The sequence below is a fragment of the Aplidium turbinatum genome, chromosome 4 (genome assembly GCF_918807975.1).
Source record: "Aplidium turbinatum chromosome 4, kaAplTurb1.1, whole genome shotgun sequence".
Taxonomy (NCBI): Eukaryota; Metazoa; Chordata; class Ascidiacea; order Aplousobranchia; family Polyclinidae; genus Aplidium; species Aplidium turbinatum.
The window spans coordinates 10,064,720-10,136,808 of record NC_137475.1 but is presented as its reverse complement, the minus strand read 5'-3'; the positions used below and the strand labels follow the sequence as shown (position 1 = coordinate 10,136,808).

The 72,089-nt window shown below is 37.5% G+C and overlaps 3 protein-coding genes across 3 annotated transcripts; 2 read left to right on the top strand and 1 right to left on the bottom strand.

The window, feature by feature from the left end:
- Positions 1-13,242: 13,242 nt before the first annotated feature.
- Positions 13,243-31,871, top strand: LOC145768888 (uncharacterized). The gene is made up of 17 exons (XM_082580493.1): positions 13,243-13,356; positions 14,146-14,217; positions 16,471-16,560; positions 18,501-18,553; positions 19,709-19,817; positions 20,625-20,763; positions 21,201-21,349; positions 21,980-22,153; positions 23,882-23,938; positions 24,264-24,384; positions 24,739-24,863; positions 25,717-25,906; positions 27,848-28,031; positions 28,509-28,640; positions 28,981-29,068; positions 29,806-29,864; positions 30,563-31,871. Exons 1-17 carry the CDS (start codon positions 13,243-13,245, stop codon positions 31,638-31,640), a joined length of 2,934 nt encoding a protein of 977 aa, XP_082436619.1. The 3' UTR covers positions 31,641-31,871.
- Positions 31,872-45,072: 13,201 nt separating this feature from the next.
- Positions 45,073-45,549, top strand: LOC145768887 (uncharacterized). The gene has a single exon (XM_082580492.1). The coding sequence runs from the start codon at positions 45,073-45,075 to the stop codon at positions 45,547-45,549; it is 477 nt and encodes a 158-aa protein (XP_082436618.1).
- A 3,162-nt stretch (positions 45,550-48,711) lies between these two features.
- Positions 48,712-71,656, bottom strand: LOC145768885 (sodium-independent sulfate anion transporter-like). Its single transcript, XM_082580491.1, has 12 exons — positions 71,165-71,656; positions 65,557-65,718; positions 64,422-64,583; positions 63,983-64,059; positions 57,005-57,147; positions 55,730-55,996; positions 54,760-54,871; positions 53,221-53,417; positions 52,729-52,843; positions 50,087-50,202; positions 49,816-49,946; positions 48,712-48,952 (listed from the first exon to the last, which is right to left on the bottom strand). Exons 1-12 carry the CDS (start codon positions 71,654-71,656, stop codon positions 48,839-48,841), a joined length of 2,088 nt encoding a protein of 695 aa, XP_082436617.1. The 3' UTR covers positions 48,712-48,838.
- Positions 71,657-72,089: the final 433 nt, after the last annotated feature.

Genomic DNA, 72,089 nt, shown 5'->3' with positions numbered 1-72,089 from the left:
TGCAAAATACCATCTCGGTAACGAAAAATCTTTAAGCAGGTCCAAAGAGCGAAGCCACGACTCCCACTCTTTAACAAAGCTATCAGGGACCTCGGTGTCCCAATCAAACTTGTCTATCGCCAATTGCTGAAGTATAAGGCGTGCTTTTAGAAAAAATGGCGCTCCAAAGCCTAGCGGATCAAAATTTTGTCCAAGCTGACTGAGCATACTTCGGCGCGTGTGTTTAGCTAAGGGCTTTAAGGAACATGCGATACGCATCTCGTCAGACTCGGTTTGCCACACACAACCCAATGTCTTCGCTGATGGCAAAGTCATATTTTCAGTCTGAAAGTCAATGTCACGAATCAAAGGTGAAAGCATCTCATTATCCAAATTTGACAAGACAATCATACCCTCCTTGTTAGCACTCCACTTAACAAGTTTAAACCCACGGCTATCAAACAAAGCAATTGATTCATGAGTGATTTGCTGAGCTTCCTCTAAGCTATCAGCCGAAAATATAAAATCATCCATGTACATATTATTTGCAATATTGCAGAGAGTCAATTCACCAGCACTGCTGGGATTCTGCTCGATCATTTTCTTTATAGCCAAGCAAGCGATATACGGGCTACTCTTTATTCCCCAAGGGTGTACACAAAAACGAAATGGTACCATCCTACCATTTTCAAGGTCATCATCTTCAAACCACAATATACGAAACAAATCCCTTTGCGACTCCGGTAACTTTATTTGAAAGAAGCATTTAGTCACATCAGCCATGAGACCAAATCTACCAAGCCGAAATCTAGCCAAGACATCTACCAGAGGGTTTAACAAGTCAGGACCCGAAAACATTACATCATTAACACAAGTTCCTCGAAATTCAGACTTGCCATCGTAAACAATGCGTTTTTTTAATTGTGACGTCACAAAGTATGGTAAATACCATTCAAATCCCTTGACATTTCCTGCTTCACCCGCGCGCTCAATATAGCCATTAGATTTAAGATCTTTCATGGTGTCAGTAAGGAAATCACGAAGTTCAGGTTGTTTTAAAGCTTTCTTTCTTAAAGCAGCAGCTCTATCTGACGCCAACACAAAATTGTTAGGTAGATCAATATCTTCCTTCAACGGAACAGGTATCTCAAATCGACCATCTTTCAACTCAATACTCGGTTCGACAAGTTCTCTAGCCAAAATATCATTGCGAGACAATTCACAGGTTTCATTTTGCAAAGTCAAATCCTGAATGACTTTATTCAGGTCTGCTATTTCCATATCACGAGACTCAATTTTACGCTGAAAGCCAGAGATGACATCCGACTCTGAAGACGTCTGCACTCTGCACACTTTAGCAACGCTTTCAACTAAGGGTGACTTACCACCACAAGCCAACCAACCGAGAGGAGTGAGCAAAGCATGCGGTTCACTACGATTGTCACCAACACGCTCTTCTTTTGCACACATCAAATAAGCGTTGTCGTTGCCAATCAGTACATCTACAGTACTACAATCATTCAAATGAAACATATTCACGTCATGAAAATGACGGAAACCACTTAAATCTTGTATATGGGGTAAAGTTTTAACATCGTCAGCCCAAGCTGGGTTAACCACCGAGGTTATATCACAAAACAGTTCATCAGTCTCTAACGACTGGATGTTGAGTTTAACAAGGTCAGCACAAGTAGGTTTCTGACCAGCCAGAGTATCCATTTTAAACGACGCTTTATCATACGGTTTAAGACCAAGTTCGCACACCAAGTCACTCGAAACAAAGGTCAACTGCGAACCAGGATCATGCTGACAATACACCAACTTCGATTTGCCAGTCATTGGATTCAAAACACGAGCAGCAGTAACGCGGTTAAAGGCTGCTTTAACATTTCCAATCTTAACATTACGCACAGGAACTCTGGCACCAGCCTCATCTTTACCGACCAAATCCAGAGAATCACGTGACGTCACATAAAAATCATGCAGAAGAAAATAGTGTTTCCTATCGTTGGTAGGTCCACACTTACGACAGTTATTTGCATGATTACAGTCTCTAACCATATGCTGGCGCAAACAATTCAAGCATTTGCCAGCTTTCACAATGACATCTCTCCGATCTTTAGGTGTCAAGCGCAAAAATTCTTTACAATTAGACAAAAAATGATATTCAACTTGACCACGTGACGAACAACAAAAACATGCCGGTATGTCACTACGTCTGGCCACACCGCCGCGCGGTGCGCCAACAGCAGTCGAGTACTGCGAACTCCCTGAAATCACATTATCATGGGGTTTTACCGACGTCTGCCTAACCGGACATGAAGGCAATTTTCCTTTGCCAAACTTTTTAAAATGCTGCGACTCACCAGAATCGCCCATTAGCATAATGCTAAAATCAGTCGACTTGCGCGTTTCCTCCCGTACTACAAAATCAAACAAACTCTGAAAGGTAGGTTCCTCAGTGCTACCATACTGATCACCTAAAAAGTCAAGATAACGCTGCTTAGCGTCAAACGGGAGTCGCTTAGCCAAATCCAAAACAAAACGTCCTTCTAATTTATCACGCTGACCATAAGCTTTCGCGTAAAGCAAACACTGCGACAATTCATCTTTAAACTCTTTCAAATCACTGGAAGAGATAGAAGTCAATTTGCTACCATAGCGATACTTTCTAATTTCTGGTTCTGCGAAAAGACCTCCACGAACCCCAAAACGTTGGGACAAGCGAGCTAACGACATTTCTATCCTGTCTTCCTCTGACAAGCCAGGAGTGTCAGAAACCAAATTAGCAATCGTTTGTGCAGCTGTTCTAACACAAGCTGCTTGCAACAAAGTCAAACGAGTTCCCTTAAAGGGCGAAGCTGCCAACAAGGCCATAACACGATTTTTAAAGAAGACAAATGGTATATTATTACCATCGTAACCAATCAAGGCCGCCTTATCGAAGAACGTCCTACTATTTTGGTATTCAAAAAAGCAATCCTGCTGTTGAGAACTCGATTTAGCGGGAGAAGACAAGCTATATCCCTTAATGGGCTGAGTGGGTTCAGTCACATGCACAGCCCGATCACGATCCTCACATACGTTAAAATCAGGAGACACGATACGCCTCTCACAACCACCCAAATTACGTGTAGCTGGGCGATCAAAAACTAGCGGCGCTGAAAACTGTGAAGGGGGCAAAGCATTACTGCTAATGGCGGCCCCGTGACCTGTACGCTCTGGGGGAGGAGTTCGGTTGTAATTTGCAGACCTTGGCTCTACAGCCTTCGGAAGATCCTTAGCCGCGGCCCCGAGACCTCCTGAAACAGCTGGAAAACATGTGGATTGTACAGGTCCACTTACGGATTGAACAGGCGTGTGGAAAAGGTTAGGTAAATTAAACTGTGATTGATGTTCACTTCTGGAATGCCTAGAAGAGCCCTTCTTAGAGCTACGCCGGGAGCCCAACTCAGAACGATATTCAGCTAAAACTACCTCTTTACGTTGTTCGGCCCTCAACTGAGCGTCTTTGAGTGCGAACTCAGCAGCTCTAGCTTCGGCTCTCGCGGCGGCCTCAGCAGCTCTCGCTTCGGCCTCAGCAGCTCTCGCGTCGGCCTCAGCTCTCGCGGCAGCCTCAGCTCGTATGGCCTCAGCTCGTATGGCCTCAGCTCGTATGGCCTCAGCTCTTGCGGCAGCCTCTGCTCGTGCGGCAGCCTCAGCTCGTATGGCTTCAGCTCTTGCGATGGCCTCAGCAGCTCTTGCTTCGGCCTCAGCTTGGATCTGGAGCTCCTCTCGTCTTAACTGTAGGTTAATTTGTGCAACTATCCGTGACGAGCTCTCAGACATCCTAGTGCTTACATTTGAGGCGCTATCCTCAGGATGTATGTCAGCATCCAACCTATCTGACAACTCACTTTCTTTTTGTTCGAAGTTATTTTTTAACGAGTTAAATTCGGGATCTACCCTATCACGAAGTTCTGCCAAGATTGCAGAGTTAACAATTTTACTCAAAAGAGCATGGAAATGCCGTAATTCCTCTTCTAAAGTAGATAACTTAGATCTAAAAATTAACAGTTCCTGCTTATCACTCAAAGAACCTAGGGCTACAGAAAGTTTCCCAATTTGAGTCAAAATATCCCGTCTAAGATGCCGGGCCTCTCGAACTGACTTAGCCTCATCGTTAATGGGTCCCTCCCCAGAATGGCCTGCCCGACCGCAAAGAACATCATCAGGCTTAAACTCAGTCGAGTCGACGGCGGTCGAGTCCCTGTCGCCACCGAGTGTAGACATATTAAATGTTAGGGCTAAATTTAACAATTAAAAAATTAAGTTACACAAACACACAAATTACAGTAGTTATAAAAAAACTTAACTGCAAAGACCGTAAAAATACAAAAAAGAATTTAAATGCACGATACCGTAGCTGTACGAGTATGTGAAGTCCAAACGTCCACAAAACTTGCTTGGATTCTTCCACTTGAATCTACAAGCACAGATGGATTGCCTTTAATCTTCTTTCTTGCCAATGAATGTCAAAGTTATTTTTCTTCTGTACCAAACTGAGAAGAAATGTCTTTACTTTTCTTTACTTCTTTAGACTACCAACCAATAAGATCTTCTTTTATTATTTCTTTGCTTCTAAGTGCTTCTTAGCCTACCAACTAACCAACTTCGTCTTTTATTTTTTTATGCCTTCAAGTGCTTCTTGGCCTACCAGCTAACAAAATCGTCTTTTATTTTTTAGCTTAAAGTTCTTCAGTTGCCTACCGAGAAGAAATGTCTTTAATTTTCTTTGCTTCTTTAGACTACCAACCAACAAGATCTTCTTTTATTATTTCTTTGCTTTTGTAGCCTACCAACCAACAACTTCGTCTTTTATTTTTTACTTCTAAGTGCTTCTGTGCCAAACACTAGACAGAGAATCGTCTTTTATTTTTTTATGGTCACAGCGGTAAACCATAATTTCTTCGTGGGAAAATTGTAACTTAAAGTTCCCGGATCCTTTCGTCTGCATATAATGACCGAAGAAACACACACTTGAACTTCTTTTCAAAAAGTGTATTTCTGTAAAAATTAGCCCACGGCTACCGAAAACGAGGGGGTGCAACGCGTACACCACTGAAAACTGTCACTACAGAACAGATTACTTGGATAAAAGACGGAACCTTTGTCCAGCTAGCAAGCACTAAGCCAACAGTTAAATGTGCGGCCAACTTTCAAACAATCATTTTACGAATGACCAGAATAGATAGCAATATCTCAAATTCACGTATGCAGTACTGTGACGCAATAATGAAAGACAATTATGAAGTCATTCCAACAGGTGTTTAAAGCTGATGTAATATTTCCTGTTTAAACAGGCCCAAACAGGCCCAAACAGGTTTGACTTAATTCTTATGAACGCTGGTGCAATTTTGGCACATTTTCTAGCAACTTCCATGACGTAATATTCAGTAGACTTGAACGGTTTTATATGACGTTTGATTTGTACAGAGATTGGCCGTAACACTGAGTGACGAGCACTTTGAAATGCTGGTATTTCTCAAAGGAAATAAACATATAAGCCATTGAGTATTTTTTTTAAATAAAACCTTGTTGGTTTTGTACTTGTGCTGTTATGTTAGCATGGATGGCTCTAGCACTATATATCAAACATTGCGGATAAACTGGACTTGCATGCAGAGCTGGCCAGGTGCAAGAATTTTATGTTCAGATTTGTGAGCAACTGAAAGTAACTAGTAACTGTAACTAGTAACTGTAACTAGTAACGGTAACTAGTTACTTTTTAAAATTGGTAACTGTAACGGTAACTCAGTTACTATTTTGGCCAAGTAACTGTAACTGTAACTCAGTTATTTTTGAAAGTAACTTTGCCCACCTATGCTAAGATCACTAACGAAGAAGTGTGGAGACGCTCTGGGTGCACCCCTGGCGTCCACATTTGGAAATCTTCAAAAAATTTTCAACATGGACAAACCAAAATTTTGAAAACTTAAAAGAACTATGGACAATCGATCGTTGTGGAGACTCACGGTAGCCGACGACTTATTCATGCATGGCCGATGATGATGATGATGAAATGATACAATTTTGAAGAACGTTTTATCAAAGATTTATAGAACTCTCTGTGGACCAACAGATATTCCAGGTGGACCATCAGTGGTTCACCTGGACCACGTTGGGTGAGAATCACTGCTTTAACCCACCGAACTACTGGGGCTAACAAATTGGTCAAACACAGCAGTGGATCAAAGGGAGTGGTGACGTTTCGTCACATGCCCCCTTCACAGACTAAGAAAAACTTTTAACTTTTCAGTGTTTTTTCAAAATTTTGCTCGCTTGTTTTGCTTGCTCAATCATATATAGTGTGCGTAAATGGATAAAAAGGCGTTGAACACGCTAACTTGAGCAGTGGATTTCAAGGTTGGATAAGTTTTATGCGGATCTCAAACATTGGGAAAAGAAAAAAAAGGAAAGAAAAGCAATGTTTGAAAATAAATGTATTGACCACTGAAAAAAAAATTGATAAAAAAATGGCAGCGTCTCTGCTTCTGGCAACGCTGGTAATTGTTTTGTTTTCACAATTTCGCATTATTTTAGAGTTTCCATTTCTAAGGAATTTTGTCGTTAGAGAAACTAGTAGGAAGGGTGGCTTTCAAAAATGAAGAAAATTGTGAAGTAATCACGAGGAAAAGAATTTAAAAAAACAGATGCTTAAAACAAAAACTCCTGCTCGTTTTAAAAAAATACAGCAATTATAGTTCTCAGCAAAAAATTCCATGTGGTACAGTATGGTAATGGTACTGGTGGTCTTCAAACTTTAGCTTTTGGGCTTGGCCTAGTTTCTTTATTAACTTGCGGCTTTTGACTGAATAAAAAAAACAAAACATACAGTATGCAGTGTTATAGAAAGTATGTGGGAGAAAGAGAGAAAAACTTTTCACTGGCTGTATGGCAGAGGGTCTTCGAAAGGACGTCATGGGTTTGACACTGCTCTAGAGCACGCGGCTACTGTATGTTTTGGCTAAGGCGCTTATTGGCATGCCTAAATAAGGGAAGCAGCTGACTCGAAGACTAATATGTCACTTTGTTGCTTCCTGTTGTCTGTTGTACCGGTACCTATTACAGGCCTCAAAACATTTTTTTCGACGTCCAAACATGTCCGACTGAAGCAAGCTGTTCGGCGGCCAATCACAAGCACATGGCGGCCATTGGAACTTCGACCCATATAAGTAAATTGCATTGCTTGATGCGCGATAATTAACTGATAAGGAACAAAAGTTTACCATAAAAGCTACACAAACAGCTTACCTGATGCAGAAGGGCCCAGCGTATTGGAAAAGGTTTGTTGAAGTGCTTTACAACTATAGAATAGGCCTATGTATTTTATCAAACTGGTCGAAAAATATGGTATTTAGTAAGCCTACGGTACCTGTAGTTATAATCACCTGCTTTCAAACAAAAGGCAGTGCAACCTATCAAAGCTGGTGGTGATTTATTAGTTTATAGTCTACTGCAGAATCAAGATCAAAGAGAAGACATTTCAAGAAAAACTCGAATGTCGTCAAAATTGGTTAATTTTTTTATCGCTTAAACACATTCGTTGCATTCCATATGTATACAAATAATTTGAAATCCGGAACCAATCTAACAAACATGAAACAATATCAGATAATCCTAAGTTTATGACAAACTGGAAATGCGATTAACCGATTTTGTGTGAGGCCTTTGAAATTCAACATGAGATGTACGAAGCACCCATGAGATGTATTGTTGCAAAGGGTATACATTAGGGTGAGGCTGGTGCCCCCTAAAAATTAAAAACTTAAGCTAATCATTCGGCCCTTTGTATATATGTGCTACATCCTCACTATAACCACTATTTGAAAAGAAAGATGTGAAAAATGACCATTTAGGGGTGCCAGTTTTGATTTGAATATAAGGCGTTTTTGTTAAAAAAACACATAAAGTACGTTTTTAATTCACTCAAAAATTTGTTTTTGCCAAATCATCAGCAAAAAGGAACTTCATTGTCAATACCATTTTTCACAGTTTGATGTTGTTGAAGAAACCCAAGGATAAAATAGGAATGATTTATAAAGTTAATTTTTGTCGTTTTCTCTGGTTGGGGATTTGGTTCCGCTCGTGTTCCACAACTTGCAGCACATTTTGAAAGTTTTCTTCCAGCCTACATCCACTGATAAAATCACTTGTGAGTTTAACACCTCTTTCTGCACAATCGTTGGTAACCAGCAGAGATTTGATAACATCTTTGGCATTAAGAAAATTGATATCCGTTTTCCACGAAGAGACAGGCTTGTACAAAAACTCTGTGTTAATGTTCAACACTTCAAAGAAAAACCAAGAGTCTCGTTCGAACCAATCCTTGTATGTAATTGAGTAGGTGAAAGTGCAAATATCAGGAAACTGTGGTTTTCCAAACCCAGTGCCGTATCTTTTTAAGGGTCTTGATGTTTTTTCAAAAGACAGCAATTTTGTAGCTATAGATTGCTTGTCACTTTCATGTACTTTGTCACTGAACAAGATCATGGGGACAGATGCTGCTGTCAGATACCAAAGATGTTTTTTGAAAGCAAATAAAGCTGACTCTGCAATCTCTTCATCAATTTCTTTATAAAGGAAGATTTTTTTCAGAAGCTTGATGTCATTGTAAGCAGCATCAGCAGAGGAACCACATTCTATCCACCACTGAACATAAACAAACACAACAAATTTTACAAAACGTTGAATTTTCTGCATTTGTTTTGGGGTGCAAATTGTGTGACTCTTTGGAAGGGCAAGAATTTCTTCGGATAAAAGTGTTTAATAGCATAAATCAATTTTGCCATCCATCTGGCTTTATGCATTGCCCGCAGCTCAAGAACCTGAACTTTTTGTGTACATCGGAGATGTCTGCTTGTAGGTAGAAGGCTGTGAGCTCAATCAACTCCTTGTAATCATCTCTTGGTGTTTTCTTGGAATGTAACATAGCTTTCATTACTATGATCAATTCTTCTTTGTATATTTCAAGTTCAGGGTGAGCATCTTTGATATAGGAAAATGAAATTTTGTCTAAACTACTATACGACAGGCTGTTGAAGTTTTCTTTGAACCTTTTAAATATCATAACATCAGGAGATTTTGATGATTCTATTTGCAGGTTATTAAACACCCGGCCGACAATTAGCTCACCTACGTGATGCCTGCATGCATGCCAAAGTAACGGTTTATTTAACTTATTTTGGATGGCAATACAGCCAGCAGTGACGTGGCCAGTATTGGAGCTGGTGGTATCAAATACCATAGCTCCCACGGATGCTTTGCAGTTCCAGTCATCAAGTAGCTTTTCTGTTGCAGTACCGATCAATTCTCCCATAGGCTCTGATGAGCTAGCAGGCAACTTAGGCGTCCCTAGTAGTTTAACGCCACTAGGACCAGAAACAAGCACAGGTAGCCTTTCATCAATGACCTTTAAATTGAGGCTGGACATCAGCTTTCCATCCCAATGTAGGGATCCAGTTCCAGGTAACGGAGGTTGCCACTTTTCTTTAATGGCACTGGCAGTTTCTTTAGCTGTTTCGGTGCGATACCTCAGTGCCTGTGTATAATTAAGGTTCACCTTCGACACGTCTCCACCACACGCAGTGATAAGTTCCCTTATCATTGTGGAAGCAGCCACAGGGCTAATTTTGTTCCTCAAACAACACCCAACTATCGAAGGGTGTTTGAGGATATCATAAGGCACCCGCATCGTTGTGCCATCTTTGACGCTTCGACGATGACACCTTTTGGAAGATGTTGGCAAAGTAGCTTCAGTTCCCGAGTAAGTATCACATGAAAAGTCTGCTGTTTCATCAAATGTTGTGTCTATGAATGTATCTAACTTTTTCCTGTCGACTTCCTTTTTAGCTAATTCTACAGAGTGCTGCTCTCGTTCCATTTTTCTTTTTGTTTTTCCTATTGTTACCATGTCTTGACCTGCAAATGTGGCAATCCTGTCTGTCATCATACTTTCTAAAAATTTGACATCTTCTTCCTCCTTAAGCAACTTGAATATGTTTTTAGGCCAAAACGGTATAGTCTTGATTAAAATATTCTGAAAATTTATTATTGCTGTATTGTGATCACGATCAGCGGCATTTATCTTTTGCAACTTTTTAAAATCTTTGTCGTAAAAATTAACAATTTTTTCCTCCATCTTTTTTTGTGTAATTACGTTTATGTTTGCAAGTGAATATAATCTAAATATTTGATTAGCAACTTTTTTGGCAGCTTCTCTTTTATTTCCTGTTCCACCTGGATTCAATGCTTGTATTTCATCATTGAAAGCAATAAACGAAAACAAAACTTGTTTGTATGTGGGTAATCGACAGCCAGTGATAGTCTGATCACTTTTCTTTGGAACAGTGCTCAATATACGTAATCTTGCATCAGTATTTCTTAACTCCATTGCTTATTTCTAACATTAATTAACACCTATCACTAAATCTGTGAAAAATAAAGCTGGTGATTAGTGATTATTACGCTTTTATACAAACTGCTCTGTTGATAAACATATTTCTTCAATGATAACTATGTTCTGTTACGCCACTGCACTGCAAGCACCTCTGTACATAGTTCATAGTATCGCCATAGTACATAGTTCCATGTTCTATGTTGCTGTAGGCTGAACTGAAATGAATTGAGAACCTACAGCAAATTGTTGACTACATTAGCCATATATATAGCATATGCTGCTGCCTTGTTGTTCTGCCATTCTGATAGTAGGTAGCCTCCCTCCAAGTAATGCCTCCAATTCTCATACGGTATGACCATTACCTCACCTTGATCATATTCATGGCCTGTTGAGTAGAAAAAATTCTCTAATCTTTTTTTCTTCTAAATTTATAAAAAAATTATTAAGTTGTTGCCACCGTGCCATATTTTAAACTGATTGTCCTGCTTTGGTATCATGCTCGCTATAATGTCCGCGTTTTGTCGCTTCTACCTTTTTCTGGACCTCTGCTATGTTTGTCTTATATTGTTTTTTGTCGTTGTGATGGTCAGAAATAAAAACAAACTGAACTGAACTGATTAACACTGGCAATTTCTAAAAATGGCAATTTCTTTAAATTTTGCTATACAAAGCTGGAGGGTATACACACTTACACAGTACTCCATGGCAGGAACTTGAACATGAAACTGGCACCCCAAGGGGTCAACCAATTTTTCTGAAACTTTGGATTTTTACTATTTATATGATATAGAACATTTGTTGCAAGGGCCAGAAAAATTTCAATAAAACCAGATACAATCGACTCATTGTGGCAGTGCGTACGGTATTTTTTCTCATAGCCCAAAGACTTTTTTTTCTAGGCAGGTTTTGCTGGCTAATTTCAGACAAGTGTTCTAACTTCTGGTGTATTACAGACATAGTTACCTCTGCTCTGGCTTTCACTCCTTTCTGTTCTGATTTGTCACATCAATAAAATGTATATTATAGATTGTGATGTCACTTGCATCCTGCTTATCATCAGACGTCAGCTGCTTGGTCAATCAATAATCAAAAATGTTGACAATTTAAGCATAGACAGTGTGTATTGTGATTTATCGGGCGCTTTGACTGCTTTCTAATCCTTTGTGGTTATATGTGGCGAAGTGTACTTTATTCACTAGGCCGCTTGCGTAAATTTTCTCAGAATTTCATAGTGGCCAACGGAGGGGCGAGACTCGGTGGACAAAATGTCGGTTTTTGTAGGTTAATTGCGGCCATGGCCCCGATGGCCGCCTTCAGTTTCGAGGGCTGCTTTTACATCTGTGATCGCAATGTTCTATATGTTGTCACAATAGGTGTAAAATGAAGCATATTTATTATTATTTATTTTGTCTGTTGTGACTAGTGAGAATGGTTATTCTGTGATACAGGTACAGACGAAATCGGTTAATGGCATCAGCTTTTTGCCAGAGATTTTGATACGATCATCCAATTGATGTGTTTAACCACTTTGTTCAAGAAGTAAGGTTTATTGTGCATGGGTGTTACTGTTAGAAATGTGTATGTGCTAACTTGGTTGCAATAAGCATTATAACCATGTGATTCAGTCTTACAACTGTTCAGAATTTTGGTTAAATGTGGGAGTTAATTTGGTGTTGCATTGCATTGTCAACGATTGTCTTAGCATATTTTGTATGATCAAAGCATTTTTTTTGCAAAACTGTGGCATTCAGACTTGTATCTTTAATTCTCTGTTATGTCACAAAACGAATTCAAACGTCCCGTCTTTGCTTCAATCCTGTTATTTTTAGTTCTGTAGCTGCTTGCATGGCTTTGTGACCATGCATGTTAGTAGGTGTGATCATTCTTTCACACGATAAAGTTAAGCTGTGTGAAGATATGTTGCATAATCATTGTTGAATCAATGCAAACGAGAAGTAAATCTTGATACTATTATCCAATTTATTCCTTTAAGTGGGATTTGATTAACCGACGCTTTTACTATTACATAGGATTGGTTTTGGGATTTTGATGCAATAAAATGATTGATATGTTTAAGCAGTATAATATACTGATTATACCATTTCAACAGATTATACAATGTATATATAATTGAATATGAAAAAAAACTAGCACTATAAAAACTCAATTCCACAACAGGCAGGAAACAGAAAAAGATTATATTGGCCATCAAGTCAGCTGCTTTCTAAATTTGATAAATACAACAAGCCTTGTGAAATTACATTTAAATTGAAGATAGGCTAATGTTCAACAAAATAATAAAAAAAAGGAAAATCCTGTAGTTTTATGCAAACGTTAAGAAAATATTATGCCTTTCAAAAGTAAGAAAAAAATGATGCGTATAAAAACAGCGAAGTTTTCTGTTCACTGCTAACAATTTGTATTATATAAGGTACGGTACCGTACCGTATATATATACTTGATTTATGAAAGAAATTTGCATTTTTTATTTAGTGTGGTAGGCCTACTCTCTATTTTTAATCATTATTTATCTTACTGTGCTTCCATTAAGATCACCAATTTAAGAGAAGATAGGCTACCATGTTTTATAAAAAATTTTTTGGCAAAGTTTTATTTGGTGTGTTGAAATTTTGTTGTTTGTTGGTTAATTCTGCAATTTAATTGCCAATTTACGTAGACTAATTCTGTTTACATTTTAGTGCAATTTTGTCAAACTTTTCAACAGAAGCAATTTGAAAGTATTGTTAGCTCTAATTCTTTATATATGTGCTAAAATTAAGTTTGGCACAAAATTGTTGACGTAATAACAAAAAAAGTATTGCAAAATGCCTGCAAGGACGCGACATAAGAATTATAATCGTGTTGAAGATGCATATGATACAAGGATACCGCTGCATAATGAAGAAGCATTTCAACATGGCTTTAATTTTAAGGCAAAGGTATTCACTTGTAGTATATATATAGTTTGTGCATTTTAGACCAGCCGAAGAAGAATAAAATTATCAAAAGTGTACTCGTATGATTTTTTTTTCTTTCTATTTTAATTATCAGACCAATATGTGATACAACTGTCATGTCTGTTATTTTAATGAGAATTTGCTTTATGTTGTTGATTTAAAAAAGAAAAATTTGGTATTATTTGGAAGTAGCCTATTTTATTCCTAGTCTTTCTGCATTAACCAAAGATTTTTTTATAAATTTAGGTTCTCTTACGTTCTTGTTTTTTCTGTAGGGTATAAAACATAACATGCCATATATAATTGATAAAATGTATTCGACGCAATTTCTTATTCAACTGCAAAATTCTTGTATTTTTTTATACGGTATATATTATGTCTTACCAAAAATGATAGCTTATCCTATAAAATACCGGAATGGCCCGTTTCGGTGAGTCCGATTCGGTTAGTCCGATTCGGTGAGTCCGATCCCTTAACGGGGGATTTTTTCAATTTTTTTTTTAAATTATCGGGTACCGTAGCCTAATTATCATTGCCGTTTTAGGGTTAGGGGTTAGGAGTTAAGGTTAGGGGTTAGAAGTTAGGAACTCACCGAATCAGACTCACCGAATCGGACTCACCGAATCGGACTCACCGAATAGTAGCAGACCCATAAAATACAACAGTCATGTTCTGTGTCGGTAGAATTATTACGGTTAAATTTACTCTGACAGCAATAAATCTGTTAACTCCGCAGCAGTACCACACCAGCATGATAATTTCTTGTTGCAGTATATTGGAACATTGGTTGTACCACGACCTACAGGGCGCATGGAGATAGTTGTAGCAATGAGAAAAATCCGGGTAAAGTATTTTGCTAATAGTTTTTATGTATATAATTTGTTGTATTAGCTCTGGAGTATTTTATTTCCTTTTAAAATGACGTTATTTGGGAAATTTTGAAGTCCTGTGCAGGGAGTAAAACTCAAATCCCAACTATAACCTTTGCCCTTAGCAACACCTGCCATGCAACACAACTCCTTGGTCCAAACTGGTAACAGTACCTTAGCTATAGCCACTTCATTGTTATTTTGCAGAGAATATAGTTAGCGTGTAAGGGAGCCATAGCCTCTGAGGGTATGTTTCCAGTATGTCATTCAAGCAGAAACTTGTAAAAAAAATTTTTTTCAATTGCATTAATTGCTTGTCCATTCGTTAACAACAAAAAAGCTGAGTCAATGGGATCATAGTTTGTCTTTTTTTTATGTGCACTTGTATAGCTTGCACTTTTAAGGTTTCTGTGCAGTGTGCAAAGCTTGACCTTGGCTTGACACTTGGCAAATCAGCAGATTTGAAAGTGAGAACAGCACTCACTGGTTTTATTTTTTTACTGTTTTTAGCTGTCTGCTACATCGCGCTTTTATTCACAATGAGCACCAAGTAAAATCATTCTTATTTCGTGCATTTTTTTCTTTGTTTTTTCAATTTTGTTGAAATTGAAACTATGTGAATTTTCTATCGGCAAAACGTCATCATGAATTGCAAGCAACTATGTTCGATCTTCACAGCAATTGTCTATTCAACTTATTCTTGCATATCTTGAAAATATGATTTATATTTTTAATTTCAATATACCGTACGGTACCTATATTTGTTGATATTTTTACTAACCTTACGTTTGTTTAATATGTCGCAACCTTACCAAATTGCTGAACTTAATGCATGCATGAAATTTTGTATCGTTTGAGCACATTTACTTAATTTACTTGAGTTACGAAAAGAACATGAGATTGTGGTCTCAGAGGCTATGGTTCCATAATATTGTATAATCTCTGTCCTTTTACTTATCTAAGTTTTACTACCGGTACTTGACTAAATAGTAAGCACGTATATATTTGATGAATTGTTTTTCACTTAGCTCTTAATCTTCGATGTTTTACTAACTTATATAATCTTGTATGATACCGGTACTAATTTAAAAGTTTTTTTTATACAGACATGCAATGTGCATATTGCATGCTCTTAAAATTCTTAATTTGTATAATATATATAATGTATTTACGGGAGCAAGTCTTTTAGGCGCAGACAGTTAGGCGCTGGTCAAATAGGCGCGCACACTGTGGCGTCTGGATATTTAGGTGCGGAGCACTGTGGCGCCTGTTCATTTAGGTGCTATTCATAGTAAAGTCTGCAGATTGTATCAGCTTGGCAGGTAGGGCAATGCTTTTCACACAAAATGTTATATTGAACAGAAAAATATGTTGTTTTGTTAATGCGCGTGCATTTATTTGTTGTTAGTCATTAGTCATGGCTTCAGTGAGTGAAGCTGCTTTATCTGGCAATGCTTTTCACACAAAATGTTGTATTGGACAGAAAAATATGTCATGGCTTCGGTGAGTGAAGCTGCTTAAACCGGCAATGCTTTTCACACAAAATCTTGTATTGAACAGAAAAATATGTCATGGCTTCGGTGAGTGAAGCTGCTTAAACCGGCAATGCTTTTCACACAAAATCTTATAATGAACAGAAAAACATATTGTTTTTTTAATGGGCGTGTTCGGCATTTATTTGTTGTTAGTCCAGGTTTGCGTTGGCGAAAGCTTTATCAATAAATTATTCAAATTTCCGAACATGACTGAGTTCACTTTTAGTTATGTAAGTCAAATAATAACTGCACTAAACATCAGTGAAAAATATACCGTAGTGTACCTTATATCCAAGCGGGTGGTAGGCTTTCAGAGTGAAGACTGAAGAGTAACTTAATTTTCCATCAAAACCCCGACTAGGTTTTACCAAAGCTGAGCTGATACAATCTGCAGACTTTATCATACTAAGAATAGCGCCTAAATGAACGGGCGCCACAGTGCTCCGCACCTAAATATCCAGACGCCACAGTGTGCGCGCCTATTTGACCGGCGCCTAACTGTCTGCGCCTAATAGACAAGGACCCGTATTTACATTTTTAATTTTATCTCTACTGAATTAGACTTGACAATATATAAAGCTACAAATAAAATTTTCTCAACTGACAGAGTAGTTAACAAAGTGCCTCTTAGTGCTGATGTTTTCAGTGTTTGCTTTTTCAAAATACCAGTAACCTTTAAACTATCTTTTTAGTATGATTTCAAAGCAAAACAGATCAAGAAACGAAAAGTGAATGTGTTGATTTCTGTTGAAGGAGTTAAAACAGTTTTAAGAAAGAAGAAGGTAAGAATTTCACTGTGAATTTTTGAAGATTTGTTGTGGGAACTACGCATCTGTCAAGATTTATTTGTTCTATAGTTTTACTGGCAAACTGTTTCTTAAGCAAAACATCCCATGTGACACCAACTGCCTCACGTTAAAGTCGCATGTCAAATGAATTCTGCTTCATGTCAAATTCTCTTACAGTGTTTTGCTTTATTTGAAGTATCGGAAATGTTAGAAAATCCCAGCAATCGCCAACGTCATCCTGTGATTTCCTTTCAAATTGTTATGTGATAGCATAGCATACCGATATTTTGTATTATACAGAGGTGGGCATCCTCTAATTTACAAGTAGCGCGCTACCGCTCACCTCTGTGCATTTATTCAAGTAGCCTACAGTGTTATCAGTTGCAAAACTTTGTCAGCATGTGGCATGAAGCGTTGGATGCGGTTGCATGAAAAAAAAACATACACATACATCAGTATAGATTACATATTATGTTGTATGCTTTTGTCAGGCCTAAGGAATGGACATGCGACTCATGCTAGCATCCAAATAGTACTGGAACAAATATAAATCTTTTGATGCTTCTGCTGCTGAAGATGCAATCACCAGTTTTTTCATAATATTCCAGACAACAAATCAGTTGCCTTTTTTATTGATTCAACGTTTGTAGACGTTGAATCAATATAAACAACGACTGATTTTCCGTCTGGGATTATAAACCTAAGAAAAATCAATTGATGCAATTAAAATCATTGATCGTTTCTTGAGAGGACTTTTCATTCTTAGTCGATAGCCACGCCACCCATTAACGGCAAAATGATGGATGCTTTGCAGGGGCTCTATCCACTTTTAGAATTCGGGGGGGGGATTTTTAGTCAGTGGGCTAAAATCGTCTTAGTCATTCCAAACCACCCCAATAAGTTTGGGGGGGGGGTGATCACCCACCTTGGATACAGCCTATGATGCTTTGTATTTGTGCCAGTCAGTGGTTTTAAACCGCTTTTAAAAGTAATCTCAATTGTTTTTCAGTTATTATTTTTATTGCAACTAGTTTGCATTGTGTTGGCTTGATTTTTGATGCACTGCACTTTACTAACTATCAAACCAATACACTTTCTTCATTAGGAATATTGGTTCAAGTCTAATACTCTACAATTTTGCACCAATCATAGATAGAGCTGGGGAACACTTGAATTTGAATTCCATACCGAAAAGTGCTATTAAAGATCACATTTTCTCGTGTACAGAATGTAAAAATAACGTTTCCATCAAACAATTTGAGATCATATCGAGGGGCAGGTCTGAGTATCAAACTAAAATCTTAGAAGCCTTGTACATAAAACGTAACAATCCACCTTTGAACAGACAATTGTATGCTTGCGGCTCATCTTTCTTGCTCTCGGTATTTTAAAATTAGTTTTTTGCACTTTGCCTTTTTTACCACATCATGTGATCTGTTCAACACTTTTTGATGCAGTTACCTTTGATTCCCGCAGAGCCTATATCGTTGAGTTTGAGCTAGTCAGAAGTAGCCTACTGTGCAGTTTTTGTTCTTTTTCCTGTTTATAGTTATAATAACCATTGTATTTTATTCAGATGTAGTAAAATTGTATATATGTTATTCCTGAAGAGGACATCTTGTGATGTCGAAAACGTTCGATACTTAATTTGTTGCGTAGTTTTATGTTTATGTAAATGTAATTTACTTGAAGATGTTAAACTTGATCACGTTGCTCGGCTTCGTATGCCTGTGGTTCAACAAGACAAACTCTCTACCGAAGCTCAATCATAGATAGCATGAAGTAAAATTGCTTGTATGCTCTTTCCAACATATGCCATAAACTTCTGTATCATACAAAAGCAGATGCTGCCTTTAGTATAAATCCACGCGATTTAACTATTAATCCGTGCCAATTCCCTCTTAAGTTTTTTATACATTTCTCTTCAGAGAAAGGATTGGAATTGGGATGAAAATAGTCTTCTGATAATGCAAGATCCAATTTACAGGTTAGTTGTCGTCGTTAATGTGGTTAATGCAGCACTGGTGCTAAACTGCATAAACAATAAACATCACATGCATGAATACCACGTGCAGTCGTGCAAGTTATCCTATATAACATAAATTTGCATGTTGTTTCAGGATAAATGTTGTTGGCAGACAGTGATTGCCCAACACAGATTAATTGTTTATCAGGATCTTATTTCTCTTGAAACCATTTGAATTGCTGTAGTTTGGAGTGCATTCAGTAATTTTTTTTTCTTGCAGACTTATTTAAAAATTGTAATAGAAATGCCGATGATAATGCCGATGAATTCTAAATGTTAATGTCTTTCTCCTCTTTATTGGAATGCAAGACAATGTCTTAATGACGTGCAGAAGTCATCTAAATTTCTGAGGCCTGTACTGTATACGGCAGCTCAGTTTACAAAAGTTGCCAATCATTCACATGAAGTTGTTAAGAACAGTAGGTGTCCGTTAAACTTACACTTGAGTTGCATTCAGTCATAAACCGAATGCCATGTAGGTGTGATACGGTGTGTACAAATTCCTTTCATCAGCATAAAATTCCTTTGGGAGTCGTGCCAATCTTGTTAATTTAAAAATAAAAATGCTAAGCCTAAAACTAAAGCTGTATTGAGATATTTGATTTTTTTTATTACACGGTATTCACTTTCACGGTGTTTCTTATTTTAAAAGTTAAAAAAAATACTCTGGAATGGTGTGATTACTAGATAGAGTATCATTCGCGTGGTCAAATGATATTGGTAAGACTGTCTCTGCGATGTCTAGAAGGATACGAGTTCAATGCCCATCAAGAACATGCGATTGTGACATGTTTTGATGGCAGCAAACACACTTACTTCTTTTCCTTCTCGCCCAATTACTCCAATTTTCCAACGCCCAGGCATTACCTGGATGACCAAAGGGTCGTTTGCTATTCCTGGCTAATCAGATTGAGTTGTTAAACACTAAGCGTACTTCAGCGTTTCTATATCTTTGTGAATCTTATGTTATTGTGATGTAAGCTTATTGTGTAGGATTATAAAATCTGATCTGCAAATAAAGTTAATTTGTTTCAACTTGAGAATGACCGAAAGTTGTGTGAACTGAATGGTACGTGCTACTCAATTTTTCGTTGATATTCAAAATTTTTCTTCCAGAATTTTCTATGTGTCTCACGATTCCCACGATCTGAAAATATGGAGCTACATTGCTAGAGACAGCAACAGCAACAAGTTCAGGTGCAATGTGTTCAAGTCAACTAAAAAGGTATGACAGCTGTTGCTGAATGCTTCTAGCCTGGGAGTTCGTGGTGAACAGCAATGTATTTAATACGTAAAATTCAATTACTACTCCTCTACAGCCTGTTCACCCTTACTTGGGATCCCCAGAAGGTCTTTATTCAAATATAATCGAATAAATAGACCTTAGAATAAATAATAAAATATAATAGAATAACAGTCCTTATTCAAATATATTGTATTTGAATAAGAACCTTCTGGTGATCCCAAACAAGGGTGAAACAGGCTGTAGAGGTTTTTAGAGACAAGGAACTGTATTTGATGTAATTTGCTCTGTTTGGCTTATTGCTTGGCATTGAGCACTTTTTGTAGTATAAGTAGCATTTTTTGTTTTATTTGATACGTAATATTGATGTTTCATGAACGTTTTTTCGGATGGCTGGATGTCAACCTACAACTGAAAAAAGAAAAGTTGCGATGTGGGAAAGACATCATCCAGACAACAAATCAGTCGTTTTTGCATTGATTCAACGTTTGCAGACGTTGACTCAATGTAAAAAAAACGATTAATTTGCTGTCTGGGCAGTAACTGTGATATCATCCCCATTGTGAAAACAACATGCTTACTTTCATTATTATGTTACATATACATATCACACTTTGCTGAACATTAATTAGCCTATGCAGTTAACTTTCAGTGCAAATGAATTGTAAGAACTAATGAAGCATTGTTTTTTGGTTTGTGTGATATTCATGCCATATGAGGTGTCAGGCTAAACTTAGCGTGATGCTACAAACCTGTTTGTTTACTAGAATTATTGAACTTTGCACTCAGAGCCAAGCCATGCAGATAGTTCGTACCATCGGTCAGGCGTTCGAGGTTTGTCATAAATTTCAAAACATCCCATCGGTGACTGGAAGTGAGCAGCGGATCTCTGAAGTTGGATCGAAGCAAAAAATTAATGGAGGAAAAGGTATATAAATTATAATATACTTTTGATGTTTTCAAAACCCAATCCAAACAGCTAATCAGTTTTATTTTACATTGATTCAACGTCTGCTAACGTTGAATCAATGTAAAATACGACTGATTTGCTGTCTGGGAACCTCATAAGCGCCGAGCACTTGTCTTATTGTGTGATCAAAATAATTCTTGGTCGCTCCAGCTCAAGATGACGAACCGCTACTTGTTTGACTTTGGGCTATTGCTAAGATTTGAACCTGCCAACTTACGGGTCTTAGATCAGAAGATGCAAAATTATAATCGCTTTTGGCCTACGACATTTAAAGCACGTGAAAAGGCTTCAAAATAGTCGCATTTGCAATCGAACTTTTCAGTGTGTACATAAAAGCAGAGTTTTTTTATCTCGCGATGTAGCTTGTCTAAACAAAATGCAAACTGTAGATCAAGGCAAAACTGCAAAAGAAGCTACTTCCACCGCACGCAAAGCAGAAATTGAGGAAACGGACATTGATGCCGAAGACGTTGATGAAACGTCGCAAATAGCCTCTGTCGACGTCAAAAGAGGAGTCACGGATTTAGATGCCATTCAAAAAAAGGTACGTAGGCTACTTATCAACATTTCCGTACTATGAAACTAGAGTAGAAACACTTTTACTTCTAGTTGCTAACGACTTCTTACGAATAAACTAACTTTCCAAACAGCAAAATCCGTCATTTTTACATTGATTTAACGTCTGTAGGCGCATGTAGATTTTGGTATCTGGGCGAGGTGTTTCTTTACTTGTTATACAAATTAAGAAAACGGACATACTGAGTTTTTGTTACTGTTTTTTAAAATTTTGTATAGTTGTTTTTGTAATGTAAATTCTTTTCCTCAGCTTTACGTAATGGTGCTTTATTTCGTGTATTTTGATGTTTCTTTATGATAGGCTATGATATTTTTGTTTGGGTCTGTTCGGCAACACTGGAATAGTGTTTACATCAAGAAGTTATGGTTCAATTCTGACTCTGTACTGTTAATAGCCACGCACTTTCAAGACATCTTTACATTCAGTTGCATTAAATGCTTTGGCCCACTCAGCATCCATAAAACACTGGATATTCAACTACCAGCTGATATTTTATCATTAGCTTGTTATTTGTGCAAGGCTTTGTAAGAACACCGCCTTCGTTCTAAGTCTAAAAATCGGTTTTCGTTCCCATAATGCACCGGAATCTTTTCACAGGAAAACAGCTATTCCGGCCAGCGCTCCCCAACCTTCTCTGGAAAGTCTGTCTCACGCAGTGACTTGGCAGCGCTTCATTCAGAAAACATGACCACCAGCACACGTCATCAACTCAAGTTGATGCAACAGAAAGTCGTTCATGCGGAACAGCAAGCTCAAGTGGCAATCGCACAAGTGAGGACTTGTTTCGTTTTCAGTTCTAAGCATTGAGATGAGAAAAGAGGAATTGCTTGCCATTTAAAAAAAGTTACACTTGTTCAGTCTTTGAACCATGCTTTGAACTAACTTCGTAGTTAATGACGGCTTTGCTTATCTCTAGTCAGCAATTACGATGTCTTTTTAAGGTAGCCATTAAATGTATTTGGTGTTCATTAGAACATGAGCGTATGGTTCTGCCATTCTAAATGATGTTATTAAGACCACTGTCGTTGTTGTTTTTGATACGTACGTTTCTTCAAGATGAACAAAGGCTCCTTTTTCAGACAGCAAATCAGTCGCTGAAACAACTGATTGATTTGCTGTCTAGGTTTAAGCAATAGATCAACAAAACAACTTTTGAAACAGTCTTTTCTTCTAATTCGACCTTTTTTTTTATATGATTTGAAAACTCTACCAATAAAAGACATGCATCTGAGGTGATGCGCCAAAAGTTGGATCAACCGCAGCCAGCTGTGCGCTGATGGATTTATTACATTTCCAGTTACCGAATATTTCCTTTTTACTACGTTTCAACATCGCTAGATGTCAAAACGATGTAAAAAGGAACAAGTTGTGTATTAGCTGGGCTTGGACGGCGCTCAATGGCAACCGCCAATCCCTGTTCTCACCACTTTCATTGACGTTACATCGACATTCGCTAACAAAAAAGCCACCTCCTAAATTTCCACAAGTTGTCAAGTGTGTACTGATGGTATCTCAAGCCTGACTTGAAGTGTTATCGTCATTTGAGGTTCAAGAAACGGTTAAAACGACGATATTGTGGAAGTATTATTATTCAACCACAAATTACATTGCTTTTCTCGGCAAACCGGATGCCATGAAGCAATTTCAACTTAACGATCTTCCACGAAATTTTACGGCTATGCCCTTTGGAGTCGAACAGCGAGTTATTACAACAGCAACACCTCATCAATTCACATTGGTTTGAAGTCAAAACAATGAGAAAACTCTGTTTTCTTGTCCCGGTTGCGTCACGTTGCAAGAACGTGCTGTGCGGCAGGAGATCGAACCAACTCTGCGGTATTGGTGGTCGTGTTATTGAGTGGTATTCGTATGAATCGCGCTTACTCATGATAAGATTTCCTTGTAATTATCCATGCACCTGTTTCATTACACAAAGAAATCCTACAGCCTGCTATCAGCAGCATGAGGATAGCATCTGACCGATAAACCAAACATGTGAATACTCTACTGGTGTAAAATGACGGATTTTGCTGTCTGGATGTGTCTTATAAAGAGGGATATTTTTGACGCGTATACATCAAACAGGTGGATGAGGATTGATTATGGTGGTTTAACTACATTTGACTTTGAGTAATGAGTGTGAAGAATGGGCAACATGGTAGGGCACTTTCAGCAGCTCTGAATGCCCACATTGCGAATCCAGCATTCAGGAAGTAGATTATCTCGTCATGGATAGCCCAATGTCCATCCATCAAAATCAGTGGCGGATATAGACCAGTACACGCATTTGACGACATTTTTAAACAATGGTTAAAGCGCCAAATACACCGCATATGAGATGTGCAAACCAAACAACTCTCCTCCCCGACAGCAAATCCGACATTTTTACATTGATTCAACGTCTGTAGACGTTGAATCAATATAAAAATGACAGATTTTGCTGTCTGGGTACAAAATGTTACTTACAAACTAGACAACGACTCATGTGATCTTTTCAAGGTTCAACTCCTCAAAGACCAACTGGCAGCAGAGAGCACTGCCCGAATTGAGTTTCAGGTAACCAAGTCTAACAAAAAGTGGGTTCTGCGTTATAAGCATGTGACGTTTAAACAATTCAAAAAAAATTTAAACTATGCCATCTGGGTAGTGGAACAACAACTCAGTTTTTTTTGTGTATGCATCGTAGAGTGTATATTTCATTATTTTGTGATGATTTATGTATATTAATATATCTCGTACATAACTGCAGACAGTGACACAGACGCATTATATATTAATATATCGTTTCGAAGCAAAGTGAAAGATAATACTTCTGTTCAATAATAGACAACCACCTGGCAAAGTTTTCAAAGAGGTTTGCATTTTTTTCCCTCTTCATCAGGCCAGAAACCATCAGTTAATGCTGCAAAACCGCGAATTGATCACTCAGATGAGCCAGATGGTGGCAGTGCTGAGAGGGTATGAAGAGGGTGGCAAGACTGGACACACAACGTCATCAGCAAGTACGTTGTTGACTTGAGAGTGAATAGTTTTTACGTTGGTTAGATCATCTTTTTCATTGATAAAATGTTAATGGTGAAAGATTGAAGAGTTAAATGTGTTGTTTTTTTTCTGCCTGCATTGTTTTGTGTATAGGGTTATTTGCTTTTCAAACAAGTCTTTTTAAAGATTCGTTTCAATGATAGTTCAACATGAGTTTATACGACTTCGCCATATCTGGATTTTAAAATTTTATTTTCTTGTAGATATACCGTCTTTGTATCATAGAATACGCCTATATATTATCAGAATGGTTTTACATTGCATTTCTTCGTGTGCTTTTTCCTTCATACCGCAACAACAAAACTGCTTTTTAGGAGTTGGAAACACTGGAAAATACCAACATGATGTTTCTAACGGGAACTTGACTATCATAGACGAGGAAATGTCTGCTCCTTCTCCGCTTTTCCTCTCATCCTATTCCCCTCTCCATTCTCTTGAAGTAAGTAGAAAAGAAATTTGAATCCCAAATTGATGTTCGAAACGTCTAGCAACTTGTGTTCAGTCCAAAAACTCAAGAACTGTAACGGTAATGGCCTCAGTGTAGCAATGGGCTGAAATAGACTACATTTTCGGTTATCTTTTCATATTCGTCGATGTGTTATCACATAGCATGTACTTTTTCATCTCAAACACGCTGATAGCTACATACAAATTGAGAAATGAAAGCAACCAATAACCGGATGGATTTAGCCTGTACTTGTTGTACCTCATTAACGACATGCGTTGCTGAACCTTATTACGACCATGGCCACCTGGAGATGCGGCCTGATTTGTCACATTTTGCAGATTTTGATTACAGCTACTGCTAGTGCTTGACTGACATTTTTTGAGATGTTTTTACTTTTTGCGGTTTCCTAATGACATAAAACTTTTTAGTTGCCTTGGGGAAGCAGTAGCAAACGAGAAAAAGTAAGTTGAAAAACGCAAAATCAGACTGTTATTGAAAATTAACAGTCTGACTAAAATCTTCGAAATCAAATTTACTTTGCTCTTCAACATGTGAGGATGTTAAAACCTATTGTGTCATCTGGGGAAAAGAGTAAAGAAAGCGTAAAAATCTAATTCTTAGAAAAATTTATTTAAACGTTCGCTCAAAGTTAGAAAAACCTGGAAATTTTTGCAAAATGTGACAAATCAGGCCGTAGCTTTAGGTGGCCATGTTACGACGCATTTTAAACTAGGACTTTTCGCAGGCTGTAAGATCGGCTTGCGGTGTGGCAAAGACACTTGCCGTGAAAGGAGTAGGCTTTGCTTGTTTCCTACTTTTTAATCTGTTATTATCTTTCTTGTAGAACAATCTAATGCCAGACAGCAGTTTATTCGAGAACTCGAACACCACTTTACCGCTGTACGGTCTCACCTCTTCCAAAGCGCCATCCAACAGCAACAAACAGCAAGACTTTTCTGTCCTGGATTCTGTATCAGTGGTTGCTAATGACCACACTAACACACCTCACCAGAACGCAGCGCTGCAAACAAACGGTACTTTTATTTATTTTTCAAACTGTTTTGTTTAATTCGGTTTGAGTTGGATATTAGAATCTCGGCCGCTTTGTGTTTTTCACCCGATGACGTCATATTTTTTATAATTTTTTGCTTTAAATTCAATAGATTCATGAAATCGATTCTCTAAAAGCATCAAGAAGCTGAATAATTTACGAAAGAACTTACCCGTAATTGTTTTATTGGCCCGAATTTGCTTCAAGTGTTTCCTTTGCCTACGTGGTAAAAACTATCTTCCCGTCTTTTCACATTCTCAACGAGATAAAAGAAGATTCGCCTTGGTCGTGACCGAACGAAAAATTAAAACATTCTAAACCAGCGGTTCTCAATCTTTTTATCTTGGCGGACCCCTTTCGGTGCCTTCGAAGCGGTCGTGAACCCCTAAAAAACTCTGAAATTTTGGTATATCGCGTCTACTGACGGAATCAAATGTTTCGTAATTTTCGAACCGACACATTTAGAAGAATTTGCTGAACTCGCGACACGCTAATGACGATTGATGAGATTGACGGGGTTATGTTATGAGCTATATGTCGGCACACAGGATGAAAAATCAGTAATCCTAGTATGATTTGATCATGCTGATTTTTTTTTAAATTTTTATCAAAAACTAGTATAATTTTGCGACCGTTACAAAGAGTTTCTCCCTTTTTTCATTTGTAATCGATAAAAAATCGTTGTAATCAGAGTCTCGTACAAGTCAGCAGTTGTGAACTGAGCAAGTGGCAAGTGAGCTAGCAACATTTGAGCAAGTGGCTGAAGTTGGTAAATGATGAAACTGAGCAAGTAGCCTAACAACTGAGCAAGCCATAACTTGGAGTGACACAAGTCAGCAAAATGAATTTGACAAGCGATGACCAAGCAAGTCCGACGTGAGCGCGCAAATCTCATTTGTTGGTTTGGCAGTAGCTGAAATATACTTGCTGAGTTTGCATGAATTCCTAAGTTAAGTATTGATCAGCAATCTGCTATCTCAAAAGAATTAAGTTGAACATAGGCAACATAGTCTTAAGATATAACTCATTTATATGGTTTTTATAGTTACGAAACCATATCTTTCAGCGATGTCCTTTGAAATTTTTTGAAGTACGTCGCGACGCACCAGTGCGTCGCGACGTACAGTTTGAGAATCACTATAATACTCAAGTAAAGAACTACCGAGTTTTAAATTTCGTAATTTATCGATTATGACGCAAACTTAAAACCTTTCACGGACTCCTTGAAAACGCTTCACGGACCCCGGTTGGGAACCAGTGTTCTAAATTTTCCACTTTAAATTTTTGTATTTTCTGTAAATGTTTCGAAGGAATAAACGAGCTTAAACCAAGAAAAATATTTGGAAACAAGTTGAATTGAGTTTCCCAAAGGCTATTGCTTGCTTATTTATGAAAGGATGTTACGTAATGCCATTTCTAGTGACCCAGCCAACAAAGTTGGTCCTTTTTTATATTGATTTAGCGTTTGCGGACGTTGGGTCAATGCAAACAAGATCAATCTTGCTTAGTTAGATTGTTTCTAGTAGTTATGTACCGATACCAATATTTTGGTCGATGCCGATACTCAAAAAATGGCCGATATCACCGATACCGATAATCCGATATATCGGTACATCTCTATTTTCTACTCTTTTTGCATCATAAAAATATTGAAATAATTAATGTCGAGTCATGTACAAAGAATATAAGAGTTTGTGGCAAACCTTTTCAGAACTTTCTTAACATTCCATGCTCCTTGGATTGATACATAATGCGATATAAATCATATATTGGAAGTATAACGCTCAATCAATGCGTTCAATTTGTTTAAATTAAATTCATTAATCAAAGCATTGATGTGTGATTTATTTTCTGTATAATCTACGTAAAACTAACCATTCATTTTTTTTAATGAAGTGTTTCAATTCCGTTATGTTGATCTCAGGTCCGGCCAACACATCCGAATCTTCATCCTCTTCCAGCTCTGAAGACGAGGAAGATTCAACACTAAATACCTCCTCCACGATCACATTCCAGCAAACTCCTCAAAAGATTCCCATGGAGCGTTTCTCCGCTGCTTCCAGAGGACTTGCCAAGAATGTCGACCTGCTCACCTTCAACGATACAGCGTAAGTCCGCCACATGTTGCATATTTGTGTTAAGAATACATGCATTCCAATTGCAGACAATGCACACCGTTTCGGCCTTCCAGCCTCCTCAGTGCAGTAGGTGCACTGGGTATGGCCGCGGAGATACATACCTCCGTGTGACGTTTTCCCATTTGTTGTGTTCTTTATACGTTGCTGTAACCTTCTGAACGTCAAATTTAGTTTGAATTTATGCTTTTCATAAAAAGTCTGCCGGTTTTGGTGCCCGCCGCTTTGGTTTCCAACCACCAAATCAGTCCCTTTTACACAAATTCTACGACATTCTCGTTAAATTAATGTAAAAAATACTGATTTGCTGGCAGGGTCCTGAAACAGTAGGGACCAAAGTCGTGTTTACAGTACACTGATGTTGTTATAATAGAAATCGTTGGAGATTTTTATCAAAAGCAAACTATCGTGATTGATTTTGTCGCTTGTAATTTTTTGCTAATTGTTCAGAAACACTTCTATTTGGACTTCTGGCTTGAAGACGCCAGCAACTTCTCCAAGCAGCCTGCAAGAGCAAGCCATTGGTATCACATTCAGCACTTCCTCACTCTTCTCCAACACTGTCTCATCTACCAGTATCATGTAAGTCGCATAGAACAACATGAATCGTTATCAAAGTATACAAGACGTCATATCTTGATCTGTTAGTTTTATATCCAAATAATGTCTATACTTTGGATGCACGTCCACTTAACGCATGATAGTTCCTGGGCACTTCTTGAGGTTTCTGTAGCTGAAAACGTTGTTTCTGAAACACACCAGATCAATAATAATTGTAATTAAAGAAGATTCGCATTGTTGGGACTGCGAAACGTTAGTAAAGCATCTATTGTTCCAGCTCACACAATCTAATAAGCACTGTTGTATTATGGATAAGATGTTGTTACATGGAATGTTATTAAAGTAGCTGTTTTTTTTGCAGGAACGGCTACACATTGTCACCCATATCATTCCACAGTGAAAGCGACCCTGCGGCTGACACCGTCTCTCCCAAGCAGCAAGTAGATAAGGTAAGATCAAGCGGCTCTGGTTCAACTCTCGGCATGTGTAGTTGAGCAGTGCGTTTCAAAAACAGCCATTCATTCAGTGGGACTGCGTAAAACCGCATATGGATTAGTTACTAGGAAAATCCATATAATCTTGGTGACGTGGCCTTTGTTGATAAAGCTTGGTAGAGAGTTTGCTTTGTTGAACCATAGACAAACAAAACAAAGTAACTTTAGCGGGTTTGACATGTTTTATTGTCATGTACAGCGCCCAGGAGCATAGTTTGACTGTGGATGTGGCGCTATATAAATATTGTTAGTATTATTATTATTACAAAAAAATACAACATAATTGAATAAAAAATCTACTCAATCGTTTTCGACACGTACGTGTGTCCTCATCAGGAATTATTTAAATCTGCAATATATGTACATAAAATTTTCATATTGCAGATTTGAGTAATTTCTGATGAGGACACACGTACGTGTCGAAAACGTTTGAGTTGAATTTTGTTTTTTTTAATTACGTTATATTTCTTAGTAATAAAAACATGTTAAACCCGCTGAAGTTGCTTTGTTTTATTTTCTAACCTTTGTTGGTGGTTCAAAGCTTTCACGAGCGCCTTCAAATACGAAGATGAAGTTTAGAAGGTTGTTTTTTTTGCGTAAGCATAACTACATTCATGATTCAAGTTTAAGAAGTTGTTATCTGATATTGTTCTTTGCTCGTTGCCTCAGCAGTTATTGTTCGATTTTTACAGACCAGTAACAACCCAATAAGATGGCGTCGGCCCTCTCCAACCGTTAATCCTTCGATTAGGTCAGTGTTGCCATCTGAGTTCATTCTGTTCTACCTTGGTGTTAAAGCTGTTTTTTGAATGTTGTAAACTCAATGCAATGATAAGGAGCTGCTAGCGATAGTTATTCAATTGCTGACGTTTCACACATGCTGATTGGCGGAATCGTCAAGACAAATGATGCCCGTAGTGCTGTTTGAACGTGTTTGGTCTGAAGCTATGCTCCAGTAGCCTACTGTTCTTCATATATACATCTTCAAACGAGCTGAATTGTATCAGCTAAATGGTTTTGGTACATGACCAGACGTTTTATTGTTCATGAAAACTTTTGCTAAATATTTGTTTGGCTGGAAACGTTCTATCTAAATTTAAAGATAACTCTTAGCCGAGAGCATTTGTAGCTTGTAATGGGAAATGCGTTTTAATTTCCACTAGTTGTAATACAGTGCTTCGTGTTTGGTTGACTATAATGTGTTTTTATTGTTTGATTTAGCATGTTATTAATATTTTTGTTACCAATAATTGATTGTGGAAATATACTACACCTTTGAATTGAGAAGACTTATGAAAGCTTGGTCATGGCAGTTTTGCTTATAATGTGCATCTATTGTGTTCTTGAACTCCAAGAAGTTTTTACAAGATAAACCAACAATCGTTTCTACGTAATTCAAGTGTTGTGAGCTCAATGTTAAATTTCATCATTTATATCTACTTGTTTCAGCAACCAACAGGATATTCCTCGTCTTCATCCTCCTCCTGCATCCCGAGGAAGAGATCCATCTAAGTCTAATCCGTCATCTTCCAACCAAGCGACAGACATATCCGATCCTAGTACATCGCTCTTCTCCGTGACAGAATTTTCCTTTGCAACTACTGAGAGCCAAAACCAGTCAAAACTAGAAAAAAGTGGAATGGACCAGTTTGATCCAGTAAAGCCTGCAGTGCAGACGATCCATTCATCGGACATCGTCAGTAACTTGCACCAACAACGAACTATGTCCAATCCAGTCCGAATTCCTCCAGCAAAACAGAAATTATTTGATCTTGATCCTGCAGAGCATGAGCGTCAGTTACGGTACGAGCCATTACATAAAGTCCAAGCGTCCCAGTGGAGAGAAAACTTTTCTACCGATCAGAACAATCCTCGAACATCTGCAGTTGTGTCCGTTAAGAAGACATCACCGACCAAGAAGAGACGTAACATAACTCCTCCTCCTCCAGCGCACAATGACACCGACATTTCAATCAGCTCGATTTTGGACCGTGCGGATGTTTCGGTTGATATCTCTGCAAATGACTTTTCTGGAGGTGAGGCTGGGAAGACACAACTTTTCCAAACCAGAGATCAAAGCAAAATCCCTTTTTGTGAAGATGAAGACGATGATCCTCTTTCAGTGTTGGAAGAACTCACTTCTCCAACTCGTCAAAGTCCGGCACCAGCTGATGTTGACAGTAAGTTTGCTCCAAGCGCTGCGAATTCTTTGGATGCTAGGGAGGTATCTTCATCTTCTATATTTAAAATTCCTTCTAAAGCTTTGTCACTCCCTGTCGATCATCTAGCATCCTCATCAACCTCACTAAACGATAAGACTCCTGTTCTGAAGCCTCTTCTGTCTCCTGTCACATCCAAAAAGAAGTCTGAAGACGCCTTTGCATCAGAGTCAATGCTGGAAGAACATGATCTATTTAAATCTTCCAATGACTCCACGATTCATCCATCAGCAAACGGCTTCTTCAATGAGCAAGAGAAACCATCTGTTCCCGTAATAACATCTTCATCGCTTCAGAAATGCAGTTAATTCATCTGATGCAGGTCATCTTCCTCACCACTCTTCAACAGACAAAATAACGTAGTTTTGAAAGAAATACAATAGATGTGCGATTTTTTGAACTGAGGTGCATTTCCTAAACGTAATTTGTTTGGAATGGAAATATGGCGAAGAGAAAGTTTTTCATTGCTCGAAGTTGCACTGCTTCTTGTCTGACTTTCTTCAGGAGCTTGTCAGAATAAAGTAACCTATATGTGGCGAGGTATTAAACTAGAAAAAGAAATAAATTTGGCTAATCAACGCAGAGAAATTTCAGTTTAATTTAACCTGAATTTACTCAACATTGATTGGTAAAAATTGTTTTCTTTTTTATTTCTGATTTCTTTCACCTATAAATATCTCACCACACTAAAGTTGACATCGTTCTGACGATAAGGATATGAAGAGAGCCAGACAGCAAGTGGTGCAGCTCTCACCGATGATTCCCCTGCACCATGTTGAAGTCCTGTGCCACATATCAACCCTTTGATGTTAACTTTACCGCATTTTACCTTCGCTCACTATAGAGAGTGCTTGTTTTGACCAAACTTTTTATTTTTCTGTTAGCATTACTATTCAAGACGTTGAGTAGATGAAAGCATTAAACCGTATCATACAATTGTGTAAACGTAATCTTACACCATGTGACGTAAAGAACAAGCATTGTTTTATGAGTTATTTTAACAGTCGCTTAAGGAATTTTATGTCAGTTTAAAATTTTATAATGCCGTATAAAAAATGTACATTATTCAATATTCATATCATGATTGACTATCAGTGTCAAATTTGTTGCGGAAATACTAAGTTGAAAATCAACGGTTGCTTTTTTGCTGACAAAATCCCCAATTTTCTTGATTCAACGTGAAAACTGTTTTTTGTGTTGTATTTTTTCTTAAACTTAACATATTGACATATTTAGTTTGAAGACATTTTGTTGCATCAAAGCCACGGTGCTGTTTTGTACGCAACAGCTACAGTTCATAAGAACGAAAATTCCATCGCTTTTTGCTTAAAATTTGTGTGTTCAAGTCTTTTTCTGCTTCAAAATTTGTAAATAAACCGCTTTAACTTTAGCGACAACTATGTATCTCTGCATGTAGGCGGTAGTTAAAAGAATGACACAGCAGATGGCTGTTTTTTTCCTATTGAGCATCACAAGTACCTCTTTGTTTGGCAACATGTTGTCCACAAACGTCTTGTTGCAATTGATTGCCTCAATTTCTCACTAACTGCTGAGTTAGCAAAATTTTGTTTTTTTACCCTGGACAGATGTAAAAAAACCCGTAAGAAGTAATAAAATATCTAAAAACGATGTTGCAATGTAAAATGACCGATTTTTGCTGACTGGGTATGTTTTTGTTTAAAGCTGCATTTTATAAATCATAAATTCTTCACTTTTTCAACATCTGGTGCTGACTACTTTCCGATACTAAATTGTTGAAAACCATTATTATGCTTCGTGCTCAGTTGTAAATTTCAAGTAATATTTAAGATTGTGATCGCTCTGTGCAGTTTTTTTATGCAGTTTCACGTGTTTTCTCTGCCTTTTCACGTTGTTGAAACACGAAAAAACACGATTTTATGATTATTTCACCTCGCTGAGTGCTTTCACATCATTCTTGTGTTGCTTGCTATAATTTCACCAATTGATTTCGTTTGCTTTGACTTTAAACAAAAACGCTTCTTGCTGTTTTTATCAACCATCTGAGGCACCACTTTCGCATTGGTAACCGGTGTAACGGTCTAGGAGTTACTGCGGTCTAAAAGTTACCGTGCTGCTGCAGCGTGGCAGTCTAGAAGTGACGTCAGACCACAAATGACCAGAGTTGCCCGGCGCTTCCGAAAGCGATATAAAAACAAAAATTTTACAGCTAAGTTTAATTGAGTAGTTGCTCTCAAGCTAATGCACACCTTTTCATTTAAAATTGATTAGAATTGTCAATGTAACTTTTTGAGCAGTAGGAATTTCAATTATTTTTATAAAAAAATGATTAATCATATTTAGCAACCCTGGTAACTTTTGGACTGCAGTCACTCCTGGACCGTTACACCGGGTCTAACAATGGATTGTAGTTTTTGGCTTATAGGAAAACAAATCATTTTTTTTTGTCATTTAGTTTCCACATCCACATTTGAAAACGTAAAATTGTGATCACAATGAAATCGTCGTTGTGGAAAGGAAATTCTTTGTTTGCCAGCGTAGTAGAAATCAAAATCAATCCTTTGTCAGCTGGATAGCTCCACTTGCTCAACAAATACCGTACCGCAGTTTCAAATCAATTCACTTGAGTTTCAACAAACCTAGTGAGCAAAATTAGTCCTTTTTATATTTATTCAACGTCTGCAGACGTTGAATAAATCTAAAAAGGACTGATTTTACTACCTTAAATGTTACTCATCACTGTTCATTCCAACACATCTATCACCGCATTCTAGTTCCATTGATCATCAAACCCTTTTCAAAATCACCCATTTTCACTCCCCTTAAAGATGAGGTTTACCCAAACCTGGTCCACAAATCTTGACCCCTCTTCTGCAATCACTTGTACATTGGCACTTTCTGACAGCTTTCGAGAAACAGAATCATATCACAACAAGCCTTCTCAGATGTTGGTTTTGTTTCTTAAGACGCCTATGTACAAAAACGTTTGAATAAGGAGCCTTCCTACTTAACTCAAATCACGTTGAAAAATGTATTTTCGTCAATCATTGTTGTTTGCAGTTTTTTATTATTTTTACCTGTTTTTGATTCTTCCAACTATTTGCTGTCGCGCCCTATCGTGCAAATCTTTGATTGTTTATTACAATTTTTGCTAAATGTTACAAATATAATGTGCACCGTTGGAAATGGCCGTTTCTGTCTCTTCAACATAGGACAACGTCTATCAGACGCAAAAAACGGTTTACTTGTGTAGGCCTACCATATCGCCTGAAAAGAGGACACGTTTCGCCAGCAAGTAGAATTTTACGCTTGAAGAATCTTTTACATGTTTTTAGATCGTTACTGTATTATAGGCCTACGCAGCAAAAGTTACCAAAAACAAGAAAACAGATTGACTGAACGTTTAACTTATTTTTTTCTTATTTCTAGTGCTTCTTTAAGACAACAAATGATTTTATATTTTTAAGAGTCAACAAAAAGTGAAAAAATACCTAATTTTTAGACAGTTTCAGTCAGACAGCAATGATCGCAAAAATATGACAAATTGACAATACCTCCAGGTCAAGCCTTAACTTTTTTCAACAAGGAATGGTCAGCCTTAACGAAATTGTTAAATTATTTGCAAGAAATATGACTAAAACAGTAGGCTGCACAATGCACATTACCGTTAAGATGCTGAAAACGGCGTGAACTAAAAAGCTGTTCTTTTCCTTGCAAAGATGTAGGCCTATCCAGTATCCATGCCACGATTTCTTTTGCTGTCGGTTAGGTGTTACACATATTGCACTTTTAGACATTTGTTTCAAGTAACAAACTGAGTTGGTAATCAACAACATGTAGGCCTACCAGCGTTGTATCGATATAAAACGTATGTAGGTAAAATAATAATTTTTTGTGAAAGTGTGAGCATGGCCTTTGAAATGTCATGTAATATCTTACAGTGAACCAGGCAAAAAGAACGTTCAACAACAGTTCCATAAAATGCGCCATAAATTTCTTGTAGAATTTATAAATCATCATGTTACATTGGTAGCCTATACAAAATGTTTAGAAAATAAATAGCCTACAAGCCGTCGCTGAAACGTCATCAAGCAATATAATCCCGTTGAAAACACACGCATGAAAACCCAAACTGTCAAAAAAGAGGACATTTGAGCATTTTTTAGTGTCCATGGAGGACAATTCATTTTTCTTGAAAAAAGAGGACAAATTCTCTTAAAAGAGGACACATGGTAGCCCTACTTGTGAAGTCGCTTTGTTGTTGACGAACCAACGTGCTTCCTTAGTTTGTTTTACTTTGAAACAATGTAAAAAGGATAACTTTTGGTAGCAAGGACACAGACGCTTGCTTTTGTGTTGCGTATTTGCAGTTTAAAAGAGGCAAAAATAAAGCCAACTTTTTCTTTTAACCCCTGATGGACAACACCATGATTTAAGATACCCCCTTTTTGTACCAAGCAGTAAAAGCGTCAGGTCGCTTCTACCTTTTACGGACCCATGCTATGTTATGGCAAATCATATTGTTTTTTTGCTTTGATAATTGATAGTCCGAAAAACTCGTAAGCGTAGAAAAATTCGCTAAAACGATAAAAATTAGCTGATAACAAGTTGGCTTATTTTCCAAAAATAAAAATCCAGAAGCAAAATGATCGAAGGTCTCGATTAATCTGAGTGAAAAAATCTTCAGAGCCTCCGACATGCAATTATACGTAGCTACAATAATCTTCAAAATTTATTGCGCAGTAAACAAAGTGCTCACAATACAGGCGCCAAACAGCATTGCGCTCGATTGCAACAGTCAAAAGAAACTTTGTAACAAATATATTTGATTAGCAAAACAAACCACTCCTGTAGTAAGATGCTATGCCAATACTAACATTCTTACAGAGCGTGATATGTGCAGATACCTTTTCATAAAATAATAAGCTACTAGACAGAGAGTCAGTCAACCTTTACATCGATGCAATGTCTGCCCCAGTCATAGTCCCCAGTACGAGCCAGGGGGGCAGCTTCCCCCCTGTTGTTTCAAAACGTAGAGTATTCGGGCAAAATTTTGCAATTATTAGGGCAAAAATTGCTATATGAAAAGCTACAAAATTGCATGAATTAGGAAAAACTATAAATTAATATCTTTTACCTATCAAACTAAGTACAGCCTCTTATTTGCACAAGAAATGTGCCGCAAAATTTTCATTTGACACACCCGTATTGATGTATGGTATTGCATGGTGATCAAACTGTAGTACGAAATGCATTTATCCAACTGCATCATGCCAATTTGGACAGCCACCAAAATATGTCTCAAATACTTTTGTGAAACTGCCCAAATCAAAACGCAAAATTTTCTATAGCCTATAGCAGTGATTCTCAAACTGTGTGCCGCGGCACACTAGTGTGCCGCCACAGATTCTCAAGTGTGCCGCGAATCTTTTTGAAATTTTGGAAAAGAACTGTATAAATATTTAAAATAAGCCATTCAGGCAAGCATGCGACTTAAAAGCGCTTTAACTCCTTCAATAGATGATAAAAAAGCACATGTGACGATGAAACCAATTATGGCATTACCGACACAGCAGGGTAATTGCCACATCACTATTGGGCTGCTATGTTAGCTATTGCTAACATTACTTCCCACCATTTGGAAGCAATGAATCAAGCAATCTTTCTGCAGAAGAAGAACAGCTCATTGATTTACGAAACAACCCATTTTTTCAAAGGCTGTTTCCACAAAAAAAACTTGGATGCGTTTTGGCTGTCTGCTTCCAAATTCTATTTCATGATCCGTGCAAAAGCAATCAAAATTATATTGCCATCTTCATGGCTATGTGAACATGGCTTTTCTGTTTTGACTGAAATTAAAAGCTGTAAACAAGAGAGACTGCTTGGAATTGACGATGAAATTTGGGTATATGTTTGTCAACAATGCAACCTCGTTTCAGTCGAAGCTTATATTGAGGCACCTGCAGCTAATAAGGCCCGCTAATTTTCAAACCTCAATATTTTTCTAAATACTGCATAATTTTGAACGAAACTTGGAATGAGGATACTTTGGGTCTATCTAAACAACATATCTATGAAACAAGTTTCTAAGTAAAAGGGGTTGTAAAATATTAAAAAATAAAAAAATCTCAAGCGGGCCTTATTAGATGCACGTGTTGTGAATAAGGCCCGGTTTGAATTAGCACCAAAAGTGATGGAAAAGGTGTATTTTTACTATAACCACACCACAAAACAAATTCTAATCGACAACACAGGCACATAACTAATAATTAAATACACAGAGACAACTATTCCCTCCCCCGCCCCATGCTCCATTTTTTAAAAGGCGACATGGTGTTTTTAGATATGGTAGGGATGATAAAGTATTTTGATTCTGAAATTATGATATTTCCATTGCAATAACAAATTGGATTAATAGTGTAACAAGAATTGTTTAGGTCACTCAAGTCTTTAACCCCCACTTTCTTAACCAGGGGTGCACAATAGGGTGGAGTGAAAAAACTTTTTATAAAATTTTTATTAGCTAGGGGTTGGAAAACTTGCCAATTACTACTAAAACTAGTTGAGCAAAATTAGAATGTAATCTGACAAGAGCTTGATCTGCCACCAGCCACTTGAAAATTTACCATTGGGCCATTCCGTGTCAATTCACACAGTCAAGAAATTCAACCTCTTCAATTTTTCTTAAATTTTACACACCTTTTCATTATCTTATATGATGAACACCTGCAAAATTTGAGTGAAATTTATTGAGAAACACGAGAGTTATAAAGCATTTAGTTTGGGGGGTCTGCCGAGGGGGCAGAATTTTTTTTAATTTTTGGCCTTGTTTGAGGTCCTATTACTGCTTAAGTAAATTAGGTAAGAACCTAATTTTTTTACAGGTGATAGTACTGCTGACAAGTATTGAAAACACAACACCATTAACATTGTGACTCTAAAAGGTCAGACATCAAAGACATCCAAATGTGGCCCTTTCCAGCTCTCGGCTAAAATTTTCTAAAATGTTAAAACCGTGCCAAGACCCTATTTTTGATTAGTTTTGGCTGACATTTAGTAGAAATGTTGTTTACAGGATTCTCTATGAACTGAGAAAATTTCAGTACAAAATATTAAAGGGGTTGGGAGGTATTTAATGTGAAACATTGGTCAAAATTACAAAAAGCAAAAAAGAGGTCCTTTTAATATCCCGATTACCCATGACCCCAGTAAAAATTTACTCTGAAATTTCATAGAGAATCTTGTAAACAACATTTCTACTAAATTTCAGCCAAAACCAATCAAAAATAGGGTCTTAGCAAGGTTTTGAAATTTTGGAAAATTTTAACCGAGAGCTGGAAACGGCCACATTTGGATGTCTATGACCTTTTAAAGTGGGAATGTGAACGGTGTTGTTTTTTCAATATTTGGCAGAATTATTATCACCTGTAAAAAAATTAGGTTCTTGCCTAATTTACTTAAGCAGTAATAGGACCTCAAACATGGCCAAAAATAAAAAAATTGTGCCCCCTCGGCAGACCCCCCAAACTAAATGCTTTATAACTCTCGTGTTTCTCAATAAATTTCACTCAAATTTTGCAGGTGTTCATCATATAAGATAGTGAAAAGGTGTGTAAAATTTAAGAAAAATTGAAGAGGTTGAATTTCTTGACTGTGTGAATTGACACGGAATGGCCCAATAGTAAATTTTCAAGTGGCTGGTGGCAGATCAAACTCTCGTCAGATTACATTTTAATTTTGCACAATTAGTTTTAGTAGTAATTTGCAAGTTTTCCAACCCCGAGCTAATAAAAATTTTATAAAAAGTTTTTTTCACTCCACCCTAGTGCACAACGTTACCCCAGGGGCCCATGGGCCTCATTACCAAAATTAGCCTAGTCTGAAAGACAGATCGATGTGGAGGCAGGGTGTGAAGACGATTGCGGCACTTGGAGGTGAATCCGGCCACCCTCGGTAACGGGGACATCACCGGATTAAAACTGGACTACTACTACTACTACTGCATCAGCATGCACATATCTTTCACATAAAATGCAAAAAAACGGAAGTCAAAGCGGTTTGTTAACTGCAGAGCAGTCTAAAATATGTGAAAATTAATAAAACCACTCATTTTCAGTCCCCCCAAACTTCAACTTTCCGTAACTCAAAAAGTTCTCAACTTTAGGCTGTGTAACTTTACCAGTTAGTCTCAATTCACCATAGCAGCAATCAGAGCTTCCAATTTTGTTTAAAAGATTTGTAACAACGGAGATCCAGGAGGTGGGCCTTATTACTGGCCGGGCCTTATTAGCTGCATATGCCTTGGTATAAACAAGCACATCCATCGCATTGACACGTGAAAATAATTTTTTTAAAGCAACTTTTCTTCTTTTGTAAGTGTGCCGCGTGCGTTTTATATTTTTTGTAATGTGCCACAAGCTGAAAAGGTTTGAGAACCACTGGCCTATAGCTATAATTTTATTAATTTTCACAAATGCATCGTGTTGATTTGGGCAGCTGAAAACATGAAGTTATCTGATAAAACTGAGTACGGTAGTCCAGAGGTTCCCAACCGGGGGGGAATTTCCCACGAGGGGAGAATTTTGCAGTTTTCAGGGGGAATTCGGCTATAAGATTGTAAACCTTTTTAAGCCTAGTAAGTTGGCCAAGACTAGAGCGTTAAGAAGGAAATTATTATTAACCCATATCATCCTGAAGTCTTATTTTTTTTCGATATCTTGTTTGCACCTTAGTTTTAGGGTAAGTTGAACAGATTCGGCCGAATTTTTGCACACTTTTGTGTTTAACCGGAAATAAGGCCAGTTTTATGTGCGTCAGTTTAAACTGACGCTAGGAAGATATAGTTGCAAAATTTCACGGATTTTTTTTTCTGCGTGACACGTTATTCATCAAATTGCAAATGTATTAGAAAGAATATGAAGTCAAAAATCAAACACATTACACTCGAAGTCAATGTTAATTTGCAACAAATCTATGCTATCCAAGCACCAGTTCATGTTCAATGACTATTCAAAATGGTAGGCTTTGAAGCATTGCGGATGAAGAGCAACATTGCAAATTCCCAGTAAAATAAAGATGTTCCAGTGCATCCTCGTTTTGCACAGCGACGCTGTTTCCCTTTCACCATCCAATGGTCACCAGAGCTTTGTTTCACATGCTTTTGAGGAGTTTCTCGTGCTCCAGGACATAGGGTAAGTGGAAGTTCCTTCCTATGAAGGTGATAATACGCTTCCACAATTGCTCTTCTAAAGCCAAGTGCATCCATCCGATTCTCTCCACTGTCCAACTTGCGAAGCCGGTATAAGTGAAACGCATTGTTAACTGCGATATCAACACAAAAACGGAACAGAGGCCACCACCATTTCTTGCTTTGTAAATTGATCATGTAGCATGATATGTTTTGATCCATCCGATCCATCCAATTTCTGATTTGTAATGTGTAGCCTACTGTACTTCACATCTACCAATAGGCCTACCTGTTGAGTTCCAGATGTTTGAGAATCATCATTCTCTGGTGGTAGTGTTACATCCACAAGCTCCAGCTCAGCATCTGCTAATAGTTGTGTTCTGCTAAGATAATCTGGAATGCAAACAATGTCTTCTACTCCATCATTTTCATCTGTATCAGGGTCATCATCAGGAGGAAATGACACCAATTTTGCTTCATATAGAGAACCAAGATTTTCTGTATATCAGGATTACAAATTTCTTCTAATGCTTCAAACACACAAAATTTCTTCTTCAGACCAGACATCAGAATTTTACAGTATAACTGTGTATGCATAACAATGATTTTATGTAATAAAAACCTCCAAGCAATACAGTGGTAATAAGATTGATATATCCTGTCACTTGTAGGATGAACTAGCAGTTTACAGAACTGCCAGTAGAAGTACCGGTAGGCCTACTGTTTAACTGGTTATAATAATGTTAGCTTGCCAGGCCTATAAACTGGCAAGAACAAATAGCATAGTGGTATTGGAAACTTACACATAGAAAAACCAGGGCATGTCTGTCATCATTAGGCCTATCTGACAGCTGATCAGTTTGTTTTGGTACAGGTGCTACTACCAGTATCACATTCAATACCAGCATGACTAGATCATACCTAGCCTGCTAGTTACTTACTGAAGTCACTATACTTTGCTACTTCATGCTCATAATTAACTTAAATCTGATACTGAATAGTTGTCATCATCATCATCATCCGTTCAGTGGTTTACGACTCTCGGTCACTCTATACGTTATCTTTCTCCACATCTCTCGATCCCACGCAGCCTCCTTCAATTCATGCACTCCCATGCCACTGTCATTTACAATCGTGTCAAGCCATCTTGTTTTCGGGCGCCCCCTTCCTCTTCCTCCGCTCACCAAACCAAGCATGATGTCTTTTTCCATTGATTTGCTTCTCAATATGTGGCCAAAATATGAAAGTTTCTGCCTGACGATTCTAGCTTCTAGGGATATGTCCGGTTTAATTTGTTCAAGAATTTTCTCATTTGTTATTTTGGCTGTCCAAGGAACACGCAGTAACCTTCTCCAACACCACAATTCAAATGCGTCAATCTTTCTTCTGTCTGTTTTGTTCATTATCCGTGTTTCGCATCCGTAAGTTGCAATTGGGAATATTATAGTTTTGATCAGCTTCTTTTTTGTTTCTAATTTTATATCCTTGCTCTTCCAAATGCTATTCATTCCAACAAATGCATTTTTTCCCAGCGCTATTCTTCTCCTTATCTCTGGTGAGTTATTAGAATCCCAGCTTATTTTTGAGCCTAAAAATATGAATTCAATTGAATAGGTGTAGGGTCATTTAAAAACACAACTGAACTAATTTAAAACCGACAGTTTGAAGAACTCCAAGTTTGCTTCAACAGAACAAAACTGCTATTTACGTTGAAAAAAGCATTCATATCTTCCTAGCGTCAGTTTAAACTGACGGAAGCAGATCGGATGTCAGGAGTCAGTCAAACAACCTCTTTCTGCAACTGCAACTTATTTTGACTGCTGAAGAACCAATTTACCGCGGAAACAATTTTGGAAATTTTTGATTGTAAAATGCGCCCACTAGTGGAAAATATATTTTTAAAAAATGAAAAAAAGATTTTTTAGTTATTTTTATTAATAAAATTATATTATGCAATGTCAAAAACATTTCAAAGCGTTTTTTGTGAAGATAGTTCTCTCTTTGGCCGTGGGAAACAATATTTTGACCTATATGATGTTTTATGTATGAGAAACGTTATTTTTTCTAGCGTCAGTTTAAACTGACGCTAGGCAGATATGGGTTAAATTAACTCCAGATTATTTAAGCCACTGTGCAGTGCACTGACATGGATGCAGGCCATCACGTATAGGCCTACTTCTTTTTCATACCAATACTCGATGGCTTTGAAGAGGAAACGTAACCAAAAGAGTGTTTAAGCTCAGAGACGAGTTTAAATTATTTTTGATCTTTAAATAAAATCGGAGCTTGTTTCATTGCGAAATGATGACAAATGGATTAGATTCCTTGCTCATTTGGTTGATATGTTTAGTCCATTGAATAAACTAAATTTGAAAACGCAAGGGAAAAACACCAATATATGTTGTTCATTCAATCGCCATCTCCGTTCAAAGCAGATTGCGCATCAACATGGGTTATCTGTATCCATGAGTCATTGATATATTGATACCATGCGAATTTACAAACTGTAGGCTATTGCTTCTTTCTGACTCAAGGCAGGTTGGAAAAGAGCAATTGATTTATGTCACTGTCATTAGGAGATTGTCTTAATTTACTAGAAAGCTCTGCACTCCTGGTCGAGGGACGACTACATTTTGTCAGGCCTCTACCTTTCGACCATCCTGGCTTGAGCGGCCCTTCCAAGAGCAGATGCCAGTACCGCTCAGCATTATTTAAAGACGCTTTGGAAGCTTTCACCAGCAAGCTTGATAATTGAAAGAGAAAAGGTAGAATGAACAATTAAACATGTTACTATGTTTAAAGAATTATCATCGGTGCTGGTGGTTGACGGCAAAGAACAAGTTCTTCCAGAGTTGGAAAAAAGAATTGATTTGGCAACATCTCACAGCAGCATTAGAACTGGAATTCATTCGATACTTTCCTGAAATTTATAACGATGACCTTGATTTAATACGAAATTCATTCCCATTGTTGATGGAAAAACTTCCCGATAAATTGCAGGATGAATTTTTAGAACTGAAAACGGATTCTTGCAAGAGACTTATTCAGAGAAAAATCAATCACTGGATTTTGGCCATTAATGTGTAATTCCTACTCCAAAGTGGCAGAGAAGTATCCTTTCATTTGCTTCCAGTTATCTATGCGAATCAAGTTTTTCAACTCTTGCAAACGAAAACAGAACAGAGAAACAGATCAGACGTGGAAAATAATATTCGTTGTGCTCTTTCCAATACTCTTCCAGCATTCATGAGTTGTCGAAACAAAAAATCATAAGCTTCATACAGATTATTAAATGCAATGACTGTTAACTTTTGAATGTATTCTTTGAATAAAATACTTGTTATAAATTACATAACAAAACCTTATTGTAAGGTTTAACAAACTAAGAATGCGAAGAAACTATAAGAAACAAATCAATAGTTAATACAACTCTAAATGTACCGTTCTAAACATAAGAGCCACTACCTCAAACATCCGCTACCTTACACCAACTATGCATTGTGAAATGAAAGAACTTTAAGAACAGAAACAAGTATTTGCAGTGCGCCGCCGCCTTGAGGTGAATGCGGGCACCAAACTAAAACGTCATACGTAACAACAAAAGAGATTTCACAACATTCTTCCCCCCTTGTTATGAATTAACATAGTATCGGTTTATAGAATAGTTCGTAGTGCGACAATGTTTTTCTATGAACTTTGAAACCAATCGGGTTTGCGTCGTTCTCTGCTGGAGCGGCGCAGTTCCACCATACTGTCTGGAGTTGAACACTTTTCAGGAGATTGAAGTTCTAAGTTACTGTTTTTATCTGGTGAGAATGATTGTATAGGTGAGTTGTCGAAATGTACGCTGTCAACCACGACTTCCTCCGATACGTCTTCAGGAACAACACAGTTTTCATACAGTTTCTGTTCATTTCCAGCAGCAGCAGGAGCAATGTCTCTTAGAGAAACTGTGGCTTCTCTGCCTGTTTGAAATCGAACTTGAGCGTAGTTAGGCGTTGCATGGATCAACTCGACTTCTTCAACCATGGGGTCATTTTTGCTGGACCTCACATGACGTCGCAACAAAACTGGGCCGGGTTGACTGAGCCACGTGGGGAAAGCCGTACCAGTGGACGATCGGCGTTGAAAGTTGAACATGCGCTCGTGAGGTGTACAATTTGTGGATGTACATAATAATGAACGTACAGAATGAAGAGCGTCTGGGAGAATTTGATGCCAATGTTTTATGGAGAGTTCTCGAGATTTCAATGCGAGTTTTACTGCATTCCATATTATACCGTTGTATCTCTCGCACTGACCGTTGTATCTCTCGCACTGACCGTTGCCACGAGGATTGTATATTGACGTGTTGCTAGTTGAAACTCCTCGATCGTTCAGATATTTTACTAAATCTGCAGATGGTAAAGTGGGGCTACAACACATGCCCAATAGCATGTATCTGTGGCACCAAGCCCCAAACAGCGCAAAATATTCTTGTGTACCTTCAGCTTACCACCCAGTGTAGTAAATGGGACCTTTCAATATACAACTCCGTCGCAAAATGATTTTAACAAACTAAATATTCAAAAGTAATGGACAAGTGTCTTAGACCTGAAAAGTTCGACGCAGATCCTGATCTAGTAGAGTCTCGAAAGAAGTGGCACCACTGGAACCGGACATTCACTAGCTACATACGCAGCCTTGGCGAAGTATCTGAAGAAGATAAACTAAGCGTACTAATCAACCATGTTGATGCTTCCATATTTGAAATTATCAGTGAAGCTGAAAGTTATACTGACGCTATCGCACTGCTACGGAATACCTATGTCAAGCCGTCGAACGAAGTGTTTGCTCGGTATTCGCTTGCAAACTGCAAACAACAGATAGGACAATCGTTGGAAGAGTTCATGCAACATTTAAGACGTCTGAGCAATGACTGCAACTTTCAGGCAGTCACAACAATTCAGTATAGACAGGCAGCGATAGGAGATGCTTTCATCGCGGGAATATACTCGACTTCGATTCGTCAAAGACTACTCGAGGGCGAAAACCTGGAGCTGCAACATTAGTTTGTTAAAATGTTATAAACTACATAACAAAACCTTATTGTAAGGTTTAACAAACTAAGAATGCGAAGAAACTATAAGAAACAAATCAATAGTTAATACAACTCTAAATGTACTGTTCTAAACACAAGAGCCACCAGTGGCGGCTCGTCATAAGGGACTGCGGGACTGCAGCCCCCCCAACATTTTTGTGCATTTGTGAATTATATTACATATAGATAGTTTTGCCATGTTTTTTTTATTTATTTCGCTTGAAGAATTAAAAGAACTCTTAATATTAATTTTTTTTTGCAATAAAAAAACAGTTTGTGTTACAAAAATTAATTGGCAACTCTGGGTCTGCAAATTCTGCAGGTCCGGTGTTTCTTGTTCTTTTTTTATGACGTAGGTTTTTCAGAAAAAAGTTTTCTAGCGTCACTGAACAAGCGCTGTAGGGACTGCAAATAGAACAGACCCCGGTCAGAGATTCCAACTTTGGTTCGATCGTAAATCTTTAGTGTAAGCGTGTGGAAGCTATCTGTGATTAGGTGAAGGGGTCGTAGGTTACTTTACTTGATCTGTGTTTTGAGAAGTCACTGAGACAGACTAGTTTTGATGTGAAGTAAAGCCAATTACTGTAATTATTGGTGCTCTTTAACAATTCGTCCTTTTGGGATGAAGACGTCTTAATACGTCACACAGGTTGGAATGGACTATTATAAAGGAGGAAGTACGGGGTGGAAATGCACTGAAAAACACCTGAAGAAAATTGTCTCCCATTTATTCATTTGTTGTTCAATTTCAACAAATTTGCTATCGTTGGAAAGCACAAGCATAGATCTAACCAACTAAGTTAATACCAAGTCCCAAAATAATACTAGCTCCATCTGGTGACTACCTAAACTTGACCAAATTCAAGCCATTATCAAAAGTTTACTTTAAATGATAAAAACATTAAACGACAGCCAATTAAAAGAACATGTTACTGTGTTACTAACCCTAACTCAGTGCATTTATAACTCAGTCCGGTACAGGTTTATAATTATTTATATTAGGTTAGCCTACTGGTTGATGCAGCCCCCCCATGTTTTAAGACCACGAGCCGCCACTGAGAGCCACTACCTCAAACATCCGCTACCTTACACCAACTATGCATTGTGAAATGAAAGAACTTTAACAACAGAAACAAGTATTTGCAGTGCGCCGCCGCCTTGAGGTGAATGCGGGCACCAAACTAAAACGTCATACGTAACAACAAAAGAGATTTCACAACAATACTTTTCAGCAACGTTCTTCATTAATTAAATTATTTTAGTATGAAAAGGAATATTAGGCCTACAGGCTAAAAAGCTTGTTACTAGTAACAGTTTAGTTTATCTTCCAAGACTTAGATTACAATATTAATGTAAACGAGTTTTTAACAAACTAAATTTATAAGGGGGGAATTTAAATTTGGATATCGACAAAAAGGGTCTACTGGATAAAAAAGGTTGGGAACCACTGGGTTAGTCTGTTTATGCAACTGTCCAAATTAGCGTGAGGCAGTTTCCCCAAAATGCACAAATTCATAAATTTTTCCCATTTACATAACTGTATCGCTTAGATTTGGGCAACAAAAAATATGAAATTATCTGATCATAGTCTATTTATAAAACTGTTAGTTTTTCACCGTTATAATGCACCGCATACATTACATTTGGGCAATTTCTATAAAAGCGTGCAGATTTGGGCAAATTTACGTTCTGCCCCCCAAAATGGTTTGGTCTCGTACGGCAATGGCCCCAGTTGAATCAATGTGAAAAATGACTGATTTGTTGTCTGAGCACCAGTTAATTACATCAAAGCTGATCAAAGAAATTCATTGCAATTTCTATGCAAAAACGAAAAATCACACCGTATTATTTTCGCTTGATTTCGTTTGGCGCAGCTTTTGCTTCAACGAATAACAGTACCAGCAATCATTTTTTGCGCCTATTTGCAACAACGTAACAGACATAACACAACGGACAGCTGGAAGCAGCAAAGGGCATGTCGTCATCCTGTGCTTCCAATTATTTTGGCACAAAGAAACCAAACATTATAAAAGTTGGGGTCGGTTGAAACTGCAGCTTTTTGACTAAAAGTTGAATTAAAAATGAAAAGTGATAAACTTGTTTGCGAAGGAAATTATTTTCATATCTGCATTTATTTCGATAATGCCTCTCCTAATTCTTAAATTTCAATAATTTGAACGTTTAGTCTATTTTCTAGAAAAGAAACTGTTCAACAGGTATTAGGCTACACCGCTACAGGGACTGATCGAAACGAAATAAAGTCATTTTGCCACAAAATTGTGTAGTGGTATAGTTTCGAATTAAAAGTCTTTCACAAAAATTCGGTTTTGACCAAAAAATACTGCTTCAAACAGTCCTAATTATTTGCAACTTCTCACAATACAACATCTTCACTGGCAGATTACAACCCAATCCGTCATTGTTACATTGATTCAATGTCTGCAGACGTTGAATCAATCTAAAAATGATTGATTTTGTTGTCTGGAAAATAGCACCTTTGTGCGGCAGCTGAAGTTCTTGGGTCACATTATAAGGAAAGGCGAACTTAAAAGATTTATCTTTAAGTAAAAAAATACTAGCAAAACGGTCAAGAGGAGCTCAAAGATTCACATTTTTGCACAATTTTCGACCACATATCAAAACCCTACTAAAGTTTGGCAAGACGCACGAGATGGATCAAATTGGAACATCATTGTACATTGAGGGCTGTATCAGCTATGCTACCTACAGAGAGAAGGTGGTAACGTGTCAACACAATTAGCTTTAAACTTCTTGCAACAAACTTGTTAGACACCATGTGAAGCTAGCCTATAATTTCATCGTAAATTGGTGCGTATTTAGCATTATATCGGTACCACAATTGCACACAATGGGCAAGTAAAGAACATCTTCATCAGGCAACCCCATCAAGACACCACAAGCAGTTGTTATACAAACACTTGATAAAAAGAACACATGGACAGTAAAAATTAATAAAAATATAATTGATGACACGGCGATACCAAGCAACTTCTGGGCTTGATCGTTCAAACATTTTTTGATGCAAAAGTGATGTTGCTTTACGATCGGAAGAAACTAAAAAACAAGTGTCAACGGTCTCGCAGAAGATAAGTTGGTTTTGATGAGCACAGAAGCAAATTTCTGTGGGATCAACAATGCAACTGAAAGTATTGTATTTTTCATCTTGTCAATCATTTCAGGAGAGATTATTCTTTTTCTCAATATTTTCTTTGATCAAAAGAAAGTTTATTTGACGTCGTTCAGACGTTCTCATTTGCTGGAACAATGTTAAGAACAGCTTCTTCGACGTCATCGTAAAATTTCACGTCATGCTTGATCAATCCTGCTCTCTTTAGCATACGTTCCTTACCAGCCTAAAATGCAGAACATAAATTCATATCCAACTCGGAATTTGGCCGTGCAAATGCAAGGAAGTGGCAATAGCTGCTTCGACATAGTCCATATCAACAGTGGCGTTACTTTGAGTCTGTGCCGAGGAGGGGGAATATAACTAAAGGGGTTCGAGAATAATGATTCCTACCATCAATCAAAGTTAAAACTAGATGTCCTGTGGTCATATTTCGTGTTAATTTACAATAGTTACAACAAACGTATGAGTAGCGTTGACAGGGACGGTCCAAGGGGGTGCTTTAGGGCCTGGGATGATTTGTTTCGGCCCGGCGGCAGTAATCTTTCTAAGGGGCACGGGAACATGAAACCACTGAGTATTCTTTGGATTTGGTGCGTTTTTGTTTTTCTTAGAAAATTCTTGATTCGGGCCTAAGGATCTCATTAGTACAGGGCCCAAATTATCCTCTCAACGGCTCTGGCTAGTTTCCTTGGAACAAAACCCTAGCGACAATGTCATTTGTAGGCTACACAGCGTTTAAAAAGGTGCTTTTGCTGCTTGCAACTTGGCTGATCAAACTTAATCACTTCTTTCACGTCGTATCAATATTACATGCTGGTTTTGTAAGAATTTGTTAACGCTTGCTGCATGATATCAGTTTAATTTATCCCAAAACAGTTCCATTGCTTTTCACTTTTGTTTTCATATTATGACTAATTTGGACAGAAAAAACGTGTTAATAAGGAATATTTAAAACCTTTCAACCATCTAACCCACAGTACATTTGATTTTATATAATAAGCGTCATTTTTATCACATAGCAACAATGCAACATAGTCTACAATTAAAAAAAACAAACTGATCTAATGTAATACGAAAGAAACTCACGGTAAGGCCACAGAGTTTGAGAGATTTTCCGACATTGTTCAAAGATTCTGCACCGTGGTAAAATGCTTCTGCCGAACTGTAGTCCAGTGTTCTGATGTTGGAACAATCCATAATGATCACCTTACATTCTCCTGCCAGTAGTCAAATTGATAGGTTTAAAAACAAAGTCAACTTTAAAGAAAACTGCGACGTGAGACATACATTGAAGTTCAAAATGGAAGCTAAAGTTAGAAGCAGTTTAAAACTACTATTCAGTTCAGTTGAAACAGACCTCTATCTGCTTGGTCTTGAAGTTTGTCCTCAATGTATTCCGCTCCGGGAAAGTCAAGACCTTTTTTAATTGTTATTGTCACAATGTCACCAGATCGGACAGCTTTCGCCTTTGGCCTGAAGTTTAAAAGCAAAATCATGGCACAAAATATCGTAAAAGAACAAGCTAGCAACAAGTTTTGATTCACTGCCCAGTAGTCCGCGGAACATTTGTGAAATTGTGTTGACAATTTGATTAAACAGTGATTGAACGAGTGAATATTTATCTTCGGACTGAGAACGATTTTTCAGAAGCTTAATTCTGGCAATTTTGAATATTCGTACAAACTTTGAACCACTGACGCAGGCTCGACCGCCAAGCTTGGCAAAACAAGTTTCCTCGTTTTAAAGCATTGTTGTCTGTGTTATATTAACTAACAGTTCATGTCTTATAATTAGAGATGTAAATGCAAAAAAAGAACCGTTTTTTTTTCAAAAAAGACTTGGGCCAAAAAAACACGCGTTTTTTGTTTTTTTTCATATTTTTCTGGAAAAGTTGCAAATTTTTTACAATTTGCAGCTTAGTTTCATTATAGTGCTCTTGAAAAACATTAAACTAGTAAAATTGGTTTTATTGGTGTGCTGAAGTTCCTAAATGTTTGTGCTTGGTAGCATATGGTTTTTGCGTAGTCCTACGTTGTTTCACTTTCTTCTTCATTCTCAGGCATGTTTGTGGCAGTAGACCTGACAAACAATGAATTAATGCAATTTGATACAAGACATAATGTAGATGAGTTAATTTCTTTTTCCTTTTAAGGAAGTTAGCCTCAGATGTTAGTATACCAGTAGCCTATAGCCCTATACCACACTCAATGGGTTGACGAAATTTGGCAAAAACAAAATGGCAGTATTCAGAACACACATTACCTTGTTTGTGGTAATTTACTAATGCAAGCTATTGTCAATAGCTTGTTTAAACATATTTTTTAATTGATAGCTTAACAACGATGTATATGCTTTGCAGCTTTGTAAATGTTGAAAGAGAAGTATTCTTTTCGTGTGTTGTAACTTGTAAGGTCTTAGACACTTTGTCATTGATGCTTCTTGCAGATCATTTGTGACATAATACAAGAGATCTTATCACTGATATTTTTAGCTGTCAAAAGTAAAGGCATTTGTCAGAAAAGGTTTAGGTTAATGTTCCTTTCAAATGCCCACCACCCATGTTGACTATTACTAGTAACTACCTACCCTGAATGAAGAAATTTTCCCTTTAAAGTGGAGTTTTTCAGCACTGCTCAGTGTTCACGTAGTGAGTAAATGCTTCATAATACTTTTCCTGACAAGTATAAAGTTTTACCCATATTTCGGCAATGCAGGATAAAAATACAAAACAAACATCAAAGATGAAAACTTATTTTATTTGGGAACTAGGCCTACTACTTTTTGAGATAAAAAGAAATTAAGCTCTTGGCGTTACGCACCAATAAAACCATGATGCGTAACTTAAAAAAAAAAAATTATTGGGTAGAGGAAAGATTGACGAAAAGTTTGGCAAAAACAGAAAATTGCTGTCTTGCAAACCAGTTCACATTGGATGGATTAAGTGCAACTGTGCAACCATACTTCTTTTAAACATGTCTATGACAGCACAATGGCGTGATTTAGGGAAAACAAACATGACTATGACATCACAAAGGAGTATTGAACCTCTTCAAGGAAAATAAAAAACATTAAAATGTTTCCATCTTTCACTACGTTTAAATGTGATTTGGGCTAAAATTTGGAACTTTAGCACTACACTGCTTTTGCCAAACTTTTCATCAATCTCTCCTCTACCCAAATGAAAAAAAATTTTTTTTTGAAGTCCACGCATCATGGTTTTATCGGTGCGTAACGACAAGAGGTTAATTTCTTTTTATCTCAAAAAGTGGTAGCCAAAACTTGTTTTAATGTTCATAAACAGATAGCCCACCCCAGAAAACATAGGGGTAGAGCTAAAAATTATCAAAATATGTTGAGCAGTTCTTGAGATATTGCCGTTTTTCTATTGCTCCTTATGTATGAAGCCACCTAGTGGCTAAGGTTATTTCACTTATAACTCGAGAATCGCTTGTGCGATTTTCATCAAGTTTGCACCAAATGCACATCAACTGAAACAACCTCTTGACGTTGTACTGGAAAAGGTGTGGAGTGCTAGTCAAAAGTGCCTTTGTGAAGCAGAGAAACAGGACACTGACCACCTGGTCCTAACATGCCCATTAACCAAAATCTCAGGTGGCTTCGAAATTGTACACGAGTGTGGTATTGCATTTCACAACTGGCTGGACCAAACTACAGACAATACTTGAGATGTGCCAACCATAGGACACTGTTACTACTATTTGAGACGATGAGAAATCTTTATGGCTCGTGTGTTGAGACTTGAGATTTACAAAATTGCAATGAACAAATATACCAGACATATTGTCTGATTTGAAGTAAGTCATACGAGTTATGAGACTGTTTGTTTGTTGAAAGAGACGCTATTGCAATGAGTTTACCCTAATTGCTGCATATTGTGACATTTAAAATCTAAATACAAGGTAAAAAAAAAAAAACGATTAAAAAAAAAAACGATAAAACAAAAAAAAACGTTTTTTTACATCTCTACTTATAGCCCACCTTGCGTGGGCCATTAGGAGAATAAGAAGAGACACTCCTATCCCAGCCATGATTCCGTAAGCAATGTCCACAAAGCACAAGAAGAAGGTAACTCCAAGTGGAATGATATCTATTTCTGAAACAAAAGTGACAAAAAGTAAGAGAAAGCTATCATTGTGAAACTGGTTTAATATGGTTCTGTTTTGTCATTTAAAATCAATACAGTAGGTAAAAATACAAAATGTTTCATTGCGCAAGAGCCTACGCCACGGCGCCATCTAAAAATCAAAGAACAAAGAGCGAGTAGAATTCGTGGCAAATGAGAAATGTGTATAGATTTAAATTTTATTTTCAAAAGCTGAGTTATCTTTACTTCTCTTTCAGGATACTGTGTGGCCAAAAACATGTCGACTTCAACCATGATCATTGAACTGGTCCACGCCCCTGTTAAAAATCTAAGCTTTCTAGCAAGAGACAAGCTCGTGGACAAAACGAAGAAGAAAAATAACTTACTGTTCACTTTCCATATGTGTCTCATCTCCTGGAAGTCAAAGAGGTTGATTACTGCCATGATGATCACTGCGGAAAGTGCAGCAACAGGGATGTATTGAAAAGCATCCAACAAAAACTCAAGAGCCAAGAGAACCACTGCTCCAGTAAAGATGCCTCCAAGGGGTGTCATCACATTGCTTTGAGCGTTTACGGCAGATCTAAGCATTATAAATTTTAGCTAGTAGGTTAACCTGTAGTGTAATCACAGTCATGGCTTTATAAGACTGCAAATTGTAACAACAAACTTTGACAGAAAAGTTTTCACAACATTTTTAAATTACCGTATGTGTTTAGATCTCAAGTAGGCTACTTATTTGCTTACCCAGCAAACATTGTACCTCGGCCCAACGTAATGTGACAGTTGGTAAAATAGTGCTCCTCTGTTGACTCAACGTGTCTTGCACCATTCGTCGCAGTTGGGCCAACCATGGCCACCTAAAGATACGGCCTGATTTGTCACATTTTGCAGAAATTTCTAGGTTTTTCTAACTTTGAGCGAACGTTTAAATAACATTTTCTGAAAATTAGATTTTTACGCTTTCTTTATTCTTTTCCTCAGAAAAGGTTTTCCACACAATAGGTTTTAACATCCTCAGATGTTGAAAAACAAAGAAAATTTGATTTCGAAGATTTTAGTCAGACTGTTAATTTTTCAATAACAGTCTGATTTTGCGTTTTTCTACTTACTTTTTCTCATTTGCTACTGCTTCCCCAAGGCAACAAAAAAGTTTTAAGTCATTAGGAAACCGCAAAAAGTAAAAACATCTCAAAAAATGTCAGTCAAGCACTAGCAGTAGCTGTAATCAAAATCTGCAAAATGTGACAAATCAGGCCGCATCTACAGGTGGCCATGGGCCAACTTATTTTAAAATCTTTGGGCCAACGTAAAAAAATTGAGGGGTTACCGTAGTTCGCCCGCAAATAATGACGTTGGCCCAACGTTCTGTACAACTGCACACCAACATTGGCAAGAACGACTTCCTAATTCTAAGTTTTTTTGCATTTTTATTGTCCCATTTCAATTGTAAAAAGAATACCATGAAGCAAACTTAAACAATTCTTCGAAGGTATCTTCAATTAAAATATTTCAAAAGTTGGCAATATTTCAATATTTCAAAACTACACTACCCTCAGCCAACCCGACCAACCGTCAGCCAACGTTGGGCCAAGGAAAAATGTTTACTGGGTAGGCTTAGGCTGTTTTTCTATATTTTTATTGGAATAAAAATTGTGAACAAGAGTAGGATTAAAGTTTGTTGTTGAACCGAACTTAGCTTTCAAGCAACGCAGCCAAAGTAGGCTTCTAATTTACGTCTCAAAGTTCTACTCCAATATAATTTTTTGTAATTTATAAGCATGTTCACAATCTTACTATACGGTACTCGTTGCGGCATTTAAGCTGCTCTATGATTTTGGAATATAATACTAAAGATTTCTGTAAAGGTATCTTTCCATTATAATAACTTTAAAAGGTGACCTAACATGCATTAGGGATGCTACCTTCCAAAGCCCCCAGTGATGGGAAAAGATGAAACAAAAGAAGAAAAGAAATTTCCAACTCCAATAGTTAGAAGCTCTTGCGATGCATCCACTTTGTATTTGTGTTTTCTTCCTAAACACATATATAGATGAGATAAATTAAGAACCATAATGACATTCCACCGTCAGACGACAATTGACGATATCAATTTTAAAACTGAAAATTGTTAAATTCTATTGCAAAGAAATTTATTTTCACACGAGTCAATTCATACATATATAGCTAAAAATCGATTTCGATCAGCTAGAACAGGGCAACTCAACTAATGTTAGCAAAGTTCCATTTTGACAAGTTGAATATTTTTGCGGTCCGGTGAATATTTCATATGCAACCACGAAAATTAAACAACCAGTAGCTTACAAGCACCGAAACATTTTTCAGGTAGAATGTAACACGACTTGGATTTTTGGCACATCAGAGAAGACGGCAAAGCGTTGGGGGGTCTGGGGGCGAAGCCCCCAGCTTCTTGGATAATCACAAAAAATTGCTTTTTCCTAACGAAATCTGTTTAAAGAGGCCCTAAAATGTGGCAATGAGGTTATTCTTCCAGAAGCCCGAGGTCCACCTTCAACACCCAGAAGGTCCGGATTCGGACCGCGGTCCGCCAGTTCAGTAGCCCTGAGCTAGAAGCTGGATCATGTTCAGTTAAGGTTATTCAAATAGAATATTTCTATTAGAATATTCTATTTGAATAAGCTTAACTGAAGATGATCTAGCTTCTAGCTGATGGAAATCGATTTTTAGCTACAGTATATATGATTGAACTGACTCGTGTGAAAATAAATTTCTTTGCATTACAAGACATGTAACCGAGTCTTTCATATCAAGCATTGTTGTGGGTTTGACACCTGTCAGAAGATACTTAATTTTCTTGAATTCTATTGGAAGCTTTGTTTCAAAAACTTTTTTGAAATAAAAGCATATAATTACCAAAAGCTTTTGCGATAGCGATAGATTCCAAGAAAGCGATGAGAGGAACAACTCCCAAACCACTTCCAAGAGTTTGCAGTATTTCTCCAAAATGAACAGTTCGGTTTTGTTCCGGGAGTTCAATGGAAAACGATGGCAGTTGTAAAGGAGGAAGACCTCCTGTGATGTTGCCCGTGAGAGTAAGAGGTCTCATGTCGACGGGATACTCGATATCAGTGACTCCGTAAGCAATAGATGCAGCCACTACAACAACGATAGCATTGCGACCTGAAGAAACAACAATTATTCAATATTCTAATTTTACTAATAAAAAATTAAACCAAGCTGCAGTTTCAAGTATGCTTATATAATTAAGAGAACATTAATGCACGGGCATGCTGGAAACGTGTTCAAAGAGTACGCAAAACATTATTTTCAACAAAGAATGCTACAATGTTTAAACATTGACTTTATCAAGATCATCATCATCATGTTCCTCCCTCGTTTAGAGGGTTGGATACAATGCGCCATTGTTTTCGACCATGATCTGTTCGTACTACACTTTATTTAATTTTGTCCATTTAGAGATGTCAGTTCTTGGTCTGTCTTTGTTTCTTTTACCAATTATTTTCCCCTTCTATTAATGATCTTTGTAACGAGTTTGCCTTTTCGTGTGTCCGAAATACTTCAACTTTTTTCGTTTGACTATTTGCAGGATATCTTTACTTGAATTGAATTTGGATAATTTTTCATCGTGAGTGACCTTTTGTTTTCATGAAATTTTTAACATTCGCCTGTATGTCCAGAGCTCGAAGGCATCGATCCGTTTCTCCATTTTTTATGACATTGTCCAAGTTTCAGAATTGTATAAAAGGGTTGACCAGATGTAGTATTTTAATATCCTTTGACGAATCATTAAATTTAAACTTTGATTGATTAAATCATTTTTCCAAATGTAGTTCTTGCAATTTATGTATATTGACTTTACAAGCAAGTTAAGATGAGTCAACTGAGATTTGGCAACAATCTAAACAAAAATAGATGATTATATTAAGAAAGAAGTGATTGACTGTCGTCTGTCATACCGATAACACAATCATTATTTTAAGCCATATACGTGCTTAGAAATAGTGCTTTCAAAATGTATGTCAACAGTTGACTGAGGAATTAATTTATTCTGCGGAAAACATTTGTTCCAGCATGAAAGACCTCGTTGGTTCCACTTCTGATTGTGATCACATGATACCAATGACCATTCACCAGCCAATATTAGATGAACCAAAGAAATGCACTCACTGGTAGCTGAGAACCACAGCACATTTCGGAGAATTCGAACTGGTAATTTATCTTCTTCCTTCGTCTTCGACCATCTTTCCTTGGCAAACTTGAGAAGAAAGAGCAAAACCATACAAGACAATCCCAACGTCAAGTCCCAAACTCTGCCAGGAAAAAATAATAATACTTTAATAAAGTCATAGCCAAATCAAATGATGCTGTGACTAATCATGAGATTATCTATTTCGAAACTGCGCACCTTTTGTTTCTTCACATGACGTAAAAGCAGCGTAAAATGATGGTTTTTACACACTAAAGAATGCAAACAAATAGATAAAGTTTCAAGTTAAAATGAAGTCATGAAGACATTGTCCTCAAAGTGAAACCTTTGATTTTAAATGATTTGTTTGACTGAAATTAAAAATGGAAACATTACAAATGACGATAAATTTTCTAACTGTTGGGTATTGTTTATCTCAGGCATGAGACAATTTTTTTTTCCATTTCATACACCCACGATGAAGTAGGAAAAATCGCTACGGAGAATCTTTTGTCATGTGACATGTAAGACTTAGTTGCTTCTTTGACTTCAATATTATTTGTGTCAACCAAGTATTTGATGACATTTTTTCAGGGCGGTGGAGTCAAACAAAAGTTGTACGACTCCGACTCCTCACTTTATAACTGGCCAACTCCGGCTTCAGTGTTGCCATTTTTTTTAAATTTTTGTCCTTTTTCATTTTTTAAAATTTAATTTCACTTTAAGTTGTAATGGAAATTGAAACGGCGACTTTCACAAAAACTAACAAAAACAAACACTTCTATTTTTTGGTGAAGATTCAAAGCGCAATACGCAGAACAAGAAACCATATTATGAAAAAAGATTGCAAACAAAATTTTATTGTTTTGGATCAAACCGGAGTAGGCTTTTTGAATAACGACTCCAACTCCAGCCACTTTAAAATCATTCCGACTCCACAGCCCTGCGATTTTTGTCTGTTTGTAAGCCTAAACATGGAAGAAATACACTGATCTTATGAAACAATAAATTTTTAACACTGGCGAGCAAGTTTTAGTTTTGGAAGAAAACGGTGATTTTTCAAGTAATGGAAAATATTAGGCCAAGGCAATTTTAATTGAACCATAGGCATACGAAGCCGAGCAACGTGATTAAGTTTAACATCTTCAAGTTTATTACATTTACATAAACATAAAACTACGCAACAAATTAAATATCGAACGTTTTCGACATCACAAGATGTCCTCTTCAGGAATAATATACATACAACTTAACTACATCTGAAAAAAATACAATGGTGAACTAAATCTATAAACAGAAAAAGACAAAAACTGCACAGTACTTCTGACTAGCTCAAACTCAACGATATAGGCTCTACGAGAATCTAAGGTAACTGCATCAAAAGGTGTTAAACAGATCACATGATATGGTAGAAAGGCAAGGTGTGAAAAAACTAATTTTAAAATACAGAGAGCAAGAAAGACGAGCCGCAAGCATAGGCCTACAATTGTCTGTTCAATTTTAATTATCCACAAGGGAGATATGACAGCAATTGCAGCACCGGTAGGCTACTGAAAGTTACTTGATGTGAAACATTTTTCATAATAGTGTATTTCGTTGAATGCAAGAGAAAGTATGCGTGCTATAATGATTTTTAGTATGGAAACCATCTAAACCTTTGAATTTTGTCACAAAATTTTTTTGGCACATTAGACACTTTATGGTGCAATTTAATTTTAGTCTGGGAGCCTACGACAGAAGATTTCACCCCATAAGGTACAAAAGGTTTGACCCCTTGAAGTTACTGGGGTCAACCATGTCACTCACAAAAAGTATGGAAGATTGACCGCACCGGGTGGATCTGGACCCTAGAGCCCCCTAAAAAGCCCAAAAAGGGGGTTAATTTCACCCCATAAGGTACATGGACCAAACTTCGTGAAAACGAAGTTCTATGTCAGGACATCACAAAAATATCAAATCTAACAATATTTTCGAGTGGAAAGGTGATGTAAGACTCCCCCCAAAGTGACCCCCCAGGGGGTTAATTTCACCCCATAAGGTACATGGACCAAAGTTGGTCAAAACGAAGTCTTATGTCAGGACATCACAAAAATATCAAATCTAACATTATTTTCGGGTGGAAAGGTGATGTAAGATGCCTTCAAAGTGACTTCCCTTAATGTGACCCCCTCGGAAGGTTTATTCCACCCCATAAGGTACATGGACCAAACTTGGTCAAAATGAAGTCTTATGTCAGGACATCACAAAAATATCAAATCTAACAATATTTTCGGGTGGAAAGGTGGTGTAAGATGACTTCAAAGTGACTTTCCTTAATGTGACCCCCTCGGAAGGTGTATTTCACCCCATAAAGTACATGGACCAAACTTGGTCAAAACGAAGTCTTATGTCAGGACATCACAAAAATATCAAATCTAACAATATTTTCGGGTGGAAAGGTGATGTAAGATGTCATCAAAGTGACCCCCAGAGGGTTTATTTCACCATAGAGTACATGGACCAAACGTGGTCAAAACGAAGTCTTCTAGGGCACCACAAAATATCAAATCTAACAATACTCTCAGTTGGAAAGGTGATAAAAGACCTACCCAAAAGTGAATCTCCTCCTATAGTTTAATTTACTTCATCCCTTTCTCGAACCAACCTTGGTGTAACGAAAGTGCTATGCCAGGACAGTACGAATGGATTAAATTTAAAAATATTTTTATATAGGTTTTGATGAAATACATTCACAAGCTGTCCCATGATGCATGAAATGGAACTATAGCCTACTTTACAAAAAGTTTTTGTATAAATCATATTAAGTCAATCGAAAAAAGGCAACAGGACATGACAATACATGGCTTTGTAACACCAAAAACAGAAAGTACACAAGAAGCATATAGGCTACAGTAGCCAGAAAATTGATCCAAGATCTTGATACCACCACTAAATGTGGACTTAATCGAACAACTGACTATCCAAATCAAAACGTTTCGAAATGAATCATTTGGAACGTTAATTTAGGCAGTAATGAACATTTTCCAGCTGCTACAATAAATAACCTAATAAACCCAATGCAGTAAATTTTTGTTTAATGCCATTTGCTTCATGTCTCCAATCAGTTATCGTAACTGTTCATTCATAAACAGAGATTGTTCGTGTAAATGTAAACGGTCGTTTCTTTATTCTTCATTGTCACTGCTGTCGCTTTCACTTTCTTCATCTTATTCTTCAGATTCATACAATTCTCCTGTTATATACAGAGATAAAGCAAGCTGTCTGCGATGTACCAGCCCCAAGCAATGTGGTTATCCGCACGTCTGACACTGACTGTCTTGTAATTGGCTTAGGTTGCTATGGAACTTTTGATCCTTCATTAAAGATATGGATAGAAGCTGGCTTGCAAAGCAATAACACGCAGCGGTACATCAACATCAACCAGCTGCATAGGCCTACCGCACTTGGAGTGACGATTTGCAAGTGTTTACCTGCATATCATGCCTTTACAGATTCTGATTACACCTCGTCATTTAGCAGGAAAGGGAAAGTGCGGCCGCTGAAATTACTCCAAGGAAACCACGAAGCGCAGGCAGCTTTTAGCCAACTCGGACACGACAAAGAAATTAGTGAAGACACTATCATCGCCATAGAGAACTTTGTGTGTAACATGTACAAAAACAAGAAAATTAATTATGTCAACGAAGTCCGTTTACAAATGTTTTTAGACGGCTACAAACCCAAAAAAGAAAATGAAAGGATATCATGCATACCAGAAGCTACTGTAGATAGTAGTACTCTACCACTTTGTTTACGAGTACTTCTCCAGAAGACAAGGCGCACACATCTCATCACAAGATGGTGGTTATCTTCAACTAGAAGTGAACAAGCAGCAACGTTGCTGCTAGAGTATGGCTGGAAAGAAGAAGGAGGTTCTTATAAGTGGTGTGGTTTGAAGGTAAAGGTATAAAGCATCTTTAGATGTCTCTGCGTGGAATCTGATCTCATCCAGGAAAGTCAAGAAGAAGGTAAACAGCATTGGATGTCGCTTGGGTTACCCTTTATAAATATAAAACTTTCTCCTGGTCTATCAGTCGTTTACTTTCTTACTGTAAACATTAGCCAATAACTGGCTGTAAAGTTTCGTTTTAGGAACCTATAACCAATAGTTTCTGCAATCTTGAGAAAAATGCCTGGGTGCACTAAATAACAAATAAATGTTGAACTTTTTCCAGTTAATAGTAAGTTGCAATGTTGCATTATTCGAAGAAAAATAGACGTCTGTAAAAGATAATAAAATTACTATTGTATGTTACGCATATCTGTAGTGCATAATAGCAATTGTTTCGTACAGTCTTTATTTCTCTGTATATAACAGGAGAATTGTATGAATCTGAAGAATAAGACGAAGAAAGTAAAAGCGACACCAGTGATTGATTGATTGATTGAATCTTTATCCTCGGACTGGGAAAGCTTCTTGCAGAGCTTAATCCTGGCAGTTTCGCATACTTGTAGAGGCTTTGAATCACTGGCGCAGGCCCGGTCACCGAGATTGACTGAGTGAAGTTTCCGATTGTTGAAGGCTTGTTGTCGGGGAATTATTCCATCCATTAGATGCCACTGAATGGAGAGCAGCCCTTAACGTGCGTTGCTCAAGCGCACACCCCGAGAGTCGAACCAGCGCCGCTATTAATCTTGAAGCTTCTTCGTTCCAGAAGTGACGCGCTAACCAATTGAGTTACCGTTTACATTTACACAAACAATCTCTGTTTATGAATGAACAGTTACAATAACTGATTGGAGACATGAAGCAAATGGCATTAAACAAAAATTTACTACATTGGGTTTATTGGGTTATTTATTGTAGCAGCTGGAAAATGTTCATTACTGCCTAAATTAACGTTCCAAATGATTCATTTCGAAACGTTTTGATTTGGATAGTCAGTTGTTCGATTAAGTCCACATTTAGTGGTGGTATCAAGATCTTGGATCAATTTTCTGGCTACTGTAGCCTATATGCTTCTTACGTACTTTCTGTTTTTGGTGTTACAAAGCCATGTATTGTCATGTCCTGTTGCCTTTTTTCGATTGACTTAATATGATTTATACAAAAACTTTTTGTAAAGTAGGCTATAGTTCCATTTCATGCATCATGGGACAGCTTGTGAATGTATTTCATCAAAACCTATATAAAAATATTTTTAAATTTAATCCATTCGTACTGTCCTGGCATAGCACTTTCGTTACACCAAGGTTGGTTCGAGAAAGGGATGAAGTAAATTAAACTATAGGAGGAGATTCACTTTTGGGTAGGTCTTTTATCACCTTTCCAACTGAGAGTATTGTTAGATTTGATATTTTGTGGTGCCCTAGAAGACTTCGTTTTGACCACGTTTGGTCCATGTACTCTATGGTGAAATAAACCCTCTGGGGGTCACTTTGATGACATCTTACATCACCTTTCCACCCGAAAATATTGTTAGATTTGATATTTTTGTGATGTCCTGACATAAGACTTCGTTTTGACCAAGTTTGGTCCATGTACTTTATGGGGTGAAATACACCTTCCGAGGGGGTCACATTAAGGAAAGTCACTTTGAAGTCATCTTACACCACCTTTCCACCCGAAAATATTGTTAGATTTGATATTTTTGTGATGTCCTGACATAAGACTTCATTTTGACCAAGTTTGGTCCATGTACCTTATGGGGTGGAATAAACCTTCCGAGGGGGTCACATTAAGGGAAGTCACTTTGAAGGCATCTTACATCACCTTTCCACCCGAAAATATTGTTAGATTTGATATTTTTGTGATGTCCTGACATAAGACTTCATTTTGACCAAGTTTGGTCCATGTACCTTATGGGGTGGAATAAACCTTCCGAGGGGGGCACATTAAGGGAAGTCACTTTGAAGGCATCTTACATCACCTTTCCACCCGAAAATATTGTTAGATTTGATATTTTTGTGATGTCCTGACATAAGACTTCGTTTTGACCAACTTTGGTCCATGTACCTTATGGGGTGAAATTAACCCCCTGGGGGGTCACTTTGGGGGGAGTCTTACATCACCTTTCCACTCGAAAATATTGTTAGATTTGATATTTTTGTGATGTCCTGACATAGAACTTCGTTTTCACCAAGTTTGGTCCATGTACCTTATGGGGTGAAATTAACCCCCTTTTTGGGCTTTTTAGGGGGCTCTAGGGTCCAGATCCACCCGGTGCGGTCAATCTTCCATACTTTTTGTGAGTGACATGGTTGACCCCAGTAACTTCAAGGGCTCAAACCTTTTGTACCTTATGGGGTGAAATCTTCTGTCGTAGGCTCTCGGTCTATTTGATTGACTGATTGAATCTGTATCCTCGGACTGGGAAAGCTTCTTGCAGAGCTTAATCCTGGAAGTTTCGCACACTTGTAGAGGCTTTGAATCACTGACGCAGGCTAGGTCATCGAGATTAACAGAGTGAAGTTTCCGATTGTTGAAGTCGTGTTGCCTAGACATCATTCCATCCATTAGATGCCACTGAATGGAGAACGGTCCTTAACGTGCGTTGCTCAAGCGCACACCTTGAGAGTCGAACCAGCGACGCTTGATCTTGAAGCTTCTTTGTTCCAGAAGTCAAGCGGTAACCAACTGAGCCATCGGGGCGAAAAAAATTTGTCCCTTGCAAGAAAAAGGGTAGGCGGAAACCCTATTTACAAAGCATGGAATGATGCCATGTTTAAATGCTGTTTGCTCAAAACGTGTCAATTGTTTTGTGTAGAATAGCCTACTTCTCGTGCCTTATTACTGAAACAACTTTGACCTAATCATTAGTCATTACTTATCAGATAAAGATGCCTATTGCCTACATAAAGATGAATTCGTTGTAAGTTGTTTATTTCAAATTGTCCTGTCAGTTTTTTTTTTGCAATGCTCAGATCAATAGAAGAACTGTAACGACACCAAAGATCTTTTGACCAAAGATTGTACTCACTTGGTTTCAGTTATGTTCCTCAACAAATATTTTATCGTAAGGAAAAACCCCCTGGGTGTAGAAATTCCGAAGATTTTCTGCATTGATATAAATGCCTTTGTTAAAACACAATGTTAAAGATAAAGATGCAAGCATTGAACACAACCTAGCATTGATAACTTCTAAAAATTACAACCTATAATGTAACACATTTTTACAATGTTCTTTTAAAGCGTGCTTAACAAACGCACCAATTTTCGGTGCTTTGTAATTTTGCAAAGAGGACAAATAAAAAAAGGAATATTTAAAAAAGTCGGGTATTTTTGCATTGGACATGAAGCTAATTTAAAAAAACAATAGAATAAACCTTTGCAATTTAGCGTTTGGCTATTGTGAAAACAAGAACTCAAATTAACGAAATATGTGAAAACCGGAACAAACAGCGATTTATAAACATTACCTTGAGTTGTGTGGTTGCTATCACAATGGATGCTGCGGACATAAACCCTGTGATGACGGGATGAGAAATGTACCGTACCAAAAAACCCAGTCTAAAGATAGTCATCAATATCTGTATGACTCCACAAAGGAAAGTAAGCATGATGGCCAGTTCAACGCTCGTCTACAAAACAACAAAATAATTGTTGTATAGTTTATGCACTGAAAATGAATGGAAAACAAAATAGGGACAAACCACCAAGAATTTGGACTAATGATATTGCAGACTGGACGGGGTATGATTAAAAAACTGCAATTAAAAAATCTCACAATAAATAAACTTGGCGTTTTATTGCCTCAAACCCTCGATAAGAGGAAGGCATAGCTGTAGGAGATGGGGGCAAGGGGGGCGATCGCTGCCCCGGTGAAAAAAAAATACTGCAAATTTGGGCAAAAATATCCAGTTATTTGGGCAAATTAATCTTACCATGATGTTTCGACGTGTTACCAATTTGTAAACTTTACATAATTGTTGGAATTTGTGAAATACATTAACATTTTCCAATGAATGTAAAATGTATTATTAATTTCGGAAAATATTGCATGTGGTATTGCAATCTGGGCAGAATGATCAATTGATCAGTTTCGATTCCACAACTGCAAAAAGAAACTGTAAAAGAGCACAGTTGGCGAACAGAGGTTAACTTATTGCTGATATTCACTAACTTGTAAGCTTAGGCTGCATTTCTTCACAAGTAAGATTTGAAAGTCTGCTGGGTACTGGCAACTTGATGAGATTTTTTGTTTGTTTTTAATATCTTACTAATGTGGTTGTTCGTAAAAATCATTTGGGCAAACATGTTGATTGTCTGGTTTCAACAATTATCAAGTTAATTTTAAAACATTAATTTAAAACCTTAGCAGTCGTTTCTTCCATTTTTTTCGTAAAAGAATTGTTGCAAGCTTATTAACCGAATTTGGTTTGAAAGTTGGGTTTGAGTTCAGAATTACATTTTCTACCTAGCTACGTCGCACAATCAAAAATTTTTTTTTAGGCGACCAGTTAAATTTAAATTCTCTTAAAAAAATAATGCTGGCAATTACAGATATTCAAAATAATAACATAACGATAATAATAATCATACTGTCATACTTACTGTCTCCTCTTTATCACCACCATGTGCAGCATGCCGCCACGGATCTTTAGCATATTCAGCAACAAGGATAGACATAACAGCCGTAGGCCCAAACGTGACGTCTTTGGAAGTACCCATCAAACAATAAATGAAACACCCCATAAAAGCACTGTAGAGTCCATACTGTTGAAAAATAAATAATATTTGCTGAGCAGGAAACTATTTATAGGAATAAGAAGTTTTATTATCTGAGTAAAAAGCGTTTTGAAAGCGTGATTCGTACTGTATATATTTGGAAGCTTAAGCAAACGCTTGGAATCTTCAGATAAACCCAGTCACTAAGGTTGGCAGTTTGAAATTCCACTATGAGCTGAGTGACCCAGTGGTTAGAGCACCTGTGCGACGTTTTGCAAGACGTCGGTTCGAAACCACTCAGGAACGTTAGACAATGTCTTAGCGACAGAACAGATGTAAGACCGAACAGATGTAATGATATGCTTAAAGGTTGGCACAGATGTTAGCTTCCTTGCCTCGGACATTCTGTGACGAATTTATTTGCCAAATGTTTACTGCAAAATCTACTGTATGAATTAACATACTCTGTGAGCAGATTAATTAATTCTTCTGATGCAGCGGTAAAAGTCAAAACGGTTGTTTAAAATTGTTTTCCTAACATGCAAAGCTGTATAAAGAGCGTTTTGGTTGGCAGTAGCAGGTTTGTCACAGTGGGTGTGAACAAGTAGGCTACATGTCATGAAAGCATGTGTCTATGAGACATTCCGCTGAAATTATCATTGATGACATAATAATGTGTTAGATCAGGTTTATAGCTACGTTTTATAAGATTTGAAAATCTGGCGTAATTTTGTGGCATCTGGTGAAAATTAATGAGATTTCTGGTGACAAACTTATTTGAGAATCTGGCAACGCTGAGTCAGAGTGAATAACTATCATCGATCAACGCCATCAAGGGAGGTTTCAAAACAGAAAAAAATACTAGTACCTTAGATAAGATCAGTGACAGTGAATCGAAGTTTTATTTGAGACTAGCAGTTTAACAGCAAGAGCGTCAACAAACAAATCGAAAACAATGCAGAAAAATCGAATGTTTATGTGGGAAAAATTTATGAAATTTTTATTTCCTAGAAGGGCGTTGATTATAGCCTTTTGGAAAATACTGCACAAAACGCTGCTCCGAAGGGGCACCAAGGTAACAAAGTTATAAATCTTAAATTGTTGTGGAAATATTGCGCTACAATAGAAAGTCATCATGAATAATCTCAATTGGTGTGCACAGTTTTATCTTTTGCAACACTACAGTCATTTTTTCATGCGTTGTCAAACAAACAACCACTAAGGAACAAAATGGTCGGAACGCCGCTCTAGTCAACCCAATCAAAAGATAAAAAGCGCAAAATGTACACTCTAAACTTATGTTCAGCAAATGCTTCGAAAACTAAAGCGCTTTCATCTTCAGTGCTATTGGATAGCAAAAAAGATTCCTCTACCTTTCATTAGACTTGTATTATTCACAAAAAAAAAAGTGTCAAAGTTGGTAAGAAAGTGTTTCTGAAAGAACCCTCTTAATTTGTAGGCCTACGTACAAACGTTATATGAATCTTATGTGAAACTTGAGCAGTTACAGTAAAGCGTATCCAGATTTTCCAAATCACATTGGAACTTACTAAATTGACAGCGCTAAAATCTTAATTCAGATCCAACCTATATCATTTGAATATCGAATACTGTAATATCGAATACAATTCAATGGCCCTCAAATTGAACGTTGTCAACATAAAATATTCAGAGCTATTGTCAACATAAAATATTCAGAGCTATTCGTGGTAAAACTCTGTGTCATGGCCAGCATTCCTTTTGGTTTATGTAGTTTTGGGGTAGTCATTGAAGAAACTTTTGGAAAAAAAAATACTGGTTGTTTATTAAAAATGATCAAAACGGTAAAACGCCATGGCTGAAGAAAAGTTTGATGAAAACTAGAATAAAAAGGCACAGCTTTTTGTAGTAAAAGGTTAACAAAAGTCTTATATCATTATTTCGTTTTCGTTAATAATAATCCAATACGGTAATCTACTACTCTACTTCATATGATAAAGCTTTGGTAGAGAGTTTGCATTTTTGAACCATAGACAACAAAACAAAGTAACTTTAGCGGATTTAACATAATGTATTACACACAATACAAAATATATTATTATATGTATAACATAATAACTCAAACGTTTTCAACACGTACGTGTGTCCTCATCACGAATTAAACCTGAAATATACATAACATGAAAAATTGTAAGATAAATTTGACTTTGCACTCTAACGACACTCTGGACTGAGAAGCACAAACTGAACAAATGCACAATGATTACAAGTAAATTACACGGTGGAAAACAGATCACATGAGCTACAGACGGAGGTATAAGCTGTGGTCGGGCAATGATATTGGGATCGGAGGAGTTGGGATTTTGGTGAAAGAGCTATGTGAAAATGTTGTTGAGGTTCGTAGACAGAGTGACAGAGTAATGGCGATAGTGATGGTGGTCGAGAATGTAGTGATGAGAGTAATCTGTGCTTAGGCACCACAAAGTGGAAGATACGATGAAGAAAAAGAAAGATTTTATGACGAAATAGCCCATGAATGGAGCACAAGAAGTGATCAGGAAACCGTATTGGGTCTTGGGGACTTTAATGGGCACGTAGGCAAACAAATTGATGGGTTTGAAGGTGTCCATGGAGGGTTTGGCGTGGGAGAAAGAAATCGCGATGGAAGACGACTACTTGAGTTTTGTGATGAAAAAGACCTGTGTGTTGCTATAATAGCTGGTTTAAGAAAGAGGAAGGAAGAAAAGTAACTTTCAGTGCAGGTGAAAATGAAACTGAAATTGACTTTGGGTTGGTATGCAGGAAAAACAGAAAACTGATCAAAGATGTGAAAGTAATACCATGCGAACTTCAGCATAGATTGGTGGTTATCGACTGACTTGGACAAGAAAGATCTGAAGAAAACTGTAAATAAAAAAGGGTGATCAAAAAAAAAGTTTGGAAGTTAGAAAATGCCGACGCAAGAAAAAGGTTTAAAAAGAAAGTTGAAAGTCTTGTTCACAACGATGTGGCTGATCCATGGGGAATTGGGGATCCTTCAAGAATGGAGTTTTGCAAGCTTGTGATGAAGTTTGTGGGAAAACAAAAAGCAGGATGGATCGAGGAGATACGTGGTGGTAGAATGAAGAGGTGAGGGAAGTAATTGAGGAGAAAAAAGTCGCATGCAAGAACTGGTGCTGAAATAGATCAGAAGAAACTAAGCTCAAGTACAAGCAATTGAAAAATCGGGCAAAGAGAATAGTTGCAAAATTATGAAGAAAAAACTGAGCAGGAATTGACCAAATTAAAAAACAGTCTCAACAAAGCATATAAGTTTATGAAGGTTCTGAAGCGGCATGGGAAAAATGTCGATGGTGGACAATGTATTAAAGGAAAGGATGGAAAACTTGGTTTCAGTGAGAAAGATCGTGGAAGAATTTGGAAAGAACATATGGAGGTGATAATGAACAAGGAAAACGATTAGGATCATTATGTGGAAGTCGATGTGGTAGCAGGTTCGTTAAAAAGAGTAACTCGAGAGGAGGTGACGCAACCATTCCAACCAATGAAGAAAATGAAATCGGGGAAGGCTTCTGGACTATCTGAAGTCACTGTGGAAATGATACGCGCAAGTGGAAAGGCAAGATTGAAATTAATGCAGGAAATCAGCCAACGTGTGTTAGATGGAAAAGGAATGCCAAATGAATGGAAGACTAGAGTGGTGATACCCATCTTCAAGGGAAAGGGTGATGTAATCGATTGTGGGTCATATAGGAGAATAAAACTGCTGCAGCATGCATTGAAGGTAGTGGAAAGAGTGTTAGAAATAGAATAAGATCTGTGGTGAAGCTAGACGAGATGCAGTGTGGATTTATGCCTGGGAAGGGAACGAAAGATGCTATTTTTATTTTGAGGAGGTTGTAAGAGGAACATCAGGACAAGGGAAAGAACTTGTGCATGTGCTTCGTGGACATGGAAAAGGCATTTCATAGAGTTCTAAGAAGAGTGATGGAATGGGCAGTGAAAAAAAAAAAGAAATACCAGAGGCACGGTATTTCTGACGGTGAAAGGTATTTATCATGGTGCAAGGACAAGCGTTCGAGTTGGATCTGCTCTCTCAGACGAGTTTTTCGGTGAAGGTGGGTGTACACCAGGGTTCTGTCCTCTCTCCTCTAATTTTTGCCATTGTGATTGATGTGATTACCGAATGTGTACGAGAAGATTCGTTGATGGAGATACTATACGCGGATGATTTGGTTTTGTTGAGAGACACAATGTAAGATCTGAGAGAGAAATTCAAGAAGTGGAAGGAGTCGCTTCAATGTAAAGGTATGCGTGTCAATATCAAAAAGACAATAGTCGTAATAAGTAGAACGGAAGGGGAAATCACAATGAGCAAAATTGACCCATGTGGTGTATGTGGAAGAAGAGTGATGGCAAATTCTGTTAAGTGTATGTACAAAATGCAGGAAGTAGGTGCATGAAAGATGTGCAAAGATGAAGAGAGTGGCATGCGGATCCGGAGATGGTTTTGAATGTGAAAGATGCAAGAAGATTGAAGAAGGAATGGTTGGTCCTGTTGAAAAGCTGAATGACGAAGTGGAATCAACGAATCCTATTGGCTATCTAGGAGATAGATTGCATGCAAGTGGTGGTTGTGAAGTGGCAGTGACTGCAAGAGTAAGGTTTAGTTGGGTGAAATTCAGAAAGTGTTAAGAGTTGTTATGTGGTAGAAGATTTCCGTTGAAAATGAGAGGAAGAACTTATACTAGTTGTGTGAGATCTGCAATGCTGTACGAAAGTGAGACATGGTGCTTACGGGAAAACAAATTGGCGATTTTAAGAAGAACCGAGAGAGAAATGGTGAGAGCAATGTGTGGTGTGAAGCTGATGGACAAAAAAAAATACTGAAGAACTTATAAACTTGCTTAGGTGGAATGAGAATGTTGATAACTTGGCGAAAGCGAATGGAGTAAGGTGGTATAAGTATGTTTTGAGAAGGGATGAAGATGATGTTTTGAAAAGATCGCTGGAGTTACCATTGGAGGGTGGTAGAAAACAAGGAAGACCCAAGAAAACGTGGAAAAGGAAAGTAGCAAGGTGGGATTGACAAGAGAGGACGCGTTGGACAGATCGATGTGGAGGCAGGGTGTGAAGGCGATTGCGGCACTTGGAGGTGAATCCGGCCACCCTCGGTAACATCACTGGATTAAAACTGGACTAACTACTACATGAGGTGTAAAACTACAGGCATTGGACAAACAATTATAACTTTGCACCGTCATAGTGCAAAGTCATATTTATATACAGTATCTTACAATTTTTTCTTTTATGTATATTGCAGATTTAATTTCTGATGAGGACACACGTACGTGTCAAAAACGTTTGAGTTATTATGTTATATATTTTGTGTGTAATACATTATGTTAAATCCACTAACGTTACGTTGTTTTGCTTGTCTACTTCATATATGGCACATCTAAAGCAAGAATAAGAATACAAAATTTCAAAAACAACTTCAAAAAATTTAGCTTACCTGCAGTTCCAAACCAGCGAGAGCAGCATATGCCATTCCTTGTGGGATAACTGTTAGCCCAACAGTGAGTCCAGCAATAAGATCGCTTTTTAACATCTTTGGCTTGTACTTTGGAAGCCATGTAATGATGGGGAGTTTTTGCTTCAGATTGTCAACGGAACAAGCACTGGACCAATATTTTCCGCAACCTGATTCAATTTTATTGCAAGCTACTTCGCAATTTCGACGGATTTCATAACAGCCGAATAATTTTCCGTCTCTTTCGTTTCTTGATCCTTCCTCTGTGCTTACAGGAGGAGGAGGAGTCGATGTGCTTGTGTCTACTTCAACAACCATGTCTTCTGGGACTTCTATAAGGGAAGATGTCTCGTTTCTCAACGCTTCACAATGTTTGTCCAATTGACGAAACGATTTGTCTTGCTTGTTTTTGCATGGATAAGTTTTCGAAATCCCGTTAGTCCTTTTATTCTCCGAATTATTTTTTCCTTTCATGACCCTGGGGCTTGTTTATTGTCACTTTTAGCTAATTCTTTGTTGCTGCACAATAGATAGCAATCAGATATAATCTGATCCGACATGGTAACTACGTGTTTTCATTTTTCGCAAATCCACCGCTAAATTATGTAGTGTTAAAGTTAACGAACCCTATTTCAACTTTTACCGCATGTGAGATGAAAGAAGATTCTGGAAACCAGAAGCTGGAAGCTTTGAGGTTGATATTGAAAAGAACAAACAATTTATAAATTATATCATCATTAGTTATTTTCGTGTGCAAATTTGGTTAGGTATGATTTCCTTACCGCAAGAAGATTTTGTTTGCAGAAACGAAAAGATTTTGTTTGCAGAAACGAAAAGATTTTTTCAAACAATAGAAGTAACTACAGTGTCAGCATTCTTGTGAAGTGTTATCGATTTTCAACATTTT

What these genes read in the sequence shown, in the direction of transcription:
- LOC145768888 (XM_082580493.1), top strand. Translation starts at nt 13,243, where the DNA reads ATGCCTGCAAGGACGCGACATAAGAATTATAATCGTGTTGAAGATGCA. An exon ending in TGTTCAAGTCAACTAAAAAG is followed by an intron (nt 19,818 to 20,624) that starts GTATGACAGCTG and finishes CTTTGCACTCAG; the next exon opens with AGCCAAGCCATGCAGATAGT. An exon ending in TAGATGCCATTCAAAAAAAG is followed by an intron (nt 21,350 to 21,979) that starts GTACGTAGGCTA and finishes ATCTTTTCACAG; the next exon opens with GAAAACAGCTATTCCGGCCA.
- LOC145768887 (XM_082580492.1), top strand. Translation starts at nt 45,073, where the DNA reads ATGGACAAGTGTCTTAGACCTGAAAAGTTCGACGCAGATCCTGATCTA.
- LOC145768885 (XM_082580491.1), bottom strand. Translation starts at nt 71,656, where the DNA reads ATGAAAGGAAAAAATAATTCGGAGAATAAAAGGACTAACGGGATTTCG. An exon ending in AGGAACATAACTGAAACCAA is followed by an intron (nt 57,148 to 63,982) that starts GTGAGTACAATC and finishes TTTTCCTGGCAG; the next exon opens with AGTTTGGGACTTGACGTTGG. An exon ending in CTCCTAATGGCCCACGCAAG is followed by an intron (nt 50,203 to 52,728) that starts GTGGGCTATAAG and finishes TTTAAACTTCAG; the next exon opens with GCCAAAGGCGAAAGCTGTCC.